The sequence below is a fragment of the Salmo trutta genome, chromosome 15 (assembly GCF_901001165.1).
Source record: "Salmo trutta chromosome 15, fSalTru1.1, whole genome shotgun sequence".
Lineage (NCBI taxonomy): Eukaryota > Metazoa > Chordata > Actinopteri > Salmoniformes > Salmonidae > Salmo > Salmo trutta.
In genome coordinates, this window is record NC_042971.1 from 55,865,893 (window position 1) to 55,928,392 (window position 62,500).

At 42.7% G+C, this 62,500-nt stretch overlaps 3 protein-coding genes and 2 long non-coding RNA genes across 7 annotated transcripts in view; 4 read left to right on the forward strand and 1 right to left on the reverse strand.

The window, feature by feature from the left end:
• Positions 1-4,019, forward strand: part of LOC115149403 (uncharacterized) — a 21,922-nt gene extending 17,903 nt beyond the window's left edge. Inside the window, exon 4 of the long non-coding RNA XR_003866859.1 lies at positions 3,663-4,019. This is a non-coding gene — a long non-coding RNA (uncharacterized LOC115149403). The remainder of the gene's footprint in view (positions 1-3,662) is intronic.
• Positions 4,020-7,871: 3,852 nt separating this feature from the next.
• LOC115149395 (LIM/homeobox protein Lhx6-like) lies at positions 7,872-31,415 on the forward strand. Its single transcript, XM_029692221.1, has 9 exons — positions 7,872-8,447; positions 9,173-9,247; positions 9,565-9,747; positions 11,196-11,317; positions 24,146-24,366; positions 29,538-29,638; positions 29,939-30,034; positions 30,213-30,402; positions 31,152-31,415. The coding sequence occupies exons 1-9, from the start codon at positions 8,370-8,372 to the stop codon at positions 31,232-31,234; spliced, it is 1,149 nt and encodes a 382-aa protein (XP_029548081.1). The 5' UTR covers positions 7,872-8,369; the 3' UTR covers positions 31,235-31,415.
• A 3,119-nt stretch (positions 31,416-34,534) lies between these two features.
• Positions 34,535-46,014, reverse strand: LOC115149402 (MORN repeat-containing protein 5-like). Of its 2 annotated transcripts, none has more exons than XM_029692230.1 (5): positions 45,660-46,014; positions 43,387-43,534; positions 42,665-42,776; positions 42,295-42,426; positions 34,535-35,994 (listed from the first exon to the last, which is right to left on the reverse strand). In XM_029692230.1, the coding sequence occupies exons 2-5, from the start codon at positions 43,531-43,533 to the stop codon at positions 35,915-35,917; spliced, it is 471 nt and encodes a 156-aa protein (XP_029548090.1). In that variant the 5' UTR covers position 43,534; positions 45,660-46,014; the 3' UTR covers positions 34,535-35,914. The 2 variants fall into 2 exon arrangements, with proteins under 2 accessions (XP_029548090.1, XP_029548089.1); XM_029692229.1 differs by lacking the exon at positions 45,660-46,014 and adding an exon at positions 43,736-44,410.
• Positions 46,015-49,801: 3,787 nt separating this feature from the next.
• Positions 49,802-54,483, forward strand: LOC115149401 (NADH dehydrogenase [ubiquinone] 1 alpha subcomplex subunit 8). Of its 2 annotated transcripts, XR_003866858.1 has the most exons (5): positions 49,803-49,971; positions 50,919-51,082; positions 52,679-52,844; positions 53,466-53,699; positions 53,731-54,483. XR_003866858.1 is itself a non-coding variant. In XM_029692228.1 (4 exons), the coding sequence occupies exons 1-4, from the start codon at positions 49,921-49,923 to the stop codon at positions 53,601-53,603; spliced, it is 519 nt and encodes a 172-aa protein (XP_029548088.1). In that variant the 5' UTR covers positions 49,802-49,920; the 3' UTR covers positions 53,604-54,483. The 2 variants fall into 2 exon arrangements, 1 of the variants encoding a protein (XP_029548088.1); XM_029692228.1 differs by having other exon boundaries at positions 49,802-49,971; positions 53,466-54,483.
• A 1,507-nt stretch (positions 54,484-55,990) lies between these two features.
• Positions 55,991-57,271, forward strand: LOC115149404 (uncharacterized). Its single transcript, XR_003866860.1, has 3 exons — positions 55,991-56,327; positions 56,375-56,764; positions 56,884-57,271. It is a non-coding gene; the product is annotated as an uncharacterized LOC115149404 (long non-coding RNA).
• The last annotated feature ends 5,229 nt before the right edge of the window (positions 57,272-62,500 follow it).

Below are 62,500 nucleotides of genomic sequence, written 5' to 3' on the forward strand. Positions count from 1 at the left end.
AAATCCTGTATAGTCCCAAATCACACCCCTTCTGTGCACACCCTGTCTCCCGTCTCCCACTCCTTGGACAACAACAAGTCTGTGTCCAGACACACACACACACACACACACACACACACACACACACATAACATTGATCAAAAATAGGAAAGTAACTGGTATGTTGCCATATTTATTTATTTTTTATCTAATTTAACTTTTATTTAACTAGGCAAGTCAGTTAAGAACAAATTCTTATTTTCAATGACGGCCTAGGAACAGTGGGTTAACTGCCTTGTTCAGGGTCAGAACGACAGATTTTTACCTTGTCAGCTCGGGGATTCGATCTAGCAAGCTTTCGGTTACGAGTCCAACGCTCTAACCACTAGGCTACCTGCCGACATGCCATCCACATGCCATCCACATGCCATCCATATACCATCCATATACCATCTACAGTTGAAGTTGGAAGTTTACATACACTTAGGTTTGAGTCATTAAAACTTGTTTTTCAACCACTCCTCAAATTTCTTGTTAACAAACTATAGTTTTGGCAAGTCGGTTAGGACATCTACTTTGTGCGTAACACAAGTCATTTTTCCAACAATTGTTTACAGACAGATTATTTCACTTATAATTCACTGTATCACAATTCCAGTGGGTCAGAAGTTTACATACACTAAGTTGACTATGCCTTTAAACCGCATGGAAAATTCCAGAAAATGATGTCAAGGCTTTAGAAGCTTCTGATAGGCTAATTGACATAATTTGAGTCAATTGGAGGTGTACCTGTGGACGTATTTCAAGGCCTACCTTCAAACTCAGTGCCTCTTTGCTTGACATCATGTGAAAAATCGAAAGAAAACCTCCACAAGTCTGGTTCATCCTGGGGAGCAATTTCCAAACGCCTGAAGGTACCACGTTCATCTGTACAAACAATGGTACACAAGTATAAACACCATGGGACCACGCAACCGTCATACCGCTCAGGAAGGAGACGTGTTCTGTCTGCTAGAGATGAACGTACTTTGGTGTGAAAAGTGCAAATCAATCCCAGAACAACAGCAAAGGACCTTGTGAAGATGCTGGAGGAAACAGGTACAAAAGTATCTATATCCACAGTAAAATGAGTCCTATATCGACATAACATGAAAGGCCGCTCATTAAGGAAGAAGCCACTGCTCCAAAACCGCCATAAAAAAGCCAGACTACAGTTTTCAACTGCACATGGGGACAAAGATCGCACTTTTTTGGAGAAATGTCCTCTGGTCTGATTAAACAAAAATATAACTGTTTGGCCATAATGACCATCGTTATGTTTGGAGGAAAAAGGGGGAGGCTTGCAAGCCGAAGAACACCATCCCAACCGTGAAGCACGAGGGTGGCAGCATCATGTTGTGGGGGTGCTTTGCTGCAGGAGGGACTGGTGCACTTCACAAAATAGATGGCATCATGAGGAAAGAAAATGATGTGGATATATTGAAGCAACATCTCAAGACATCAGTCAGGAAGTTAAAGCTTGGTCGCAAATGGGTCTTCCAAATGGACAATGACCCCAAGCATACTTCCAAAGTTGTGGCAAAATGGCTTAAGGACAACAAAGTGAAGGTATTGGAGTGGCCATCACAAAGCCCTGACCTCAATCCTATAGAAAATTTGTGGGCAGAACTGAAAAAGTGTGTGTGCGCAAGGAGGCCTACAATCCTGACTCAGTTACACCAGCTCTGTCAGGAGGAATGGGCCAAAATTCACCCAACTTATTGTGGGCAGCTTGTGGAAGGCTACCTGATCCGTTTGACCCAAGTTAAACAATTTAAAGGCAACGGTACCAAATACTAATTGAGTGTATGTAAACTTCTGACCCACTGGGAATGTGATGAAAGAAATGAAAGCTGAAATAAATATTTCTCTCTACTATTATTCTGACATTTCACATTCTTAAAATAAAGTGGTGATCCTAACTGACCTAAAACAGGGAATTTTTACTAGGATTAAATGTCAGGAATTGTGAAAAACTGAGTTTAAATCTGTTTGGCTAAGGTGTATGTAAACTTCTGACTTCAATTGTATATGCCATCCATATGCCATCCATATGCCATCCATATGCCATCCATATGCCATCCATATGCCATCCATATGCCATCCATATGCCATCCATATGCCATCCATATACCATCCATATACCATCTATATGCCATCCATATGCCATCCATATGCCATCCATATGCCATCCATATGCCATCTATACGCCATCTATACGCCATCTATACGCCATCTATACGCCATCTATATGCCATCCATATACCATCCATATACCATCCATATACCATCCATATGCCATCCATATGCCATCCATATGCCATCTATATACCATATATATACCATCTATATGCCATCTATATACCATATATATACCATCTATATGCCATCCACATACCATCCACATACCATCTATATACCATCCATATACCATCCATATACCATCCATATACCATCCATATACCATCCATATACCATCCATATACCATCTATATACCATCTATATACCATCCATATGCCATCTATATACCATCTATATACCATCCATATACCATCTATATACCATCTATATACCATCCATATACCATCCATATACCATCTATATACCATCTATATACCATCCATATACCATCCATATACCATCCATATATCACGTCTGACTCAGTGAGCCATTCTGAGTAGAACCTTTCTAACATGATGATCAAGTAATGGTTCTTCAACGATATGGTCTATTGATTCAACGATATGGTCTATTGATTCAACGATATGGTCTATCGATTCGACGATATGGTCTATTGATTCGACGATATGGTCTATTGATTCGACGATATGGTCTATTGATTCGACGATATGGTCTATCGATTCGACGATATAGTCTATTGATTCGACGATATGGTCTATTGATTCGACGATATGGTCTATTGATTCGACGATATAGTCTATTGATTCGACGATATAGTCTATTGATTTGTATGCAATTGTTGTTCCTTGTGATTGTCATGATCTCTCTTTGTCATGTGAAGTCAAGTGACCTTGACCAAGGCCATGTACTGGAGATCCCCTTCAGCTTGTCTTTAACCGTGGAATCATTTGATTTTTCCATCACTTCAGAGGCTGATTGCCTCATCTCTGAGCCTGACCTCTGAACCTGACCTCTGAGCCTGTGTACTTACAGATAATGGAGGGAAGAGACACTAATCTAAATCATCTGAAGATAGAGATATGAGACAGATCACACATGCAGAAAATAGACCTGTGGCCCTTGCCTATCCGGAACATATAGGATACATTCTAATAGAAAGCCTTGCCAAATAGAGGGAAGGGAGTATTTGAGGGTCATGGTCATAAATGTATGTCCATTGTCTATTATGACTAGTGTGTTAGGTAGTCTGGCGTGGGAAACAATTATGGGTGTGTGTTTACTTTCAATGTAATACTTATTTCTATGTTACGTTGAGGAATAAAGGTTTTCTTTCATCCATCCATCCATCCATCCATACTGGATCAGAAAGCTAATTGTGCTTTTTGAAAGCAGGACATGGTGATCATGACAGTTTGATCCTAACTGATTACTGAACCTGGTAAGTCTGATATAGGTCATTTGTGCTGTACTGAAGTGTGTGTTGTGGTTCTTCTCTCCACAGGCTCACATTGCATCAGTCATGTGGATGAAGTTGAGGGGTGGTTTTGAGAGGAATTAATACATAGTTCTATTGCTGTGCCGTTCAGCTTCCCCACAATGCCTTTGGATTTGACCAAAAACAGCACCAGACACAAACAGTGACACGCTACCTGCCTGGTCCATGGTGCGACTGTGAGCTAAACGGGCTCCGCTCTGGTTACCTTTTTCCCCCTCCTCCCCCCACACTCTCTAGTTTGCTTCCCCACTTACTCGCTCTCTGTAACTCTTTCCTCACAGTAACGCTCTCCTTCTCACAGTCACTCTCTCCTCTCTCTATAACTCTCTCCTCATAGTCACTCTCTCCTCAGTCACTCTCTCCCTCTCTAAATAACGCTCTCCTCACAGTCACTATCTCCTCTCTCTATAACACTCTCCTTCTCACAGTCACTCTCTCCCTCTCTAAATAACGCTCTCCTTCGCACAGTCACTCTCTCCTCTCTCTATAACGCTCTCGTTTTCAGTCACTCTCTCCCTCTAACTCTCTCCCTCTCTCTAACTCTCTCCTTCTCACAGTCACTCTCTCCTTGTCTCTAACTCTCTCCACATAGCCACTCTCTCCTTCTCAGTCACTCTCTCCTTCTCTATATAACGCTCTCCTCAGTCACTCTCTCCCTCTCTCTATAGCTCTCTCCCTCTCTCTATAACTCTCTCCCTCTCTAACTCTCTCTCTATAGCTCTCTCCTTCTCACAGTCACTCTCTCCTTCTCACAGTCGCTCTCTCCTTCTCAGTCACTCTCTCTCTTCCCCTCTCTCCTGTACAAAGTATGAGTGTGACGATCTGTGCGATTGAGGCCAAGCTTCAGATGATGGAGAACCCAGATGGAGAGGAGTACCAGGCCCACTCAGCCTACATGTACAACAAGCCCCCAGAGAAGAAACGCCTACAGCCCTACAGCAGACCCTTCCGCAACTTCAGGAGATGACACAAATGGGATGGAGACAGACCATCCAACACCTAGGCTCGAACAATTCCGGTAACTTTCCCAAAATGTCCAGGTTTTCCATAAATCCCAGTTTGAAGATTCCCAGTATCAGGAGGGAATAAGCAGGAAATCCAGAATCCTCCAACCAGGATTTGTGGAAAATTTGGTAATTTTGGTAAAGTTACTGGAATTTTAGTCAAGTTACTGGAAGTTTGGTCAAGTTACTGGAAGTTTGGTCAAGTTACTGGAAGTTTGGTCAAGTTACTGGAAGTTTGGTCAAGTTACTGGAATTGTGGTCAAGTTACTGGCATTTTAGTCAAGTTACTGGAATCCTGAATATTGACTAACTGTTAAGTTATTATTCCACTTTGGCACTCAGGCTACTTCCACTAGTCTGTTTGGACTATCATGTTTGGCTTGGTACTGACCAGTTGGCAAGAGCACAAACAGATCTGGGACCAGGCTACAGTGGGAGAGGTCAGGCCACCAAACCAAACCTCTGTACTGTATAGCTTCAGGTTTGGACAGACAGCACGACATGCCATTTGACAGGTGAAATCCTCACACTCTGCTTTATTTTGAGCTAGTGTGTATTCTTACTTGGGAGAGGAGGGATTTTTTATTTGAGGAGTATTGTTTTTCTAATCTTATTTTCAATAACTTTTAACGGCTATATATTGTATGACGTGTACAACATCACACCTTAAATTTATCTTACTGTTGTTTATTTTTGTCATGGTAATGTTTCATTTCCCTCTTTGCTGTTTAGTGTTGGGAGTTTGACATTATTACCCTTAATAATTACCAATTTTCCAGGGCACGTCGTCACAAAGCGTCTCAGAGTAGGAGTGCTGATCTAGGATCAGGTCCCCTCTCTCATTCATTGTGATGTGGAAGGGAAGCCTAGATCAGCACTCCTACTCTGAGATGCTTTGTGAATATGGGCCCTGATTTAGTGGATCTATAATGTTTCCTATACATGCTCAGTCTGAGTCTCTTATTCAGCATGTTATGTTGGTCTGTAGTCACAAAAGGGAAGACATGGCATAAAAGTGGCTTTTGAAAACTGAGTAGTTGTCACCTTTCTGTGTTTCTTGTGATCAAAGGTTGTGAAAATGTATTTATTTAATTCATATTTGTTTGTTTGAGTGTGATTTGATGGCAACTTTGTACAATTGGAACTATTTTTATTCCTGCTATGACACCCAGTAAACCAAGAAACTACACTGTAACTCAACTCAAGCATGGTTCCTTCATTAAATAGTCTCTTTTTAAATATATATTTGTTCTCCTTCTGATTTAAATGTTATGCCCATATTTTTCTGAATTGTAGCCTACTTGTTGTTTTTTGGAAGTGTTTACAGGGCTGTTTTATTCATCCCACAATTTGTAGATCTGCCAAAGGGTTAGAAGAATCTGGTACTACTAGAGTATGAGATTCCCATCGCTATTTACCACTCCTCATCAATGTTGTGCACAGTAGCTCTATCCTCAATGAGGTTTTAACGTAATACCAGTCCTCAGTATAGTCTCGTCAAAAAACGCGAATTAGATTTTCTTCAATCAAGAAATGAGTCACTTGATATCACATTTTTGTGCTGCCTCACTGCACTCTATTTAAATGTGTTGCAGGCAGCTGAAATGTAGGTGTCTGTTTGATGCCCATGTGAATGGCGCGTGATAGCTCCGCCTGCAACCTGAATAGTAAGAAACGGACATGATTCATTTAGCGATCAAGACCTGTGAGATCATTTCATTCAAACGTAAGGAATTACCAGACTGGATCAGTTATTAGGCTTTGCTTGAAAAAAAAATGTACAGTGAAATTATAGCTAAACCCTGATGATCGAAACAGTGGCGGTTCAAGACCATTTCAACTGGGGGGGCCAAGCTGGGGCCAGTTGTTCTGTTAGAGGGGCCAGTTACATTAGACGTTATTGTTGTCATATCGTTTTCTTCACTGCATTGCAGGCAAAAGACCATGTTCATAATCATCATCGTTGCCACTGTCTAATAACGGATGTAAAAACGAACGATAGCAAAAATGAGTTATGTAAAAATTATTTCATACTCCACATTTAGGGGGGCCACAAGGGGGTCCAAAATTGTTGTCACAGGGGCACTGCCCCCCCCCCCCCCCCCTAGAACCGCTAGTGGATCGAAACAGCTTTGGTAAAATCTTAAACTCTTGGTGCTCATTTTCATCGCCTTCATTGCGGTGATGTCCATGACAGTGACAGATTTACCGCCAAAATTCCAGATGCGCGCTGGTCTCTATTGTTATGCTTGATGCTGCAGGGCTGTGTTCCACTGCCTATGTTGTCTTTTTCATAGCTAAACAAAGCATCTACTGATTCACCCTCAATATATAATTTGATTATTGGATTAAAAAGCCTATATATTTGGCGTGAGAATGAGATGTCATGTCTATTTATTTTGTGTCAAATTTGCAATAGATCCTCTTGCAGAATGAAACATGTACGTTTAGTTTAATCTTTTTCTAATCAGCGATAATAAATTAACAATAATAATCAAATAAGCAACTCATTTAATAATAACAATATTTTGACATTAGGTTGAGGCCTAATAATAAATGTTTGTCTCGTTTGAAATCTTATGTCTATTTAGTCTCACAAACTCCAAGAATGCAATAGAATAAATTTATAACATGAATAATTAAACCTTAACTATTTATGGTGCATAATTGTGTTTTTAATTATGCAAAATGAAAAACAATGATTCGATGAAGTGCTATGTTTCTCAAGACTATCCACTTTTAAATAAGTTTACAACAAAGATTTAATTAAATCATTTCCAGACAGAAATATATATATATATTTATAATGGATTACTTATCTTGTGATCAAGGGTCATACATGTATTTCATTCATATTTGTTTATGTTTGGGTGTGATTTGATATCAACTTTGTACAATACTACAAAGTGTATATACAGCCTAACTTATTTATATATATATATATATATATATATATATATATATATATATATATTACTTATATATTGTGAAATTCTAAAAGAATAGGTCTAAATAATACAAAGAAACACCTAAATTAAAAAGCCGTGAACCTAAACCAACATTATCCAGTGTCAGACTTACCTTCATTTTTAAATTGGTTATTTCTCACTAACAAAAATTGCCAATTGAAAAAAAAACAATCCATCGTAGCAGTGCTGTCAGAAAGTTCGTGTATATGAGCGGTATAGCCTATACCTTTGCATGATACAACAAGTTTACCCTCCCCCTCCAAACAAGGGGCGCAACTAAACTTTCACTTCAGATGAGTTGCGCTTGGAGAGACGGTACCCTGCCTTGCTCTAGTTGTCTCGCGTTCTCGCAGATCTGGCGCAAACCTGCCAACCCATCCACTTCCTGTAGACAGCAAGTCCATCCCTAACGGAGGAAAACAAAGAGGAAGGAATCATTTTACTAAGTGTTCTAAATAACGCGTTCTGAAGAGCAATCTCCACTTGCCCGTCCGTCCGGGCTAGAATAACGTCTTATGCTTTATATCGCGTGTGTGCTGGGAGGCCGTTGCGTCGATCGTTGTGTAGAAGGAAAACACGCTGTGGGTGCAAAATAGAAGTGTATTAACCCCGAAGATCTATGGCACGGATGATACCATTGACGCTCAACTTTTTTGCATGAAAGTGAAATCAGTTCAAGCGCTGAGCTTGGGAAGCGAACGCAACCTACGTTAAACTATATCAGAATACCAAGTGCTTTCATGTATTGGAAAAATGAGGTCTTGGCCCCTCTACCAGAGGGAGATCAGTTTTTATCCGAAGGAATTCCCGCAAAACAGGTAATGTGACGAAAACTAGGCTATACAATGATACTCTGTGTAAATATATATGGTAATAAAACGCATTAGAAGATGCGCGATTGCTTTCTGGTTAACCACACATTGTTCGTTGATATTGTATAGACTACACTGGGATCTTACTGCTAATCTTCTGTCTGCTGTCATCATGTTGCTTTCTTAACTGCAACTGTTTTTGTGTCTTAAAGTGGTGTCAAGAATCACTGGTTGTGTAGAAAGATCAGCTGCGCCAGGAATAGGCACGCGCGTCTATTATGAATAGTGTGATTTGCAGTCCACCCTCTCCAACATGCCAATTCGCCAGAGAAGAATTAGATTTTAATTACTGCCATTACAAATCAAATTTGCAATTATTTGGGTGGCCCGTTGCCTTTTCTGATTGACAGTTGAAATTGACACTTCGGGGTCCCTCTTGTCATGAGCATTTCAAGCTATTTGTAATTGCAGGTCGTTTTTTTTCGTTTCTCTGGATTGCGAGGAAAATACGATTACTTTAAGAGACATGGGTTAAGTGAAATAGCTTCATTAAAACTGGGGCTTTTGTTGCAGGGCCCAAAATAGCCTACAACAGTTCAAATCGGGATTATTGTCTGGACGCTTTATATAGCTGCAGGGCTGCAATGTCTCTCAGTGATTTCATGGCTGGAGATGGAAGGAACTTTAGCCGCGAGTTGACGTCTTTCTTGCTGTTAAACCTTGTCTTGTAGGTCATTTCTCCGGGAATGCAGCAGAGTGCACCGGGTGCCTCGCGCTGTGTGGAAGCCGAACACGAACGCGTCATGGTAAGAAGTTATTCCTGATTTTCAATTTCTGCAATTCTGTTATTATTATGGCATCTGGAGCAAAGCGTTTTATTGCCGTGCGCAAATTGTCACGTTATTATTGCTTATTGTCCAATTGCCTGTAAAGTATTATATAAACCATAAAGCATGTGGCCTATGTCAGTTTTTGGTGACCCTGATAGCAAGCCTCAAGATGCTTAGGCTAAACATGTCTCGGGTCATGAAGGCAGCCTATAGGCTGGAATATTTTAAATGTGATGGTCCAGATGTGTTTACAACCTATCCATGTCCTTATTATTGTGTTGTTTATCGTGCAGTCTCACTCTGACGGAGAATCCCACCGATCGAACATGGAGAGAGAGGACACGCGCTCCTCCCCGAGTCCCCCCTCTACTCCGTCTATCTGCTCGCCTACCTCCACCGCCTCCTCGGTGCTGTCCACCCGGAAGAACGTCTGCGCGAGCTGCGGTTTGGAGATCCTGGACAGATATCTTCTCAAGGTGGGAGTGCGCGTGTTTTTGCCTATGCGAGAGTGTGTGCAAATGTAAACAGATTAAAAACCCTTTTAGCGGTTTTTTTGGTTTTCACAACTTTCAAATATGTTTGATGTATTTGGCACAAGCGATAGTCTACATCCATGTTGGCCACATTATCTTCCGTAGGACAATGTTTAAATATTAATATGAATATTTAAAAAAAAGCATACTCCAAAATATGATAAGCAAAAATAATGAGGGTTTTGTGAAGAACCAGTTTGGACATACAATGATATTCTAATAGGAGAGGAGTCTAGATCTATGGACCAGTATTTCACATCAAGACCTCCCAGCCTCGCGTGCTTCCAAGTCAAAACAACTGCCTGGGTGTGTTTTGCAGAGATGCAGGAAGTGTGTTACTAAACTACGAAGATCATTTAGTCCCCTATCTGTCTCAATTTGTCTATATATGGAAACGAGGCATGTGGAAATGATCTTATCAGGAATCGACGGGATTAAATGCATCAACCATATTAATCTTGAAATAGGTTATTTTCTAGGATATTTATCTTTCAATTATATAAACATGTCTGCTTGCTTCTCTAAAAAAAAATACTCAGAAAACGTAAAGCAAAATGATATTTGATGCATGTGATTTTGGTCGTAATATTAGCCTGTAGCTGATCATAAAGGTAAACAGACCAAATGGTCCACTCTCCACCAAAGCTCGCTGTAACTTGATTGTCTGTTAAATCATCTATTCTAGACCTAGTGCTCCAAGGTCATACTCCTTTATTTTGAACACTGCCCATTTTCTTACACGGAGAACGAAGTATAGAATCATTTTTGAATAACATAGTGCTGATATTTAACTTAACTTAGTACAGGGACAAACATCGGGAAAAAACACAATTATAAGATATTGTATTATTTATTACATCTGAATTATCCTTCAACAGAATATACGTTTTAGGAATTATTTTAACTTTAACGGCAATAGTAAAATCAAACAATAGTCAACCATTTCGCATAGTCTGCATGTAGCCTATGTGTGCACAATCTAGCTGAAGTCAAATGGCCGGTTGGCCTATGATATGTGGAATCAAATGTTACCGGACAGAGGGAAACATCAGAAAAATCATACTGTTTTTGAAGCACCACCAAAATACCAAATAAGATATGGATGTTTTTTACGGGAACAAAATTAATTCATTGCAAAGGGGAGAACAGCCTAAATTAATATATGTTATTTAACTCTTGTTTATTGTGTTATTATTGGCTACAATTGGATTCATTTTTTTTAATGCAAATCCATGGCATAATATTTGAGAAATATTATGAAACGGGTAGTTTGGATACTGGATAGATACCAACAGAATATTCATGTGTTATTGTTATTGTTATTATTACTATTGTTATAATTATAATTATTTCAGCGTTTTTTTTGTTTTTACCACTGTTTTGTTTTGCAGGTGAATAACTTGATCTGGCACGTGAGGTGTCTGCAGTGTTCTGTCTGCCGGACGTCGTTGCGTCAACACAACAGCTGTTACATCAAAAACAAAGAGATCTTCTGTAAAATGGATTATTTCAGGTAGGGTACGTTTTTGACTTTGTTTTCAAAATATTATTGAGGTTTGCGGCTGCCTGCCAAATGAACACCTGACTCCTTAACGTGTGGCCATGCACTCACGTGAGATGCGGGTTGTCTCATTGATGGGTCAGTGTTTAAAAAGGTATACAAAAGCTTGAGCACAATAGGGGTTGGAGTTAACTATGGCTAAGATTTACGAGTACCATTGTTGAGGCTACACCGTTGGCCTAAATATTGAGGTGTTACAAAATCATTTTGATTCTGATTATATAGGCTTAAAATATTGCAGGGGTGCAGTGAGATGAGTTTTGAAGGAATTATACATCGCTGGGATATAGAGGCCTACATGCATTCTCAAGATGAAAATTACATCAATGCAGACTACTTCTTTACCTTACAGTTTGGAATTTAAAATGTATTAAATCATACAATTTATAAAACAACAACAACAAAACAATTGCAAAATGCCTAATATTATTTTGAAGTAATAGACCTATCAAAAACAACACTGATGCCTCATCAATAATAATGATGGTAAGACACTATTATTAAACCACGACTTAATTTGTATAGGTTTACGCGTTTTAAATCAAGTGATTGTACGCCAATATATTATTATTTTTGATTGAACCTTTATTTAACTAGGCAAGTCAGTTAAGAACAAATTGATATTGTTTTGAATGTATAGCCCATGGATCGTCAGCTCAGCTAGTCTTTTGATTTAAAAAGGAAAGTGAGATCAACTGATTAATCTGATTGTAATATAGGATACGATCTGTTATTCGATTGTTACCTAATCTCTTGTCAGTGTCTTTGGGCCAATAAAGGCCAGTAAATAGATGAACATTATAACTCATAACATGTATGAGTTATGACCAAATAGAAATCCAGACAAATCAATGATTTTGTGAGATTGTCTAATTGTAACAAAAGACAATAAACTATTCACAGTAAATTATAATGATTCTAATTGCTGCAACCTGGAAGACTACCATTTATTTGTCTATTTTCTTATGTCAGTGGTTCCCAACCAGAGGTACTAGGACCCCTGGGGGTACTTGGTCTATCCACAGGCAGTACTTAGGCCTACTGGTAAAATGCACATGAGGAGGGTACTTCAGGGGTACAATCGGCAGAGCAAAATTCAGTTGGTGGTACAGTAACTGAAAGATGGGGAACCATTGTCTTATAGCATGCTGTCATACACCCGTTCTGCAGTTTCTACACACAATAACACCATTCATCATTGCTTTCAATGCTATTTGTTCAGTTTCATATTTTACCACATTAATTGACACACATACAATATGTAAAAACATCATTGTTTTCATTGCTTTAAATGCTGTGATATTTTTGATGATATGCTAAATTTGACCAGCTTCATTCATATAACACATTTTACATAATATTTACAAAGGTCTAATACATACATACATGCACTGCAGCATGAGAATAACAGTCCTCGGCTAAACCTAAGAAGTCAAGTCTCATGTTGTATGTATGATTGCAGAGTACTCAACACAGGGCATGAATGGAAGCTGCCAAGGTTTATTTTCAGCGTTAGTCTAATAATGTGAAGTGATGCGTCACAAGATGTTTCATCTAAGCTCCTCACAGAGTCTGGCTGTAGCACAGTGTAGCTATTGAGAATTGAACACCAACAAGACTTGTGTTGTGCCACAGCATGCAGGCATGTAGAGCAGCTATCAAATCAACATCAAGCCTTAAACTACAGAACTAACAGAAGTCAATGTCAACCGAGAATGTGTTATTGGAATTTTTTAACAGATTAACATCATGAAGAATACATCCAGGGATTGGAAACATGAGCTTACAGTGCATTCAGAAAGTATTCCGACCCCTTGTCTTTTTCCACATTTTGTTACATTACAGCCTTATTCTAAAATGGATGAAATAAAACATTTTCCTCATCAATCTACACACAATACCCCATAATGGCAAAGCAAAAACAGGCTTTTAGACATTTGAGCAAATGTATTAAAAATAAAAAACAGAAATACCTTATTTACATAAGTATTCAGACCCTTGGCTATGAGACTCAAAATTGAGCTCAGGTGCATCCTGTTTCCATTGATCATCCTTGAGATTTTCTACAACTTGATTGGAGTCCACCTGCGGTAAATTCAATTGATTGGACATGATTTGGAAAGGCACACTCTTGTCTATATAAGGTCCCACAGTTGACAGTGCATGTCAGAGCAAAAACCAAGCCATGAGGTCAAAGGAATTGTCCGTAGAGCTCTGAGACAGGATTGTGTCGAGACACAGATCTGGGGAAGGGTACTAAAACATTTCTGCAGCATTGAAGGTCCCCAAGAACACAGTGGCCTCCATCATTCTTAAATGGAAGAAGTTTGAAACCACCAAGACTCTTCCTAAAGCTGGCCGCCCGGCCAAACTGAGCAATCGGGGGAGAAGGGCCTTGGTCAGGGAGGTGACCAAGAACCAGATGGTCACTCTGACAGAGCTCCAGAGTTCCACTGATGGGAGAACCTTCCAGAAGGACAACCATCTCTGCAGCACTCCACCAATCAGGCCTTTATTGTAGAGTGGGCAGACAGAAGACACTCCTCAGTAAAAGGCACATCGATGGGGCTATAGTGGAGCAGGTTGAGAGCTTCAAGTTCCTTGGTGTCCACATCACCAACAAATTCATAATTATCCATAATTAATTACCTATGTGTTGAAATATTCACATTTACATATTTGTTCCGATTAATGACAACTTTTCCAGATACATTTTTGTTGTTGCTACCTTTATCTGGTAAAGTTGAATATTTTCAGAAAAACAACCATCTGTTGTAGGAAAAAGGAGTCCACCACTGAATACAATACTACTCACAGAACGTCTAGCATTTCTCCTTCATACTTAGTGGCCAATCACGTGACAGCCGGCTTCGTTTTATGGTGTTCAAAAAGGTATTCAAAAGCTTTAACAAAAAAGCAGTTGAAGAGAACTGTAGCCAAGTTTTTAAAATGATATTATTGTAAGAGATACGACCATCTGCTTTTGGAAAGAGTAGTCCAACACTGAACACAATGCAACCCATTTTCCTTGATAATTCCCCTTATTAACGCTGTAAACGGGTCCATTCTAGTTGGATTAATTTTCCTCCGGAATAATTCCACATCATACAGATACACTTTTCCTGGAGACTGATGCAAGAACTTTGTCCCAAATGGCACACTATTCCTTATATAGTGCACTACTTTAGACCAGAGCACTATTCCCTATGTAGTGCACTACTTTTGACCAGAGCACTATTCCCTATACAGTGCACACTATTCCTTATATAGTGCACTACTTTAGACCAGAGCACTATTCCTTATATAGTGCACTACTTTTGACCAGAGCCCTATTCCCTATATAGTGCACTACTTTTGACCAGAGCACTATAGGCCCTGGTCTAAAGTAGTGCACTATATAGAGGAATAGGGTTCCATTTGAGAGACAGCCACAGAGTATGGTGGCATGTTGGGAACATAACTAGAGGCAGAATGTGATTGGCTGGCTAATGTATTATTGTGGACATGGTGAAAGGACTTTAATGGTTCCTAGCCCGAGAGGGAGCCTGGTACTAATGTTGAGGCTAGGGATCAGTTTAGCCACAGTCAGTGGACACGTTGGCATATCAGTGTGTGTGTGAACAGTTTAGCCCGACAGGCAGAACCATAGTCAGGGGCACATTGGCATCTGCCTGCTCTGTTCCCATCCCTCAGAGGATGGCAACGGACCCTGCAGAAAAAGGTGTGTTTGTGTGTGTGTGCGTGCGTGCGTGCGTGCGTGTGTGTGTGTGCATGCATGCGTGCGTGCGTGCGTGTGTGTGTGTGTCAGGGAAAGGTGAAGGGAGTAGGCCTTGTTGGAGGTGTGTGTGTCCTGGGGTGGGGAGGTTTATGCTGTAAGGGTTCAGCAGCTCAGAGCGGTGAGTTGGGTCTGCCTGGTGTTTTGCTAATGGTAACCTTATACAGAGCCACTGGTCTGAGGTTTATAATCACCCGCAATTAAAGCCCCCAGCCTAGCCCCCAGCCTAGCGCCCAGCCTAGCGCCCAGCCTAGCGCCCAGCCTAGCGCCCAGCCTAGCGCCCAGCCTAGCCCCCAGCCTAGCGCCCAGCCTAGCCCCCAGCCTAGCGCCCAGCCTAGCGCCCAGCCTAGCGCCCAGCCTAGCGCCCAGCCTAGCGCCCAGCATAGCCCGGGTCAACATGTTTCTGAACGGGATTCCTGTCACACTCCACACACATGCATGCTCGCACATATACTGACACACACACACATGCACGCACGCACGCACACACTCCACAGACACTGACCCACACACCACACACATGCATGCTCGCACATATACTGACACACACACACACGCACGCACGCACACACACACTCCACAGACACTGACCCACACACCACACACGTGCGCGCACGCAAACACAGACACACACACACACTCACTATGTGTCTCTGGGCCTCCCGTTCAAACAGGCACTAAGGGAAAAATGTATGTGGTTCTGATCCACATCGGGTACTGTGTGTGTGTGTGTGCATGCATGCGTGCGTGTGCGCCATAGGAACCTGCTTATGTAGACCTTTGTTTATTTACTCTTGTCCAGCTGTCAATCATTGAGGTGTTGTTTGTGCTACACAATAATAATGTTCTACGTGACCCATGACATCATAAGGCCCCATTCCCCATGACATCATAAGGCCTCGTTCCCCATGACATCATAAGGCCTCGTTCCCCATGACATCATAAGGCCCCATTCCCCATTTAGCCTCAAACCTCTTCTATTCCCTACAGTGGGAGGATTATAAGAAATATGAAATTCTGGATTTTATATTGTGAAATGTGACATGGTTCAATGCCGTACAATACCAGTGAGGTATGTCATTGTTGTGGTTGTAATCTCGGCACCCAGAACCAAATCAGCTTTCACAAGAGACTATTGCGGTTGGGACCAAAAGCATCCCCGAATGTGGGGTTGGTTTGTGTACGAGGATCGTAGCCATTGATTGGTCAGGTGTATTCACAGTGGGTTGATTGAATCCCCTCAACCTTACTGGTTTGAACCAGCAACCAACCAACCTGCTATAGAAAAGATTGATGACTGGTGTGAGTTCTGAGAGGACCAGAGCAAACCAGACGCGAGAGCCTCATCCTTACATTCTGGCCCTGGACAGAAAAACAAGGAGATATTTATCGTTTGTGTCAGTCTCTCATCTGGCTCTGGACTGACAGCTTCTGTAATGGGGCGTAATAGCAGGAAATCAGTGTGGGTTTACTCTGCCTGGGGGGGGGGGGGGGTGGTTGGAGTGAGCAGGGGGTGGAGGGGGTACAGGACAGAGCACACGCTGTAGTACCTAAACCCTCTCTTTTAACCAGGCCCCGAAACAGAAAAACAGCCAGCCAGCCTGCAAGCCGTGAGCAGTTTGTGAGCCGCAGGCCACACAGGAAGTTGCAAAGCACCGCTAATCAGGGGCACCCTGGGATGCTGACATGGTAACCTGAGTGGCTGTCTGCGCTGCCGTGTTGCAGGGGAGGCAGCGGCGAGCGTGGGGGTTAGAGGCGACAGTGTGTGTGAGGGGCAAGCTGCCGTATGTATCCAACCCTCCTCATCAGCCCGCCCCGCTGCCCGCCCTCTTCCTGCCAGGCCCTGATGAGGTCTCCCTAGAAACCGAGAGGAGCAAGCCATGAGTGTTACCAGACCTGGTTAGAGGAACGAGAAACTAGCGATGTCAGATTGAATGGCAGGAGAAGTCTGGGAGGTAAGTGAACACAGTGAGACTTTCGATGTACTGATTCCATGGCAACAATGGTGTATGAAGTGATACACTAAAACAACACTTTTTCTATTTTAATTATGAAACAAAATTCTTGCCACCAACAGAATGTTATATATATGGGGCAAACAACAATTGCAGCTCTGCAGATTTTGCTGCGAAAAGACAGAATCATTAGATCATTTATTCTGGTATTTGATGTTCTGGCCCCATCAAAGATCATTACACAGGTGCACCTTGTGCTGAGGACAATAAAATCTGCAGTTTTGTCACACAACACAATTTCACAGATGTCTTAAGTTTTGAGGGAGCAGGCAATTGGTATGCTGACGGCAGGAATGTCTACCAGAGCTGTTGCCAGAGAATTTAATGTTAATTTCTCTACCATAAGCCGCCTCCAACTTTGTTTTAGAGAATTTGGCAGTATGTACAGCCGGCCTCACAACCGCAGAACACGTGTAACCACGCCAGCCCAGGACCAACACATCCGGCTTCTTCACCTGCGGGATCGTCTGTGACCAGCCACCCGGACAGCTGATGAAACTGTGGGTTTGCACAACCGTCAGAAACCGTCTCAAGGAAGGTCATCTGCGTGCTCGTCTTCCTCACCATGGACTTGACCTGACTCCAGTTCAGCGTTGTAATCGATTTCAGTGGGCAAATGCTCACCTTCGATGGCCACTGGTACACTGGAGAAGTGTGCTCTTCACGGATTAAACCCGGTTTCAATTGTACCGGGCAGATGGCAGACAGCGTGTATGGAGTCGTGTGGGCAGGCGGTTTGCTGATGTCAACGTTGTGAACAGAGTGCCCAATGCTGGCGGTGGGGTTATGGTATGGGCAGACATAAGATACGGACAATGGACATAATTGCATTTTATCGATGGCAATTTGAATGCACAGAGATACCGTGACGAGAACCTGAGGCCCATTGTAGTGCCATTCATCCGCTGCCATCACCTCATGTTTCGGCATGATAATGTGTAAAAGTATTGCTTCCGTCCCTCTCCTCGCCCCAACCTGGGCTCGAACTACGGACTCTCTGAACACATCAACAACTGCCTCCCACGAAGCATTGTTACCCATCACTCCACAAAAGAGCAAGGGATACAGCTACTTTAAGGTCTCAGAGCAAGTGATGTTGTAACGTGTGTCATGTGTGGAGGACCAAGACGCAACAGTATACTCATCTTCTCTTTTTAATATATAAGAAGGAGAAACAAAATAAACACGTATACAATTAACAGAAACGACACTAACAGTTCTGTCAGGTGACAAGCACAAAACAGAATACAACTACCCACAATCCACAATACAAACACACCCCTAATTATAGGACCTTCAGAGGCAACGATAGACAGCTGCCTCCAACTGAAGGCCCCAACACCAATTAACTAAACATAGAAATACAAATGACTAGACAGAACATAGAAATAAACTAACATAGAACAAAAACCAAAACCCTGGACTAATAAATCAAATACCCCTCTCTACATGGACACATACACACAACCACCATGAACCACATAAAACAAATACCCCCTGCCACGTCCTGACCAAACTAAACACTAACAAATAACACCTTTACAGGTCAGAACGTGACAGCTGTCACCGATTGAAACGCTATTAGCTAACTAGCTAGCCATTTCACACCAGTTACAAATGCACGGCCCCATGTTGCAAGGATCTGTACATAATTACTGGAGTCTGAAATTGTCCAAGTTCTTCCATTGCCTGCATGCTCACTAGACATGTCACCCATTGAGCATGTTTGGGATCCTCTGGCTCGACGTGTACCAGTTGTCCAGTTCCCGCCAATTTCCAGCAACTTCACACAGCCATTGAAGAGGAGTGGGACAACATTCCACAGGCCACAATCAACAGCCTGATCCACTCTATGTTAAGGAGATGTGTCGCGCTGCATGAGGGAAATGGTGGTCACACCAGATACTGACTGGTTTCCTGATCCACGTCCCTACCTATTTTTAAAGGTATCTGTGACCAACAGATGCATATCTGTATTCCCAGATCATGTGAAATCCATAGATTAGGACCTAATGAATTTATTTAAATAGACTGATATCCTTAAATTAACTGTAACTTAGTAAAATATTTGAAATTGTTGCATGTTGCGTTTATATTTTTGTTCAGTATGTGTGTGTATATATATATATATGGAGCAGAATCAGTGGAATATATATATATACATTCCACTGATTCTGCTCCAGTCATTACCACAAGCCTGTTCTCCCCAATTAAGGTGTCATCAACCTTCTGTGATTGAAATGTTCATTTTAGACTGGTCCTGGTGACTACAAACAGAGAGTGTTGTTGTAATGCATTGAAGAGTCTATTCTTTGTATCTGCTGAAGAAAAAACATGGACATTTAATAAGACTTTTTCCCATGCTCAATAATATGTTTATGTGAAATAATCTTGCAGATGAATATACCCTCTAATCATGCTCAACAGTATAGGCCTCTCAATAACCTAGCTACCTCCCTCCATGAAAAGCACAATCAAACATAGCTCTCTCAGGGACGATCTTCCCCAGATTACAGAATTCCCAGAGCATACCGAAATGTATCCACAAAACGTTTAGGGGTGAGACGAGGGCTGAGAGGATGGCTGGTTGGAGGGCTGAGAGGAGGGCTGAGACGAGGGCTGAGAGGAGGGCTGAGACGAGGGCTGGGAGGATGGCTGGTAGGAGGGCTGAGAGGAGGGCTGAGACGAGGGCTGAGAGAAGGGCTGAGAGGAGGGCTGAGAGAAGGGCTGAGAGGAGGGCTGAGAGGAGGGCTGAGAGGATGGCTGAGAGGAGGGCTGAGAGGAGGGCTGAGACGAGGGCTGAGAGGAGGGCTGAGAGGAGGGCTGAGAGGATGGCTGAGACGAGGGCTGAGAGGATGGCTGAGAGGATGGCTGAGAGGAGGGCTGAGAGAAGGGCTGAGAGAAGGGCTGAGAGGAGGGCTGGTAGGAGGGCTGGTAGGAGGGCTGAGAGGAGGGCTGAGACGAGGGCTGAGAGAAGGGCTGAGAGGAGGGCTGAGAGGAGGGCTGAGAGGAGGGCTGAGACGAGGGCTGAGAGAAGGGCTGAGAGAAGGGCTGAGAGGAGGGCTGGTAGGAGGGCTGAGAGGAGGGCTGAGACGAGGGCTGAGAGAAGGGCTGAGAGGAGGGCTGAGAGGAGGGCTGAGACGAGGGCTGAGAGGAGGGCTGAGAGAAGGGCTGAGAGGAGGGCTGAGAGGAGGGCTGAGAGGAGGGCTGAGAGGAGGGCTGAGAGGAGGGCTGGGACCTTCTGAAGAAGATTTTCCTCCTGAAGGTAATACGGACTGGAGGATTGACATAAACTACCGTTCAAAAGTTTGGGGTCACTTAGAAATGTCCTTGTTTTTGAAAGAAAAGCAAATGTTTTGTCCATTAAAATAACATCAAATTGATCAGAAATACAGTGTAGACATTGTTAATGTTGGTAAATGACTATTGTAGCTGGAAACAGCTGATTTTTTTATGGAATTTTTATGGAATATCTACATAGGCGTACAGAGGCCAATAATCAGCAACCATCACTCTTGTGTTCCAATGGCACGTTGTGTTAGCTAATCCAAGTTTATCATTTTAAAAGGCTAATTGATCATTAGAGTGATGGTTGCTGATAATGGGCCTCTGTACGCCTATATAGATAATACCATTAAAAATCAACCGTTTCCAGCTACAATAGTCATTTACAACATTAACAATGTCTACACTGTATTTCTGATGCTATTTTATTGGACAAAAAAATGTGCTTTTCTTTCAAAAACAAGGACATTTCTAAGTGACCCCAAATTTTGGAACGGTAGTGTAAACAGTATAAACACCAGGTTTTTGGTACAAAGGAATAATTAAATACAAAGCTGGTGTAGAAGAAGAAAGACGATGATATGCACACACACACACACACACACACACACACACACTCCTCTGTGTTGTGTCATAGAGTCTGAGACAGACACGCTGTCATGTTAGATTACAGTTTTGTTCCTCTGTCCTCTACTCAACACACTGTATTGTCATCAAAGAGGGCCATAGATAGTCCGTTTAAAGTACCCAATACACTTTGGAATGGTTTCACAGAGGCTTTTGAAAGCATGCTGTGTGTATTTGTGCTTAATGAGTTGTATCCACTTTAGTTGTGTCCATTATCAGCAATATCTGTAAACTGGAGATGCATGAGCTACAGAGTACCAAGCATTTTAAGTGATCAGGGAAGGGAGGTGTGTGTGTGTGTGTGTGTGTGTGTGTGCGTGCGTGCGTGCGTGTGTGTGTGCACGCTACTATAGCTTATTCATTTAGGTTTGTCAGAGTTGAACACCATTCTTTCCCTGGGAAAAGGCTGAGACATCTTGAAAGCCAGCCAGGCAGGTCTGTAGAGTCAGTCTCAGACCCTCTCTTAACCTCGTCATGTAATTTCTTAGTGGACAAAGCCCAGACTACTTCTCTCTCTGCACTGGAGCCAGTAGAGCTTGGAAGCCAAGCTCATTACAACTAATTCAGCTCCATGGTATCATCCTGTAACTGGGATAGGTTGAATTCCAAATAGCACCCTATTCCCTATATAGTAAACTACTTTTAACCAGGGGGGCCATTTGGGACACAACCGTAAGCACCTAGAAAAAAAGGTGCCATCTAGAACCTAAAAGGTCTCTTCAGGTGTCCCTATAGGAGAAGCCTTTGAAGAACCCTTTTTGGTTGCAGGTAGAACCCTTTTGGTTCTAGGTAAAACTCTTTTGGATTCCTTTCTACAGAGGGTTCAACATTGAACCAAAAGGGTTCTACCTGGATTCAAAAAGGGTTCTCCTATGGGGACAGCCGAAGAACACTTTTGGGAGATGCTGCCTGCTGCGAAATCAGTCTGCTGCTGCCTGCCTGGTTGGCTATGATTGATGATTGGTCATTACTACAGCCCTTCTCTGTCTGTCTGCCAATTCAAATAAACTAATGACTGATCTCTCAATACACTCTTTTATTGTTTATTGTACTTTAGATTGTCATATGTGCCCATTTTTACATTGTAAAGAAAGGAAATTCATATGAGCACCACAATACATACTTCACCCATGCTCTACCAAGGTTTTCCAGCACACAGCTTTGACCTACTACAGTAGCTATGTTGGTCTATTGTACTTGTACTTTTAGGCAGGTTGCTTAGGATTCAAACCTTCTCAAACACCCTAATTCATACTCTTCATAGGGATAATGGACTTTACAGTGTCCTGCTATTAAAATAATAGTGATTTCATGTATGTTTTCATGGAAAACAAGGACATTTCTAAGTGACCCCAAACTTTTGAACAGTAGTATATGTGTGGGGTCACTTAGAAATGTCCTTGTTTTCCATGAAAACATACATGAAATCAGTTGCAAAATGAATAGGAAATATAGTCAAGACATTGACAAGTTTATAAATAAGGATTTTTAATTTAAATAATAATTGTGTCCTTCGAACTTTGCTTTCGTCAAAGAATCCTCCATTTGCAGCAATTACAGCCTTGCAGACCTTTGGCATTCTAGTTGTCAATTTGTTGAGGTAATCTGATAAGATTTCACCCCATGCTTCCTGAAGCATCTCCCTCAAGTTGGATTAGCTTGATGGGCACTTCTTACGTACCATACAGTCACAACAGCTCAATAGGGTGCTGGCCACTCCATTATAGACAGAATACCAGCTGACTGCTTCTTCCCTAAATAGTTCTTGCATAGTTTGGAGCTGTGCTTTGGGTCATTGTCCTGTTGTAGGAGGAAATTGGCTCCAATTAAGCGCTGTCCACAGGGTATGGCATGGCATTGCAAATTGGAGTGATAGCCTTCCTTCTTCAAGATCCCTTTTAGCCTGTACAAATCTCCCACTTTACCATCACCAAAGCACTCCCAGACCATCACATTGCCTCCACCATGCTTGACAGTTGGCGTCAAGCACTCCTCCAGAATCTTTTATTTTTTTCTGCATCTCATCCGAACACCTCAAACTTAGAATAGTCTGTCCTTTTTTCCAATCTTCCTGTGCCCATTTTGAGCCTGTAATCGAACCCACGAATGTTGATGCTCCAGATACTCAACTAGTCTAAAGAAGGCCAGTTTTATTGCTTCTTCAATCAGAACAACAGTTTTCAGCTGTGCTAACATAATTGCAAAGGGGTTTCCAGCTACAATAGTCATTTACAGCATTAACAATGTCTACACTGTATTTCTGTTCAATTTGATGTTATTTTAATGGACAAAAAATGTGCTTTTCTTTCAAAATCAAGGACATTTCTAAGTGACCCCAAACTTTTGAATGGTAGTGTATATATCATTAGTCTGTATGTATTTTTTTTTTAGATAAAAGCCTATTGTAAATATGTATTTATTGCAAAAATAAATAACTTTTAAGCTGCATATTCATTTGCCAGGTAATGAACTGTCCATTGTTCAGAACAGCAATCGATAAAACAGAACCATGCTTGAAAAAACAAGTGGTTCTGAGCTTATGTCAATATTAACGTTACAGGAATCAGGAATGAAAACAAGCTCTATATGAGTGGCTGTGTCGAACACAACCCCTCTTGTTGTTATGTTGGGTATCTATTGACCCCCAAAAATATTTCGAAAATATATTTATTTTTAAATTAGATGTATTGTTAATGTAAAGGTTTAAGGAAATACAGGCAGGCAACACATTACTACAAGACAAAACAGCTCACTCAATCAAGCCTGATGTGCATCCATTTAAATGCATGGATTTCACTAGTTCAATTCACCTATAAGCGTTGTCATATTCTGTACATAAAGTTGACATATTTAATAACTTCTGACTGCACTTTGACTGTTTTTTCTGTAGGTTTTTTGTCCTTAGCAGAGTATTAATGCCACAGCCCTTCTCTCTCTCTCTCTCTCTCTCTCTCTCTCTCTCTCTCTCTCTCTCTCTCTCTCTCTCTCTCTCTCTCTCTCTCTCTCTCTCTCTCTCTCTCTCTCTCTCTCTCTCTCTCTCTCTCTCTCTCTCTCTCTCTCTCTCTCTCTCACACACAGTAGGTTTGGTACAAAGTGTGACCGGTGTGGACGCCAGATATATGCCAGCGACTGGGTGCGTCGGGCCAAGGGCAACACCTACCACTTGGCGTGCTTCGCCTGCTTCTCCTGCAAGAGGCAGCTGTCCACGGGGGAGGAGTTTGGCCTGGTGGAGGAGAAGGTGCTCTGCAGGATCCACTACGACACCATGGTGGAGAACCTCAAACGGGCTGCCGAGAATGGTGATTGGGCGCTCTTTTACCTAGTCGTGTATATATATATATATATATATACACACACACACTGAGTGTACAAAACATTGGGAACACCTCCCTAATATTGAGTTGCACCCCCTTTTGTCCTCAGAACAGCCTCAATTCATCAGCATAGACTCTACATGGTGTTGAAAGCATTCCACAGGGATGCTGGTCCAAGTTGACTCCAATGCTTCCCACAGTTGTGTCAAGTTGACAGGATGTTCTTTGGGTGGTGATACACACAGGGAACTGTTGAGAGTGAAAACCCAGCAGCGTTGCAGTTCTTGAATGGCACCTACTACCATACCCCGTTCAAAGGCACTTAAATCTGTTGTCTTGCCCATTCACCCTCTGAATGGCACACATACACAATCCATGTCTCAGTGTTCTCAAGGCTTAAAAATCCTCCTTTAACCTGTCTCCTCCCTTTCATCCACAATGATTGAAGTGCATTTAGCAAGTGCCATCAATAAGGGATCATAGCTTTCACCTGGATTCACCTGGTCAGTCTGTCATGTTCTTAATGTTTTTGATACTCAGTGCATTCAGAAAGTATTCAGATCCCTTCCCTTTCCCACATGCTGTTACATTACAGCCTTATTCTGAAATGGATTAAATGTTTTTTTCCCCCTCATCAATCTACACACAATACCCCATAATGGCAAAGTGAAAACAGGTTTTCAGAAATGTTTGCAAATGTTTAAAAACAGAAATACCTTATTTACATAAGTATTCAGACTCTTTGCTATGAGACTCGAAATTGTGCTCAGGTGCATCTTGTTTCCATTGATCATCCTTGAGATGTTTCTGCAACTTGATCGGAGTCCACCTGTGGTAAATTCAATTGATTTGACATGATTTGGAAAGGCACACACCTGTAAGGCCCTACAGTTGACAGTGCATGTCAAAGCAAAAACCAAGCCATGAGGTCGAAGGAATTGTCTGTAGAGCTCCGAGACAGGATTGTGTCGAGGCACAGATCTGGGGAATGGTACCAAAATATTTCTGCAGCATTGAGGGTCCCCAAGAACACAGTGGCCACCATCATTCTTAAATGGAAGAAGTTTGGAACCACCAAGACTCTTCCTAGAGCTGGCAACCAAAAACCCAATGGTCACTCTGACAGAGCTCCAGAGTTTCTCTGTGGAGATGGGAGAACCTTTCAGAAGGACAACCATCTCCGCAGCACTCCACCAATCAGGTCTTTTTGGTAGAGTGGCCAGACAGAAGCCACTCCTCAGTAAAAGGCACATGACAGCCCGCTTGGAGTTTGCCAAAAGGCACCTAAAGGACTCTCAGGCCACGAGAAACAAGATTCTCTGGTCTGAAGAAACCGAGATTGAACTCTTTGGCCTGAATGCCAAGCGTTACATCCGGCGGAAACCTGGCACCATCCCTAAGGTGAAGCATGGAGGTTGCAGCATCATGCTGTGGGAATGTTTTTCAGCAGCAGGGACTGGGAGACTTGTCAGAATCAAGGGAAAGATTAATGGACAAAGTACAGAGAGACCCTTGATGAAAACCTGCTCCAGAGCGCTCAGGAACTCAGACTAAGGTTCACGTTCCAACAGGACAACAACCCTAAGCACACAGCCAAGACAACACAGGACTGGCTTCGGGGACAAGTCTCTGACTGTCCTTGAGAGGCCCAGCCAGAGCCCGTACTTGAACCCAATCGAACATCTCTGGTGAGACCTGAAAATAGCTGTGCAGCAACGCTCCCCATCCAACCTGTCAGAGCTTGAGAAGATATGCAGAGAAGAATGGGAAACTCCCCAAATACAGGTGTGTCCCAAGAAGACTTGAGGCTGTAATCGCTGCCAAAGGTGCTTCAACAACTTACTGAGTAAAGGGTCTGAATACTTATGTAAATGTAATATTTATTTTCTTTATATATTTGCAAAAATGTCTAAAACCTGTTTTTGCTTTGTCATTATAGGGTATTGTGTGTAGATTGATGATGGGGGGAAAAAACTATGAATAAATGTTACAATAAGGCTGTAATGTAACAAAATGTGGAAAAAGTCAAGAGGTCTGAATATTTTCCGAATGCACTGTATATATGTGTATAGAGATACAGTGAGGGAAAAAAGTATTTGATCCCCTGCTGATTTTGTACAGTTGCCCACTGACAAAGAAATGATCAGTCTATAATTTTAATGGTAGGTTTATTTGAACAGTGAGAGACAGAATAACAACAACAAAAAAATCCAGAAAAACGCATGTCAAAAATGTTATAAATTGATTTGCATTTTAATGAGGGAAATAAGTATTTGACCCCTCTGCAAAACATGACTTAGTACTTGGTGGCAAAACCCTTGTTGGCAATCACAGAGGTCAGACGTTTCTTGTGGTTGGCCACCAGGTTTGCACACATCTCAGGAGGGATTTTGTCCCACTCCTCTTTGCAGATCTTCTCCAAGTCATTAAGGTTTCGAGGCTGACGTTTGGCAACTCGAACCTTAAGCTCCCTCCACAGATTTTCTATGGGATTAAGGTCTGGAGACTGGCTAGGCCACTCCAGGACCCTAATGTGCTTCTTCTTGTGCCACTCCTTTGTTGCCTTGGCCGTGTGTTTTGGGTCATTGTCATGCTGGAATACCCATCCACGACCCCTTTTCAGTGCCCTGGCTGAGGGAAGGAGGTTCTCACCCAAGATTTGACGGTACATGGCCCCGTCCATCGTCCCTTTGATGCTGTGAAGTTGTCCTGTTTCCTTAGCAGAAAAACACCCCCAAAGCATAATGTTTCCACCTCCATGTTTGATGGTGGGTATGGTGTTCTTGGGGTCATAGGCAGCATTCCTCCTCCTCCAAACACGGCGAGTTGAGTTAATGCCAAGAGCTCCATTTTGGTCTCATCTGACCACAACACTTTCACCCAGTTGTGCTCTGAATCATTCAGATGTTCATTGGCAAACTTCAGACGGGCATGTATATGTGCTTTCTTGAGCAGGGGGACCTTGCGGGCGCTGCAGGATTTCAGTCCTTCACGGCGTAGTGTGTTACCAATTGTTTTCTTGGTGACTATGGTCCCAGCTGCCTTGAGCCTCATCATAGACAAGATCCACCCGTGTAGTTCTGGGCTGATTCCTCACCGTTCTCATGATCATTGCAACTCCACGTGGTGAGATCTTGCATGGAGCCCCAGGCCGAGGGAGATTGACAGTTCTTTTGTGTTTCTTCCATTTGCGAATAATCGCACCAACTGTTGTCACCTTCTCACCAAGCTGCTTGGCGATGGTCTTGTAGCCCATTCCAGCCTTGTGTAGGTCTACAATCTTGTCCCTGACATCCTTGGAGAGCTGTTTGGTCTTGGCCATGGTGGAGAGTTTGGAATCTGATTGATTGATTGCTTCTGTGGACAGGTTCTTTTGTACAGGTAACAAACTGAGATTAGGAGCACTCCCTTTAAGAGTGTGTCATTAAAACTAGTTTTTCAACCACTCCACAAATTTCTTGTTAACAAACTATCCTGAAACTAAACTAAGTTGGTTAGGACATCTACATTGTGCATAACACAAGTAATTTTTCCAACAATTTTTTACAGACAGATTATTTCACTTACAATTCACTGTATCACAATTCCAGTGGGTCAGAAGATTACATACACTAAGCTGACTGTGCCTTTAAACAGCTTGGAAAATTCCAGAAAATGATGTCATGGCTTTAGAAGTTTCTGATAGGGTAATTGACATCATTTGAGTCAATTTTAGGTGTACCTGTGGATGTATTTCAAGGCCTACCTTCAAACTCAGTGCCTCTTTGCTTGACATCATGGGAAAATCAAAAGAAATCAGCCAAGACCTCAGAAAAAAAATTGTAGACCTCCACAAATCTGGTTCATCCTTGGGAGCAATTTCCAAACACCTGAAGGTACCACGTTCATCTATTAAACAATAGTACTCAAGTATAAACTCCATGGGATCACGCAGTCGTCATTCCGCTCAGGAAGGAGACGCGTTCTGTCTCCTAGAGATCAATGTACTTTGGTGCGAAAAGTGCAACTCAAGCATAGAACAACAGCAAAGGACCTTGTGAAGATGCTGGAGGAAACAGGTACAAAAGTATCTATATCCACTGTAAAATTAGTCCTATATCGACATAACCTGAAAGGCCGCTAAGCAAGGAAGATGCCACTGCTCCAAAACCGCCATAAAAAAGCCAGACTACGGTTTCCAACTGTACATGGAGACAAAGATCGTACTTTTTGGAGAAATGTCCTCTGGTCTGATGAAACAAAAATAGAACTGTTTGGACATAATGACCATTGTTATGTTTGGAGGAAAAAGGGGGAGGCTTGCAAGCCGAAGAACACCATCCCAACCATGAAGCACTGGGGTGGCAGCATCATGTTGTGGGGGTTCTTTGCTGCAGGAGGGACTGGTACACTTCACAAAATAGATGGCATCATGAGGTAGGAAAATTATGTGGATATATTGAAGCAACATCTCAAGACATCAGTCAGGATATTAAAGCTTGGTCGCAAATGGGTCTTCCAATTGGACAATGACCCCAAGCATTTTGTTGTGACAAAATGGCTTAAGGACAACAAAGTCAAGGTTTTGGAGTGGCCATCACAAAGCCCTTACCTCCATCCTATAGAAAATGTGTGGGCAGAACAAGCGTGTGCGAGCAAGGAGGCCTTCAAACCTGACTCAGTTACACCAGCTCTGTCAGGAGGAATGGGCCAAAATTCACCCAACTTATTGTGGGAAGCTTGTGGAAGGCTACCTGAAACATTTGATCCAAGTTAAACAATTTAAAGGCAATGCTACCAAATACTAATTGAGTGTATGTAAACTTCTGACCTACTGGGAATGTGATGAAAGAAATAAAAGCTGAAATAAATCATTCTCTCTACTATTATTCTGACATTTCACATTCTTAAAATAAAGTGGTGATCCTAACTGACCTAAGACAGGGAATATTTACTAGGATTAAATGTCAGGAATTGTGAAAAACTGAGTTTAAATGTATTTGGCTAAGGTGTATGTAAACTTCCGACTTCAACTGTATGTCGTTTTATAACACTCTATATAACCCTGTTAACACTGGTTTTAAATATGGCTTTTGCCTCATGTCCCTTTCTGTTGGTCTCTTTCTTTCTATGTTTCATCCTCTCATTCTCCCCCTCTCTGTGCCGTGGTGTTTCAGGTAGTGGCATCACTCTGGAGGGGGCAGTGCCGTCAGAGCAGGACAGCCAACCCAAGCCTGCCAAGAGAGCACGCACCTCCTTCACTGCTGAGCAGCTGCAGGTTAGTCACAGAGAGGGACTCTCATGTCCCTGTCTCTTCATTTCTCTTTCTAATAATAAGTCAATAGTGAATGATCATGACTCCACAAAGTGATTTCACTATCTTATTAACTTTCTAATGGTCGTTGTTGGTTACATTGTCAGATGTGTTTTGGTGACTCATTCATTCCAATGGGCTCGCTGTCGTTTATCTCTGCAGTAATATGAAAAATGGAAGCTGATACTTAACAATTAGCTAATATAGAATAAAAATAACTGAGACTGAGGTCATACATTTCTAAAACTCTGTTATAATTCCCAGGTGATGCAGACTCAGTTTTCACAGGACAACAACCCTGATGCACAGACCCTACAGAAATTGGCGGACATGACGGGTCTAAGCAGGAGAGTCATACAGGTGACTGTCTGTTTACTCCGTCTCAAAGCAATGCTAGCGATTGCACTGTAAAGCAACTGTGAGTTGCTTTGGATAACAGCGTATGCTAGATGGCATAGTTAATGCATGACTAATGGTCCTAAAACATTGAGAATATAGCTGCAGACACATCACGGCTGGTAACATTGCATTTTCATAGGTTTGGTTTCAAAACTGCAGAGCAAGACACAAAAAGCATACCCCCCAGCACAGCGGACCCCCACAAGGCCATCCCCAGTCCCGGATGCCCCCCTCGCTGCCTGACGACCTGCATTACTCCCCCTTTGGAAGTTCTGAGAGGGCGCGCATGGTGGCCCTGCACGGATACATCGACAGTGAGTGTTACATAGGTTAGTCTGTCTACTACATCATCACAAAGCCCTCATCTTCTGGCTGTCTTTTCAGTCCGTTCATCCTTACGTCTCCTCTGTTAGAAAATAAAATGATAATGATGAAGACATAAAGAGAGATACAGAGGAGGGATTTGGACAGCCGAATAACCCTTTTGGAACCCTTTCTTCTAAGACTTTAACTATTGACCGTGTTTCGCTGTGTCAATAGTTCAAGTCCAAGTTTTCTTTTTATTTGCCATTTGTAATGAACACATTGGAAATCTCACTCGAGCGCTAACAATAAAACAAATACTGTGCTTAAGTATGTCCCTCTACTGCTCCTCCATCTTGATATTTTAAGTATGTCCCTCTACTGCCCCCCCATCTTGATATTTTAAGTGTGTCCCTCTACTGCTCCTCCATCTTGATATTTTAAGTGTGTCCCTCTACTGCTCCTCCATCTTGATATTTTAAGTATGTCCCTCTACTGCCCCTCCATCTTGATATTTTAAGTGTGTACCTCTACTGCCCCTCCATCTTGATATTTTAAGTGTGTCCCTCTACTGCTCCTCCATCTTGATATTTTAAGTGTGTCCCTCTACTGCTCCTCCATCTTGATATTTTAAGTGTGTCCCTCTACTGCTCCTCCATCTTGATATTTTAAGTATGTCCCTCTACTGCTCCTCCATCTTGATATTTTAAGTATGTCCCTCTACTGCTCCTCCATCTTGATATTTTAAGTGTGTCCCTCTCTTCTATTCCACCAGGCCACCCGTTCTCTGTTCTAGCGACACAGAACCTGAACCCCCATCAAGCAATGTCGCTGTCCCAGCTACCCCTCAGCCGCTAACTAACGGATGCTGCCGCCACACCCCTGACCTCTGACCCATGAACCCTGACCTCCCATCAGCAACCTCCATTCGCCGACTCCACCCGAGAGGTCAAACATGATGACTTACGGAGAGGATCAAGATTCAAGATGCCTGAGAGACCGAGGCAGAGAGAGACCGAGACAGAGAGACAGACAGACAGAGAGACAGAGAGAGAGAGAGACAGACAGAAAGACAGACAGACAGAAAGACAGACAGAGAGAGAGAGAGAGAACTCTTTTTCTATGAACAGGATCATGATTATATATCCCACCTATTGTTGTCATGGAGGACATGAGCCCTTCCTTTTTCTAACTGGGACTTATTCACTGTCAAGACACATTAAACTCGACTATGAGCTCTCTGTGCGTGCAGAAATGGACTGAAAGGACTCTTCTCTCCATCCTCTGAAGGGAGTGATGGGACCAGGCTAACAGGAATACAGCCTCATGTGTGCTGTCAGATTTACTCACGAGGAGAAAAAAACAGCAAGGGTTTGGGCTTGTGGGCTGGGCAAGGGACACTGAGGTAAGAAACCTCTCCTTTCGCTCTGTGATGATACCATGAAGGAATGCAAAATAACTGATCGTTTTGGTGTGGAATCTGCTACGAACTAAAAACGAATACGAATTTTTAAATCACAGTTGTTAGTATTGATGTTGTATGAAATCATCAGGTAATCAGCTCTTCGTTAAAGGGAAATGTAAAAAAAAAATAAAACTACATATTCATTTTCTCCAGCACCTGCCCAACATCAATATACAGTCGAAGTCTGAAGTTTACATAAACTTAGGTTGGAGTCATTAAAACTTGTTTTTCAACCACTCCACAAATGTCTTGTTAACAAACTATAGTTTTGTAAAGTCAGTTATGATATCTACTTTGTGCATGACACAAGTAATTTTTCCAACAATTGTTTGCAGACAGATTATTTCACTTATAATTCACTGTAACACAATTCCAGTGGGTCAGAAGTTTACATACACTAAGTTGACTGTGCCTTTAAACAGCTTGGAAAATTCCCAAAAATGTCATAGCTTTAGAAGCTTCTGATAGGCTAATTGACATCATTTGAGTCAGTTGGAGGTGTACCTGTGGATGTATTTCAAGGCCTACCTTCAAACTCAGTGCCTCTTTGCTTGACATCATGGGAAAATCAAAAGAAATTAGCCAAGACCTCTGAAAAAAATTTGTAGACCTCCACAAGTCTGGTTCATCCTTGGGAGCAATTTCCAAACGCCTGAAGGTACCACGTTCATCTGTACAAACAATAGTATGCAATTATGTGTTTGGAAGAAAAATGGGGAGGCATGCAAGCCGAAGAACACCATCCCAACCGTGAAGCACGGGGGTGGCAGCATCATGTTGTGGGGGTGCTTTGCTGCAGGAGGGACTGGTGCACTTTACAAAATAGATGGCATCATGAGGCATGAAAATTATGTGGATATATTGAAGCAACATCTCAAGACATCAGTCAGGATGTTAAAGCTTAGTCGCAAATGGGTCTTCCAAATGGACAATGACCCCAAGCATACTTCCAAAGTTGTGACAAAATGGCTTAAGGACAGCAAAGTCAAGGTATTGGAGTGGCCATCACAAAGCCCTGACCTCTATCCTATAGAAAATATGTGGGCAGAACTGAAAAAGCCTGTGCGAGCAAGGAGGCCTTCAAACCTGACTCAGTTTCACCAGCTCTGTCAGGAGGAATGGGGCAAAATTCACCCAACTTATTGTGGGAAGCTTGTGGAAGGCTACCCGAAACATTCAACCCAAGTTAAACAATTTAAAGGCAATGCTACCAAATACTAATTGAGTGTATGTGAACTTCTGACCCACTGGGAATGTGATGAAATAAATAAAAGCTGAAGTAAATCATTCTTTCTACTATTATTCTGACATTTCACATTCTTAAAATAAAGTGGTGATCCTAACTGACCTAAAACAGGAAGTTTTACTAGGATTAAAAGTCAGCAATTGTGAAAAACTGAGTTTAAATGTATTTGGTTAAGGTGTATGTAAACTTCCGACTTCAACTGTATGTGAAAATGGCGCGTTTCTATGTTTTGTAGTAAAAAATGTAGAGGAAGATAAGTGTTTCCAATGACATCATCAACCAATTAGTAGACGATTAGTGGGCAATGCCTACTCATAATTGGTTAAAATCACACGATGCACACTGATGATGTCATTGGAAACACTTATCTTCCTCTATATTTTTTTTACTACAAAACATAGAAATGTGCAATTTTAAGATGTGCTGGAGACGATGGAATATACATTTTAAATGTCCCTTTAATACATTGTGATCAGCAGCCTTCTGTAAAGGATATGAGCCTCAGATGAGGATAGATTGTGTGCCTTATCTTCTACATGCTGAGAAAACCGTCATTTGGTTGTTTTGAATTATCAATCATTTTCAGGCAGCTGAGGTAAAACACTCAAATTCACAGAGAGAAAAAAAACACATTTATTAGGATGATTTTTTATTACACCTTTTTTTGGAAAGGTGTAACTTAAAATCTGTACTGGTGAAAATATTGAAATGTGATTTATTTGGTGTGATTTGAATTTCCAATGCTCTTGTGCAAGTATACATTACAATCTATTGTTATGGACATTTCAATCATTTGAAGCTCCAAATTGTAGTTGTCTAAAATCACGATTTACTACTGTAACACCCTTGTAAGACTTTTGAAATGGACATAACTATTTTAAATGTTGAACAATCACATTGTGTATGAGACAGGGAGGTCTGCAGTGTATAAACAGATAGTCTTCCTCCAGTGGTTAAGGACTGAAAGACCGATACATGTCACATTACATGTAATACCTTTTTTAAACAGCTGTTTTGTCAGCAATTTAGTGTTTATGTCTGTGCAGGATCCATGTCCGACAGTTTTTGTCTTCTACAGTGGTCCAGCCTGTGTGCTTCACTTCTATGGGTTGAAATGGAGATGTGGTACACTGACAGTTAACGGACTGGGGATACGATATGTATAGACTGGCTGGCCAGCCTGACTGGCAGGGTAGAGGGAGGTTGTGTGAAACTGGAACTTTGTGTCTTGGCTGTGGACTGGAGTCAGTGAGGAATAGGATCCTGTATTTACGAAGGGACTAAAGGAGACAAGACTTCAATGTTCTTGTATTTATTGAGACAATAGTCTGTAAGCACTTTTTTTCTCAGAAAATGTCAAAATGGTATTGTTTTATAAAAAATGAAACAAAGGTTTATTTGATTGACTGTGTTTTGTGTACTAAATGCAATAAAATTGACTTTAAAATGTGAAATTTGTATTTTTTTAATATAATTTCAGTTGGACCACAACAATTTGATGCAAGAAGCACTTTAACCTCCTTATCCCAAACAATCAATAAAGGACGCACGTACACGCACACACAGCGGAGCCAATTTAAGAATAGATCTTGAAATATGAAATCCGTGGTAAAAGTTGTGTGTCTGCACATGCTACGCTATATGCATCATGCATTGTACATTTTTATAGGCCTCAGAGTTATTCTGGTGTGTTTGAATTTTCCTTACGCCTGGGTTTGCCTGGTCGTGTGTGTGCGCGTGCGAGTGTGCCCGGCGCGGGAAGCAATCACAGGCGGTTGGCTGTGCTAGTGAGCGCTTCATGGGTCAGTGTGTGCAGTAATAACTACTCTCCTCTCCTCCTTTTCTCCACCGCTCTGCTGCTGATTCCTCCCGCGAGCCCAGCGGAGCGCCATCACAGACAGGAAGTCACTGTCAGGCTGCATCATGAGATTGATCCCCTATTCTGGGTTCTGTTTCAAAGGGCAGCTCTCGCTGAGGCAGACATAACGTCTCACTCAGAATATATGCTTGTCTGTCTGTACAAAAACACGCAAAAATTCAAAACCCTCAAAATCGAACATGCATAAAACTATAGGAATATGCCCCCCCAAAATACAGCATTATAGTAGAAAATACAGTTACCGGAGCCAAAGCCTTATACGGAGATTTCATTCCATATTTCTATACTTGAATGCATGTTCGATTTTTGGGGTTTAGAATTTGTGTGTTTTTGTACAGACAGACAAGATATATCTCAATATAAGACTACAACTGGAACAAAGCCTATAGCAACTGTATATTATGCTGGTGGATATATTGTACGTATAACAGGAAGTCATCTCATGTTGATTTGCATCCATTAGGCTGCTACCTGCAGAGTCTTTCAGGACACTTGAGAGAACAATCTGACACTGATTACACTGGCAGCACAAACATTTTAGCACCATGCAGAGAATTAAAAGGACAAACATTACACGTAAACAAATGGCTTTACAAGTTAAAAATCCAAAATGTTTTTTCCCCTCATTCTGCATGAAAATGTTTGAAGCATTCGCATCTTTTTCGATCTAGACTTTATCATATTTCATTTCAGTATAGGCTGGCTACATTACATGCGCTTCGCTGTGTTTTTGTGCATCTGAAATAAACCTATCGATGTTTTTTATGCATCTGTTAAAATCATATATATTTATAATAATAACGAAAATGTGAAATATTCCATATTTCACAAAATATGATTCACATGTAGCCTATACACACCCACAGTTAAACATTCCATAAATGAGCTGCCTTTAAAATCAGCAGCTGCTCAGGCCCCTCAACTCAATGTCCAGTTGTGAAATTCAGCCTAGTTGTCAGGTGAACGTCCAACGATCTCATCCCAGCTCTTCCGACAAGTGGACACAATCCACTCCCGTTCATAGTCATCTGCAGGAAAATAAATACATTTTCAGAATAATCAAGTAAGACCATGAAGGTCAGAATAAAGCAACAACTTTTTAAAAACACGTTTTAAAACATACAATTATTCTAACTGAAAGGGTATAAAGAAATGACTTATTCTAATAGTTCATTAAATAAAATTGTAATGTGATCGAGGAAGACGAAAAAAAGACACTGGACTGGATGCATATAATTATATCAGAGCTTTTGAAATGGACACATTCAACTCAATAACCATTTACATCTCAGTGAAAAATCAGGGTAACAATTAGGAGAAAATAACTTCTTAGTGGTACTTCAACCACCAATAAATCACCCCAAAAAATGAACGACAATTTTAACAAGGATGACTCGACTACCAAAACTGCGGATAATAGTGTTTTTCATAGTTAAAACTGAAATGACTTAATAATTGCAGAGCAAGAGGTAGCTTCTCTGCTGGGACTGAATCAGAGCGTCGCAGCTGCACACACTTGAGAGCTCATCTGGGGGAACAGTGTGCGCTGGGCCCATTGTTGGGCCCAGGTCTGAAGCTCTAGCCTGATTGTTTGTAATTGCCTGCGATAGCCGTAGCCACTCCAAGTCGCCTCTCTCGCCACTCTACCTGGCGCGCGCGTTCAGAAATACAAATCACGGTCTGCTCCATGCACCACGGTAACAGCATGCGAGGAACAGCCTATCCATCCTTTATGTCGCGTTGTGTTGCCTCCCCCTTCTCAACAAACGGAGGTCAGCGTCAAGAAGGTCATTTCATCACTATTTTAAACCAATTAATACCACTGCACCGGTTTCTGCCTGTTGCGAGGTCTTATAGAACTACAATTAGACCTTCCGTTTCTCCGAGCACGTATGGTAATGAGACAGAATTCACACATGTTCATATTCTGTAATTTCCCCTGGATTGTGATCGTTCACAGAGTGTTTAAAAGTCACTCCTACTTTAATGCAATTCTATTTGAGGGCACAGGTGGTCACCATGGTTCGGAAGCAATCTGAAATAAAATGTAAATTGTGAACACTTAACATACACTTCATGTGTTTTTAAATTGTTACTGTGGACGTCTTATTTAAACACTGCAATAAAGCCTTCTATCATGAGCGTTTAGGGGCGTTTAGGGACATTCATTTGGAATGTATTAATTCTTAATTCTTGGAGAAAAATTATTTAGCCTACACACTTTAGTTTTTTTAGAAGAAAATAAAATCCTAAATGTGTTCTGAAAAATATTATCAACCAGATCCAAATAATTGTAGGATGCATGGTTGTATTGTTAGATTGATTTATCTACACATGGCTGTCATGAATAAAATATGATAAAAGTAAAAACAAAAAAAACTGATTGGGAACACTGTACACCAGCTGTAGGCTCTATTGCCTGTTACAAAGAACTTGTTGAATAGACACCGGCTGGAATGCGCTTTTAACCAATCAGCATTCACGATTAGACCCACCCGTTGTATAATGCATAACAATTAGCACATCCTAAACATGACATTGTTGCTACAAATATTGTCTTGTTGGTGAATCACTTTTCTCTTACTGACTCTGCCTTTCCCTCTAGCCCCCCTGGACGGTTTGCTGCTGGCCATTAACTGGATATCAACTAATTCCCTAAACTCTCCCACAAAAAGGCTCCGACTCACCCAGGAGCAGTGGTGTACATGGTGCTGGGGAAACGATAATGGTTCCTTGTTAAAACATGTTTATCTTAAATCCTTAAAATACACTCCAAGGGAAAAGTGTTTCCTGCCAACTAATGCAGAAGCAACACTTTAAAGTGTTAAATTAACTTAATGGCTGTCAGATCACCTTGACCAATAGACTTAACATGACTTAATGCTGCCAGTGGGTTACATGGGCTAATGCTGGAGTATGGTTGACATTGGAGTTGTCATGATTCTGGGGGAGTCTATTTGTTGAAATGTAAATAATTATTGATTAATGTACTGCATTGTTGAGCGACCTGGCACATAAGCATTTCACTGTACCTTTTATACCTGCTGTAAACTGTGTATGTGATGAATACATTTTGATTTGAATTTGATTTACGATTGTAGAAGAGAAGGTTTCAGGAAAGAACAATGCGATATTATAGTAAACATGAACACGATGACCTGAACCCAGTGATATTATAGTAAATATGAAGACTCTGACCTGAATCCAGTGATTTTACAGTAAATATGAAGACACTGACCTGAACCCAGTGATATTACAGTAAATATGAAGACACTGACCTGAACCCAGTGATATTACAGTAAACATGAACACGCTGATTGTATGTGTTTGAAAAGGCTTCAGCTTGTCTGCGTCCCAAATGGCACAAGCCCCCCATTAGGCTCCAGTCAAAAGTAGTGCACTATATAGTGAATAGGGGTGCCATTTTGGGAACACACCTCGACTCACAACCAAGTGGCAGTAGCTCAAACCAGCGCTGTTTTCCTTGGCAGGGGGAGGCTCTGAATGTCAACCCTTACGACTTTCAAAAGAAGTTATTCCAGAAACAGGAAACTGCAACAAACAATGTGGCAATAGGGTTCCTGACCACTTGTAGGGCTCCTGCTCGATGCCAGGGCGAACAACAGATAAATACCAGAGGTGGAAAAAGTACTTAATTGTCATACTTGAGTAAAAGTAAAGATAGCTAAATAGAAAACTACTCAAGTAAAAGGGTAGTCAACCAGTAAAATACTACTTGAGTAAAAGTCTAAAAGTATTTGGTTTTAAATATACTTAAGTATCAAAAGTAAAATGTAAAATTGCTAAAACATACTTAAGTATTGAAAGTAAAAGTATAAATCATTTCAAATGCTCTATATTAAACAAACCAGACGGTACCATTTTATTTATGGATAGCCAGGGACATACTCCAACACACAATTTACAAACAAAGCATTTGTGTTAAGTGAGATCAGAGGCAATTGAGATGACCAGGGATGTTCTCTTTTTAAGTGAGTGAATTGGACCATTTTCCTGCTAGCCATGCAAAATGTAATGAGTACTTTTGGGTGTCAGGGAAAATGTATGGATTATAAAGTACATTATTTTCTTTAGGGATGTAGAAAAAGTTGTCAAAAATATAAATTGTAAAGTAAAGTAAATCAGTTGATCAGGCAGCATGTGGCGTTGGTTGGCAGGAAGGTGGTGGAAGTAAGACACACCTTACTTCCACCCGCGCCACTACTCCCCTCCCCCGACTGGACCGACCTCAGAGGGGTTGGGTCTAGTCCAGATGACCCGTTTCACCTCACCTCAGCTGGGCTGCTGCTGTGAAGACTCAGAGATTCTTCCTCAGGGCTTCTTCCTTCCATCTGCTTTTGTGCTTCTTTTCATGTCTTGGCCCAAAGCCTGGGCATTTCCCTGACCCTTCCTGCCTGGCCCAGCATCGCTCTGGTCTGAGGGCCCTGCTCCGCTCCCCCATCCCCCCGCACACATCCCTTCTTCTGTCCTCTTCCACAGCGGTGACTGCACTCTTTTCTCTCCTCAAAACACATGGTCCCCACAGGGAGAGCAGTTCCTCTCAATGTCCAGTTAGTGCCAGGACCCTCTGCTCTTCTCCTTCCTGGATGGAAGCCATTGGCATTAAATTCTGTCTTCACACCCATTTTGACAGACATACCTTCAACCTCTCAGAGATGTACATAGATCCAGAGGACACAGTGTGACGAGGCCCAATGATCCTTCTTGTGCGTGCGGTTCCACACACACACACACACACACACACACACACACACACACACACACACACACACACACACACACACACACACACACACACACACACTCTATTGAAAGCTTATATGCATATTTCATTTAAAATTCTTCACGATATTAGTTCCTAGGTAAGGGCTAACAGAAATAGAGCATCAAGGGTATGATAATGGATCTGAGGGGTATATTAAAGCAATAAATATACAGCCAATATACCACGGTTAAGTGCCGTTCTTAGGCACGACGCAATGTGGAAAAGGAATGTCTTTCCACAAACCCCTGAGGTGCCTTATTGCTATTATAAACTGGTTACCAACATAATTAGAACAGTAAAAATGCCATACCCATGGTATGCTTTCAGACAATCAGCATTCAGAGCTCGAACCACCCAGTTTATAAGGGGGGTTTTGAATGGCTGACATTTCATCCCTGATAGTAGCTGTAATACACAAGGCCGTCTGCGGTATATTGCTAAATCAATCAAAGGTTTCCTGTAGAAAAATGCCCTACCAATACGCAGTACAAACAGCAGACACCAAATTAATCTGAATCCAATGATTGGAACAACTCTATTTTACAGCTCCTCCTCTTTTCTCCTCCAACACTACCTTCCTCCCCTTCGTTTCATTGGTCAATACCAGAACTGTTATGAAGGAAAAAATCTGAACATATTTATTATTGCACATGTTCAGGACATCTGTTCAGGATATGCATCTCTTTGTCTGTTTTGGTCTGTCTGTTGTCTAAATACATAAATGAGATTTGCATGCTCCGGATCAAGCAGTGATTAATATGAGGACACTCATCTGTATCATGTTGCGTATAGTTACTCTAGACAGGGTTTACCAAACTATAGTCTGGCTAGTACATCCTACACCACTGCCTGCCTGTCATGGTCTGGCTGGAACCACTAGTACATCCTACACCACTGCCTGCCTGTCATGGTCTGGCTGGAACCACTAGTAAATCCTACACCACTGCCTGCCTGTCATGGTCTGGCTGGAACCACTAGTAAATCCTACACCACTGCCTGCCTGTCATGGTCTGGCTGGAACCACTAGTAAATCCTACACCACTGCCTGCCTGTCATGGTCTGGCTGGAACCACTAGTAAATCCTACACCACTGCCTGCCTGTCATGGTCTTGCTGGAACCACTAGTAAATCCTACACCACTGCCTGCCTGTCATGGTCTGGCTGGAACCACTAGTAAATCCTACACCACTGCCTGCCTGTCATGGTCTGGCTGGAACCACTAGTAAAATCCTACACCACTGCCTGCCTGTCATGGTCTGGCTGGAACCACTAGTAAATCATACACCACTGCCTGCCTGTCATGGTCTGGCTGGAACCACTAGTAAATCCTAAACCACTGCCTGCCTGTCATGGTCTGGCTGGAACCACTAGTAAATCTGGGACCACTAGTAAGTCCTAAACCATTGCCTGCCTGTCAGTCAGTGATCATCCACATACACACACCTGTGTTTGTGGCACTCTGATCAAAGGCAATCATAAATATATACTTTCATATCATATTTAGTATTTTATGTATGTGTATATAGTCTAAGCCTATACACTCACAGTTTCCAAATAATACCGGCTTAGCTGCAACCTATGGCAAGAGATTGAATATAGTGTGGTTATTATTTCACAAGACAGACTATGACATCACAGCTGGGCTGTCTCCCATAGATACACCCCCGTCCATCCCATTCACAGAGAGACGATTAGATCCATAACCGTTCGTAATCCATGACATTGTCTGGTGATGCAAAAACTATGAAAAACTGGCACGGCTATTGGAATTCCTATCTCAAAACCTGACAGACCTCGTTGCCTTCAAATCAAAGATCCCACATCGAGCACTCAATGGGTGGAAAAAAGTGTTTAAAATTTTCCCTTTGAAAACAAAACTAAAATGACTGCAGTGGAGAGGCATGCTTGGCTGAGAGGACTACAGATGATGAGTTATAGGGTAATAAGGCTGCCTCAGCAAAGTATCTGCCTGCAATAATCTTACATTAGAGAATATGGGTAATCTGTTTATAGTATTTTATCAGTTTTTAATATAAAATGTTTCCCAGGTGGCCAGAGGGATAATAATTGCCCTGAACATTATAATAAAGCAGGGGTGCAACTTTCACTGGGGACGAGGCACACAATTGGCTCGTTTTGTACTACATTCCAAAATGGCAATTTTTGTCCCCCCCCCAGTTTCATCATTGGAATGTGATACAAAACAAGGAAACTGTGTGCTTTAGGACCATGTGGACGCCTCTGAGCGGTCGGGTAGCCTGTTTGGGGTGTTTATCCAATTGGATTAAAAATATATAAATAAATAAAAGTTATGTCCCCCCCACTTCTAAAACCAAAGTTGCACCCCTGTGATAAAGGAATGAGGCCCAAAAATATGATAAGTTAAGATAAAAGACAATGTCAAACTCAGTACTGGAAAATTGGAAGTTACTGCGCACTCTAATGAGCCGGAGGTCAGAAATATATGTGATTCAATACGCCTGGATCTATTTTCACACTCGGTGTCAAAACCTTGAAGTGAGCTCCAACAGTCTCTGCTCACCTGCGTTCCTCAGGAAGTGATGCTCATAGTCAGTGATAACCCTGGTGTTGGGGTCGTAGAAGCCGTCCCCACAGTCATAGCAGCCATCTGGGATGACACGCGGTGGGTCCAGGTCTGTCAGCTGAGACTCCCCTGCCAGGACAGATAGACAGAGTCAGTGACTGGTCAAGTCTTGAGTCAAACAACAAAAAGCAAGATGACTAAATTTGACCAAAAAAAATACAGATTGTGGTGAAAACCATTGAGCTAATATGTTCTATTCCATTGCTATGGTATTGAGGATTGAATAGATTATTATCCTAATACCTTAGGATTTAGTCTGCTTGTAAAAAAAGGTAGATTTTCATAAAAAAAGAAGTGCATGTTTTACCTGCAGGTTTGAGTCCATTGCACCTCTCAGTGTAGAACTGTCTGTCATAACCATCACAGAACTCCCAGTCCTTCTCCTGGTACTCCAGCCCATCAGAGAAGGTATACTTTCCCTGTGGATGAAACACTTTGTAGTTTCAGTGATGAAACATTGTAGTATTCTGCAACAAACTGTCTTTATTTAGTCATAAACTTGAAACCTGTATCTAATGGCAAATAAGGGATATTAGGGGGGGAAAGAAACTTTTCACCACTTCAATTCTTTTTGGATTGGGAATTACATTTCACCACAACATAGACCTAAGTATGCCAATATGGTTGAATAGTCTTTAATCGTGCATCCTTTGTTGAGAGATCTATATTCCATATCCTGTGGAGTTTTTACCATGAAACAAAGAGGTCTGAGTTGGATGGGAGTGAGGTGTGTTTGGTCATGGGCTTGCTAAACCTAGATCATGTCTAATGGACCGCAGTAATCATGATAATAATCGAACTGGTTACTATTATGGCTGAGATACGCATGAATGAACGGTTGACCAAAAAGGAATGTCTTTCCTGTGTGGAACATGCAGAGAGCACATGTTGGAGGAGAAGTATGGAAACGTAATAACTGCGACAATGAATGTGAATGATTGCTAAAGGGGACCAGATGTAATGCCCACTATAACCAATGCGAAACACACACACACACACACACACACAGACAGAAAGTATGTTGCACACCTGTTTGGATATCCCCTTCTCCCAAGTTCCTTCATATTTGCTTCCATTTGGAAAATAGAGAACACCTTTTCCATGGAACATGCCATCCTTCATATCCCCAACATATCTTGTCTCTGTGGGGAATTTATACTCTCCTTCTCCCTCCATCCTGAGGAACAGAGCAAAGGACATAGCTAATTCACCAGTGGTGAGATGATAAGAACATTGGACTTTAACTTGTGCCAGAACTGGTGCAAGCTAGCTAGCTACCCACTACTGCTAAAGTAAGCTAGCTAACGTTATGTCACTACACTTTGACACATAGAAGTTTTGCAAACTGGCATATGGCAAAGAATAGTTATTACTTTACCTGCCATTCTTGAAGGCTCCAGTGTAACTGCTACCTGTGAACTCCATATTTGCTATTTTATGAAGTTACAATGAAAAACAGAGGTTAGCTTAGCTAACAGCTGTCTGGTTTCTGCAGCAAGCAGGTTGTTTGACAACGTAGCCATGGAAACGGGAAGCTAGTGCCGTGTCTCTTTTTTTCTTTCAAATTTCACCGCATGAAGTGTATTATGATAAAAGAAGCCCAACATGTTGTCTCTTGTCTTAGAAAATAATAAGTCTTGTAAACACAATACTTGAATCCAATGTTCCCTCTAAACTGCCGGCGGCTGCGCAGCTCCCCATGGACTGCACCGCAGAAGAAAAACCAGCCAGCACAGAGAAGCACGAGATTGAATTTTACTCCACTTTCTTGAGTTTTCCCCGTTAGTTAACACTATCAAGTCAACGTTTCCCTTTAATGTGGGAATAGTGATCGAATCAACGCAATATTAGCTACTTTCATCACAACATACCGAAAGAAACCGAACTATGCAAGACTTAGTATGTAAAACGAACTATATGCAAATAGATCATTTCCATATATGGATTTGTGTCGTTCACTTGGAACTGGACTGTTTTACAGCATGAGTGTCAGGATTATAATGGCTTGTTTTGAAATCAAAGCAAGAGTTGCATGTAGCCAGGTGTGTACATTTGTTCATATTCTCTGCTAGTTAGTAAGTTATTAGCCCAGTTAAAACTAATTTGTAGTCAGCAATGAGGCAGTGATTGCTTCCTACAAGAGCACAAACCTTGTACATTTCTAGCCATATTTGAAAAGTGAGTCCATTAATTAAGGAGCTTTTTTTTTGTCTTAAAAGGGCAATGTTGTATTTTGAGAAAGGCTTGAATAAGCTAAAGTAGCCAATAGGTAGAGGGTAGCATAATTTGTCTGGTTCTCTGTAATAATGGTATGGGAATAATAATGAATTTTATAAAGTGATTTCTTGCGTCAAACAACAACATTTTCAGTCACCTTGTCTGAAGGACAAGTGCATTAACAGGTTAATGTCAAGCTCGGCGTGTTTTTTCAAAAGTCTCATGGAATGTAAGCCTACATTGAACACCACACATTGGCTGCTACTGTAGGCTGAATGATAGAACCGCTATTTTTATATTAAAATGTAATGAGAAGCATTTTCTCCATTGTTTTTTATGGTAGGCCACTCTGGTAGGGCTACCTACATTATGATCAAATAGCCACAGTAGCCTAATTGGCCACAGTTAAAACAATACATTAAAGTGGGTACAACCTCAGTGTTCACAGTAAATGTGCCGGAAGTTGCATAGAAATTTCACAAGGTTCAAGTTTGCGCTCAGCAGACCTGAAATGTGCTCAGTGCTTGAGACAATACAAATATTGGCGTACAACAACGTGGGGAGCTCTAGGGGTCTGCCTCCCATCAAGTTGTTGTAAATTAATCATTTTGAAAGTAACCCTCCCAAGTCCTTCATAAAACTTTTAGAATTTCCACCTGTAGCAAGCCAAGTGTTTCTGTTGTCCAATTGACATGGGTAGGTAGGTCAGACCATTTCGTTTTTGGTTAGGGTTAGGCTTAGCTAAAATGCTGTACTCCATCTAGCTTCAACTAAAAGCCATCAGTTCCCAGAAACCATCATTGTCACCACACCGGGCCTCCAGCCATACCAATTCAGGCTCAGGCCCTACCTTTTGGGGGGTCAACATTCTAACAGCCTAATAATAAATACATTTAATATATGCCATCTCAAAAAGTATTTGGTTGTGTTTATGAAGGTCTTAACATTAATACGAAAGAAAATGTATTTCAAAGAACACAATAAGATTGTATATATACAGTTTATATATAGTATATATACAGTGTACTATCTATAGTTATATACAGTATTTAGCTGGTATTTATACACTTTCAAATTATACTTACTTTGTGATTGAGATGCTGACGCATTAAATCTGTTAGTTTTTTTTTAGGTTGGGAGGGGCACGATCTCTGATCTTGCAAGGGGTCCACAGAAACTGCAGTACACCACTGAATACAAATTGCTATATTTCATGCAAAATCGAGCAATAAAGAGCTGAAATGGCTCATGTTTTCTTTGTTTCTTTAAAACAGTGAGGATTTCTACACTCTTGTATAAAATGAAGTCATCTAATAAAACAAATGATGAGAGGTTTCTGTTTGAAGCCACTGCACATACATTTCTGAACCTGTCCATTGTAAAATAAACACACCTTAATGCAGGGGTGTCAAACTCATTCCACGGAGGGCCTAGTGTCTGTTGGTTTTTCCTTTCAGTTAAGACCTGGACAACCAGGTGAGGGGAGTTCCTTACTAATTAGTGACATTAATTCATCAATCAAGTACAAGGGAGGAGAGAAATCCTGAAAACACTCGGCCCTCTGTGAAATGAGTTTGACAAATGTGCCTTAATGCATACTTTTAAATGATATTTTGTGAACTTAACAAAACACAAAATCTTATATATATATATATAAAGATTTTCCTTAAAGTATAATTACTAATGTTACTGCCCCCACTACAACAAATACTGTACATACTTAATTAAATACATGTAATTGAAACAATTTATTTGAAAGTGTAGGATTTCATTCATTCCTATGGAGGACTGCTCCTAGTGGTCAGAAAGGAAAAACGCTTTTCCACCATTCATTTTTCCCAAAGGGGATTTTAGGAACTCGTAAAATAAGGGCTGTGTTTCGTGTAGATTTACACTGACGTGACGTTTCGATAACAGTGTAAATCTCTCTCAGACAAGGTGACTTTCATCAATATATTTGCCTGTATTTACCCCCCAAAAATGAAACGCTAGTTAGCTGCTAATGTGGCTATCATACATAACTACAAATGCCATGATGCTCTGGGTGAGACTGCAAATCGAGGCAAAGGTAAGAATCTCTGGATTAACTATCTAATGTTAACTAAATTTAGTAATTCAAAAATTGGCTAAATTGACAATTCTGTGAACTGTCTTGGGAAAGTTTTAAATTGACACAATACCTGTTAGCAAATGAGTCAGCTAAAGATGAGGTGCAGGAGTTTGCAGTGATTTGTAGTCTTGCATGATGTCTACTTTTATGCTAACTAGCATTTTCAAATCTGAGCGTAAATAGAACAAAATATATTGATAAAAATCACCTTGTCATAGAGATTTACAAGGTTATCAAAACATCACGCCAGGGTAAGCTTACACAAAACACAGCTCTTATTTTAAGTGTTTCTAAAATCCCTGATGGTGAAAAAATGATTGGAACCGTTAGGTTTTATACCCACAAAACCTAGCGGTTCCAATCGTTTTTTCACCATTCATTTTTTTGTTCTTGGTATTATGACACGTACACTGTGGGGCTCTATATGGCAGCTTCAAAGCCTCTCATTAGCCAACACACAGCATCAGCAAAGCAGGGTTTATATAAACTCAGCAACAAAAGAAACATCCCTATATGGAACATTTCTGGGATCTATATATATATTTTTTTTATGTTTCACACATTTCTGGAATTTATACAATTGTAGAAGCTATAAAAAAAAAATCCCACAGCATTTGCATTTATGAATATACAATTTGGCCAAGTGAATAAATGACATTTTATTTTTATGGAATTACTGCATTCAGGTTAGCACCAGCCTGGGCTGGGTTGCATTGCCTGCTGGGTAGGCTCTCTGTACAAGGTTACGAGCAGCTAAAAACTCTCTTCCTTCAAGTCGAAACGGTCTGCTAGTTTTTAATTAAACTGCCTTTGTCATCAACATGCTAGGCTAGCTAATGCTAAAGCAGCCCATTGGATTCAATGAAAATGTGATACATAGCGTTGGGGAGTAGCTGCCGGAAGTGTTGTGGAATCCAATAGGCTGCTTTAGCATTCACTAGCATAGCATGCTGACGAAAAAGGCAGTTTAATTAAAAACTACCAGCATTTCAATCTTCTCGATTTCGTTGCTTGTTGTAAATGAGAACTTGTTCTCAACTAGCTTACCTGGTTAAATAAAGGTGAAATAAATAAATAATGGAATAATTAGGAGTACAGAAAACCCTTCCATCCCTGAATTGAGGTATGTTATCAAGCCATATCTCTTGTCTGTCATCACAGTGAAAACATATTGGCATAGGACCGTTTCAACTTGAAGGAAAACTAAGCTTAAAGTTGAGTTTCGGCTAATGAGCAGCCAGATAAGCCAAGTGGCTCTCTCTGAGATTGTCATGTAGTCAAATCCCTGGTAGGCATGTGTAACAGTGCAGGTTCCGTCCCTCTCTTCGCCCCAACCCGGGCTCGAACCAGGGACCATTGCACACATCAACAACTGACACCCCACGAAGCATCGTTACCCATCGCGCCACAAACGCCGCGGGGAAACCCTACTTCAAGTCTCAGAGCGAGTGACGTCACTGATTGAAACGCTATTAGCGCGCACCACCGCTAACTAACTAGCCATTTCACATCGGTTACACATGCAAGGACCTCACCCCGCCAGCTTGAATAAGCAGTGGAATCCCCAGATAAAACAGGTTAGGGTAAACCGTGTTGGGGTTGTCCCTTGCTGTTGTGTACAGCGACAAAGCACCATCCTGCCCAGTGCCCTGCATTATTCCCGTCCAGAGATTTTCCAACCTCACCATTACCAGTCCGGGCCCGAATCAAGTCTATGGCATTCTGCCATGGGAAGTCCTGATATTCCCTCATGGCCCTATTGAGAGAAGTAATCCCTGTCAGCATCCTAAACTCTGTTTGCTCAAACATAATCCTCAACCTGATTGAGACTTCAATTGAGGACATCAACCACCCTGAACTGCCTGTTCACACCGCTACCATCCAGAAGGCGAGGTCAGTACAGGTGCATCAAAGTTGGGACTGAAAGATCGAAAAAGGCCATCAGACTGCCAAACAGCAATCACACACTCAGAGACGCTGCTGCCTACATTGAGACCCAATCACTGGCCACTTTAATAAATAGATCACTAGTCACTTTATACAATGCCACTGTAAATAATGGCACTTTAATTATGTTTACATACATTACTCATATCACATGTATATACTATATTTTATACCATCTATTGCACCTTGCCTATGCCGTTCGGCCATCGCTCATCCATATACTTACATGTACATATTCTCATTCACCCTTTAGATTTGTGTGTATTAGGTAGTTGTTGGGGAATTGTTAGAGTACTTGTTAGATATTACTGCACTGTCGGAACTAGAAGCACAAGCATTTCGCTACACTCGCATTAACATATGATAATCATGTGTATGTGACAAATAAAATGTGATTTGATTTAACTTGACAGACAGTGGCATCTAAATAGTACAGTTGGTGGAAATCCTGTCCAAACTCGTGCCAGGAAGTACCACACCTTGAGCACATTGTATCTGGTAAAGTATATCTCCTTGCTTGATGCAGGGCCCTCCTGTCCTGAGTTTAGAAGCAGTGATAGATCCTCCAGACGTCAGGATTGTGATAGCCAACACCATCAGGTTGAGGATTGCTTAATGGGGCCGTGTAGCTGCAGGTTGTTGAACCATTATTAGGGCAAGAGTTTCCACTTGAGAAAGCCCTACGGGGGACCGCAGCGGTTGGTGCTCCGCTTGTCATATCCACATCTAAAAGGCCATGGGTGTAATTCTCCAACAGAGCATTCATCTGGGGCGGGGTTAGCGTGTTGGCCCCAGAGGAATTAACATTTTGGTTGATTCACGTATAATGGTCAGCTTATCACTAATAAGGTTTAATGACGCTATTCCCATCCTAGTATCAGGATCACGTATGATACCTTGTTGAATCCTCCGTCCTCGGATTAACAGGTGTCCTCCTGGTCCACGCTGGCGATTGAAACGACTGCCTGCTCCTCCAATTAACCTGTTCAAGGCGACAAAACTAAATGGATAAACGCCACCGGGGTGTTCTATCTCCAATGAAGAAGGAAACCAAACAAACAAGTTAATAACTCAGCGTTTAAATCAGTGTAAATCACAGTATCTTTGGTGTTATTCTTTCGGTTCCTACACGTCATTGAAATGCGTTTCAAACCTGTGGACATGCGCAATGCACTCACTGACCTTCCTTGTTGCGGCCTCGTCCTGCAGCTAGACGAGGACCTTGAGTGTGTTGGGGGAATTTATCACATTGTTTTTTTCAATTTGATTAATCTGACAGAAACCGGACCATGCCGGGTTCGGTGGAGGTTCCCACTTTTAATGACTTGAATGTTGAGGAGGTAAGAACGAATCGTAACGTTGACAAACAATCTGGTTAGCAATGCTAGCAAAGTTAGCTAGATAAATCAGCAATCCAATTGGAGCTAGCATAGCAGGCTATTGTTAGCTAGCAAGCTTGTTAAATACTGGCTTTCCAACAAGGTTACTAGCTTTCGTTTGCTAGGTGTCGTGTTGATTGCAAAGTATTGCATAGATAGTGATACCGTCAGCTAACGTTACTTGCTGTGATCTGGAAGTAAAAAGTTAAAGTTTGCTAGCAAATGTTCGCTATGTACTATAACTTAGGTAGCGTTTAATTTATGTACAGCAGTCCCTGTTTGGGACAGCTACAGCTGTTATTAAAAAACATGTTGTGATACCGTACAATGCAAGATACCTAGCAAGCTTGCTAACTCTATTATCATGGGAAGTGATTTTATGCGTTCTAGCTAGCTAGCTACTTGGTTTAATTGAATTCCCCTCCCTCAAGTTGTCTCACATCAAAATGTATTTTTGGCTAGCTGTCAATCGGTTATGATATTTAGACTGTCCTTGAGTGCATTTGCAGGGCAACTTCAGTTGGCCTGCAACAACAATACAGTTGATGTTTTGTGGTGCATCTAAAGACATCGATATAATGTTGTGATTTGTATTCTGAGCAATACGTTTTGAACTGAATAAAATGAGACCTGTAAGAAATAGGAACTTTTGCCCCTCTGATTGCCATTATCAAAAACACTGATGTACTTTAACTGATCTCCCCACTCCAAATACTAATACACCAGATTTATGCTCTCAAAAAGTAATATTTTATTTCAAAGATAGCATAGCTGACAATGTTCACCTTTGGCTTTTGTCATTATATTCGGCTGTTTATGGTTTGATATTGAAGTAGGCTATACACTTGTCTACACAGTATGTGTGTCTGTGTTGAGTAGAGTCTCATTCTGTCCTCGCCCCTGTGTAGATCAGTGTGTCGTCTGCAGTGCTGAAGGGAGCTGCCCACCACTATGGCTCACAGTGTGACAAGGCCAACAAGGAGTTCATGCTCTGTCGCTGGGAGGAGAAGGACCCTAGGAAGTGTCTGAACGAAGGGAGGAACGTCAACGAGTGTGCACTTAACTTCTTCAGGTAGGTAATCATAGTGTTGACTGACTATTAAAACACCCACATGAAAAATGTTGGTCTGTTTCACATGAGCCACATTAAGGCTGTTTTAGCATCATTAAGGACCAGTAATAGTTGTGATGATATAAGATCTTAAGCCTGCATGTGTTTTTACAACAGAAATTGAAAAGATGTGAACCCTTGCCAGGACTCTGCTGTATGTTTACTGTATGAAACTGATCCACATCAGCAGCTTTTGCTGAACTGTCTGACGTTTTGATTCATGGTTTTGTCAACAGTTTTCAGCCGAATAAAGCCTCAACCTGGGTGTTTTTTGTTATACGGCCTTTACAACACGGTGAATAGATTAACTTAAAGCATACATGTTCCATTTCACTTCTGTTCTGCAACTGACCAATAAGAGTCAAGAGAGTGGTAGGCTAACTATATGCTGTCTGTCTGTCAGACATGGGATATACAGGTAACTGACAAAATAAAGGAAACACCAACCTAGTGTCTTAATATGGCGTTGGGCCACAACGAGCCAGAACAGCTTTAATGGAACTCTTGGAGGGACTCGACATCATTCTTCCATAAGTAATTCCATCATTTGGTGTTTCGTTGATGGTGGTGGAAAAAGTTCTCATGCGCCGCTTCTGAATCTTCCATAAGTGTTCAATTGGGTTGATATCTGGTGACTGAGATGGCCATGGCTTCTGGTTTTCATGGGTTGTCTCACTGTGGGGCATGACGGGCGGCTTTGTTTACAGAAGGCCGCTGTGCACTAATAACACCTATTAATGCCGGACACACAGGCACATACCTCTGCAGTGACTGGTATCTGTCTGTGAATTGGGCTGGGTTTGACATGCAGGCTTGCTCTGTGTAAGGTCCACAAATAAAACCCCACTTCCAAAGCAGGAACAAATAAACAGTTCTGCTCCCAGATGTAAACATAGGCTGAGTGGTAAAAGATGGCATTATTGTAATAGTACAAGGTTTTGTCAAACTTCTAATTACAACTGGTTGTTTATTCTTTTGGAGGTCCTACACCTACCTTGAAGTGGTACCTTGCCCACATTAAAAAGGTCAATAAACATAGGGCTAGCTAGATAGTTATAAAAAAAAAAAGTTTTATCCAGGATCATAATAGTATGTACTCAAGTGTTAATTTGACCATAAGAAAGCCAACTCTTGTCCAGCATGTAGGGAAAGTGCTACATTTAGAACTCACTTCAGTTGCCTGGGTGAAATGGGGGACATTTGTCAACAGCCTATGCTCCTTAAAAGAACCGAGGGCTTAAGTAAGTAAATAGATGCCTGGGGAAGGGATTCTGTCTGAATTGTCGCCTTAGTGGCACAGTGGTCTAAGGCGCAGCGTCTCAGTGTCACTACAGACCCTGGTTCGATCCCGGGCTGTATCACAACCGGCCGTGATTGGAAGTCCCATAGGGCAGTGCACAATTCATCCAGCGTCGTCCTGGTTAGGGGAGGGTTTGGCCAGGGTAGGCAGTCATCGTAAAATAAGAATTTGTTCTTAAATGACTTGCCTAGTTAAATAAAGGTTAAATTAAACAACAACAGTTTGCTAATCAGATGTTTCCATGATGTTTCCTCCAGGCAGATAAAGGGGAGCTGTGCTGAGTCCTTCACAGAGTACTGGACCTGCCTGGACTACTCCAACCTGGCAGAGCTGCGTCAGTGCCGTAAACAGCAGCAGGCCTTTGACAGTTGTGTGCAGGACAAGCTGGGCTGGGAGAGACCCAACCTGGGAGAATTGTCCAAGGTGAGGCCCTTTAAACTGTTACCAGAAGGAGAAGTCTGCTCATTTAGTAGACGCAGAGCGACTTAACAGTAGTGAGTCCACACATTTTTCATAAGTATTTTTTTTTTACTGGTCCCTCGTGGGATTTGAAGCCACAATCCTGGTGTTATAAACGCCATGCTCTACCAACTGAGCCACACGGCACCTCTCTGCTGCTCCCAGACATCATCTTTCAATAAAGCTTTGGGCAATTCTATTAAAAGATCACATTTGGGAACAACAAAACAATGATTGAACATTCTCTATGTATTGGATTGGACCTTCATTTTGTCCAACTCCTGTTATTATGAATGTTCAAAACCCTCTCCCATTCTCTTACCTATACTACCTGCGGGTTGGTTCTCTCCATTTGCCTCTGTCCTCCACCAGCGGTGCAAATGCTAGGTAAACAGTACTCTCTCACATTTAAAAACAGCTTTGTGCCTGTTAACACAGATCTTCATTGACCCAATATGCTTTCTCTTTTACCAGCAAAACCTTCACTTGTGTTCTTAGTACAGGCCTACAAACCAGTCAGCCTGCTCCCCGTCTCCTCTTCGCTGTGGATTTATTTAACGTTTCGGCTCATGTGTTTCCCTTCAGGTGACAAAGGTGGACACCTCTCGTCCCCTTCCTGAGAATGCTTACCACTCGAGACCCCGGCCGGAGCCCAACCCTGTGATCGAGGGCCAGCTGCAGCCAGCCAAGCACGGCAGCAGACTCTTCTTCTGGAGCTGGTAAAGGGTAATCTTCCCAGCCTCCGCCCCAATCCTCACCTTAACCATTAGTGGGGGCGGAATGCAAAACTAGGGCAACTTCACCCTACACCGGAAGGCAGTCCTCCAGAGCCTCTCCCATCATGCCTGCTGTCTTGTCCAGTACAGCACACCCACCATCATCAGACCTGGTTGGACAGGAAGGGACGTCTGTGTGCACCAGCCATCGTCACATCTCCTGTCCCTATGTTGTAGAAATGATCATGAATGAACAAAAACTACTTGTGTTTATTGTTGTGAAATAAATACTAAATATTGAACTTGTTTAGAAATCTCCTGTCTGGTAGTTAGAATGTTACACATGTTCAGCTGAAATGTATTGTATTTTTGCGTTTGGTTCAAAAGACTCAAGGAAATGCGTTTTCTACAAACTGTAGGAGATCATTGATTTAAGTTATGATTTTGCAGACAGAAACAGTGTCTGTCTCCCACTTGAAATCCTGGAGTGTAGTCATCATCAACTGTATTGTTGGGTTCAGGGTCAGTACCCATGAGCCCCGTCCAGTTTCCTCCTGTTCCCCCTGCTCACTTCCTCCCTGAGACCTGGAGGATGGTCCTGGGAAGACAGACGGGGTCAGTTCAAAGACAGTCTGCATCCCAAATTTCACCCTATTCCCTATATAGTGCACTACTTTTGACCAGATCCCTGGAGTGCCATTTGGGACGAAGCCTCAGAGTCGTATAGAGAGAAGGCTGTTGATATCCACACGCAGTCTGACAAAGAAACTGTCTAACGAGTATTGGAACTGGCCTCAAAGGTTCTCAAACTTTATTGTCCCCACAGGGAAATCACCATATTACTCTGACCTGTAGTGTTCTCTTCACTAAAATGTTAACAAGCATAAGGCCTTTGTTTGTTTAGTGATTCCTGATGTATTTTTATACACTGCTCAAAAAAATAAAGGGAACACTAAAATAACATATCCTAGATCTGAATGAATGAAATAATCTTACTAAATACTTTTTTCTTTACATAGTTGAATGTGCTGACAACAAAATCACACAAAAATAATCAATGGAAATCCAATTTATCAACCCATGGAGGTCTGGATTTAGAGTCACACTCAAAATGAAAGTGGAAAACCACACTACAGGCTGATCCAACTTTGTCCTTAAAACAAGTCAAAATGAGGCTCAGTAGTGTGTGTGGCCTCCACGTGCCTGTATGACCTCCCTACAACGCCTGGGCATGCTCCTGATGAGGTGGCGCATGGTCTCCTGAGGGATCTCCTCCCAGACCTGGACTAAAGCATCCGCCAACTCCTGGACAGTCTGTGGTGCAACGTGGCGTTGGTGGATGGAGCGAGACATGATGTCCCAGATGTGCTCAATTGGATTCAGGTCTGGGGAACGGGCGGGCCAGTCCATAGCATCAATGCCTTCCTCTTGCAGGAACTGCTGACACACTCCAGCCACATGAGGTCTAGCATTGTCTTGCATTAGGAGGAACCCAGGGCCAACCGCACCAGCATATGGTCTCACAAGGGGTCTGAGGATCTCATCTCGGTACCTAATGGCAGTCAGGCTACCTCTGGTGAGCACATGGAGAGCTGTGCGGCCACCCAAAGAAATGCCACCCCACACCATGACTGACCCACCGCCAAACCGATCATGCTAGAGGATGTTGCAGGCAGCAGAAGGTTCTCCACGGCGTCTCCAGACTCTGTCACGTCTGTCACATGTGCTCAGTGTGAACCTGCTTTCATCTGTGAAGAGCACAGGGTGCCAGTGGCGAATTTGCCAATCTTGGTGTTCTCTGGCAAATGCCAAATGTCCTGCACGGTGTTGGGCTGTAAGCACAACCCCCACCTGTGGACATCGGGCCCTCATACCACCGTCATGGAGTCTGTTTCTGACCGTTTGAGCAGACACATGCACATTTGTGGCCTGCTGGAGGTCATTTTGCAGGGCTCTGGCAGTGCTCCTCCTTGCACAAAGGCGGAGGTAGCGGTCCTGCTGCTGGGTTGTTGCCCTCCTACGGCCTCTTCCACGTCTCCTGATGTACTGGCCTGTCTCCTGGTAGCGCCTCCATGCTCTGGACACTACGCTGACAGACACAGTAAACCTTCTTGCCACAGCTCGCATTGATGTGCCATCCTGGATGAGCTGCACTACCTGAGCCACTTGTGTGGGTTGTAGACTCCGTCTCATGCTACCACTAGAGTGAAAGCACAGCCAACATTCAAAAGTGACCAAAACATCAGCCAGGAAGCATAGGAACTGAGAAGTGGTCTGTGGTCACCACCTGCAGAACCACTCCTTTATTGGGGGTGTCTTGCTAATTGCCTATAATTTCCACCTGTTGTCTATTCCATTTGCACAACAGCATGTGAAATTTATTGTCAATCAGTGTTGCTTCCTAAGTGGACAGTTTGATTTCACAGAAGTGTGATTGACTTGGAGTTACATTGTGTTGTTTAAGTGTTCCCTTTATTTTTTTGAGCAGTGTATTATAAAGGGTTAGGGTTATAAAGGTGTAAATATGTAAAGCTAAAACAAATCAAATTGTATCTGTCACATGCGCTAAATACGTTACAGGGAAATGCTTACTCACAAGGCCTTAACCAACAATGCAGCGTTAAGAAAAAGTCTTAAATAAAAAACAATTCCAAACAGGAATGGAGTCTGAGAGGACTGATGTCAGTGCAGTGTGGAGTCTGAGGTCTGTTAGTGCAGTGTGGAGTCTGAGGTCTGTTAGTGCAGTGTGGAGTCAGGTCTGTCAGTGTGGAGTCTGAGGTCTGTCAGTGTGGAGTCTGAGGTCTGTCAGTGCAGTGTATAGTCTGAGGTCTGTCAGTGCAGTGTATAGTCAGGTCTGTCAGTGCAGTGTATAGTCTGAGGTCTGTTAGTGCAGTGTATAGTCAGGTCTGTTAGTGCAGTGTATAGTCTGAGGTCTGATGTCAGTGCAGTGTATAGTCTGAGGTCTGTTAGTGCAGTGTATAGTCAGGTCTGTTAGTGCAGTGTATAGTCTGAGGTCTGTTAGTGCAGTGTGGAGTCTGAGGTCTGTCAGTGTGGAGTCTGAGGTCTGTCAGTGCAGTGTATAGTCTGAGGTCTGTCAGTGCAGTGTATAGTCTGAGGTCTGTCAGTGCAGTGTGGAGTCAGGTCTGTTAGTGCAGTGTATAGTCTGAGGTCTGTTAGTGAGGAGTCAGGTCTGTTAGTGCAGTGTGTAGTCTGAGGTCTGTTAGTGCAGTGTATAGTCAGGTCTGTCAGTGTGGAGTCAGGTCTGTCAGTGCAGTGTATAGTCTGAGGTCTGTTAGTGCAGTGTGGAGTCTGAGGTCTGTCAGTGCAGTGTATAGTCTGAGGTCCTTGGCAGGTGGAGAGGCAGGGCTGCCTGTTGCTGCCAGGAATACAGAAGTTGTATCCCAAATAGCAATCTATTTCCTCGGTAGTGCACTAATGTTTCTTTTGTATTTGATCATCAGTTTTAAGTAGTGAGGACATCCAGTCACTGGACATTCTGGACATTTTTCTCACAGCCACTTCATCCTCTATAAAACAGCCTCTTCATCCTCTATAAAACAGACTCTTCATCCTCTATAAAACAGCCTCTTCATCCTCTATAAAACAGCCTCTTCATCCTCTATAAAACAGCCTCTTCATCCTCTATAAAACAGCCTCTTCATCCTCTATAAAACAGACTCTTCATCCTCTATAAAACAGCCTCTTCATCCTCTATAAAACAGCCTCTTCATCCTCTATAAAACAGTCTCTTCATCCTCTATAAAACAGCCTCTTCATCATAAAACAGCGTCTCTGTCCTCTATAAAACAGCATCTCTGTCCTCTATAAAACAGCCTCTTCGTCCTCTATAAAACAGTGTTAACAATCCTCTATAAAACAGGCTCTCTGGCCTCTATAAAACAGCATCTCTGTCCTCTATAAAACAGCGTCTCTGTCCTCTATAAAACAGCGTCTCTGTCCTCTATAAAACAGCCTCTCTGTCCTCTATAAAACAGCCACTTCATCCTCTATAAAACAGCCTCTCTGTCCTCTATAAAACAGCCTCTCTGTCCTCTATAAAACAGTCTCTCCGTCCTCTATAAAACAGCATCTCTGTCCTCTATAAAACAGCCTCTCTGTCCTCTATAAAACAGCCTCTCCATCCTCTATAAAACAGCCTCTCCGTCCTCTATAAAACAGCGTCTCTGTCCTCTATAAAACAGCCTCTCTGTCCTCTATAAAACAGCCTCTCCATCCTCTATAAAACAGCCTCTCTGTCCTCTATAAAACAGCCTCTCCATCCTCTATAAAACAGCATCTCTGTCCTCTATAAAACAGCCTCTTTGTCCTCTATAAAACAGCGTCTCCGTCCTCTATAAAACAGCCTCTCCGTCCTCTATAAAACAGCCTCTTCATCCTCTATAAAACAGCCTCTCTGTCCTCTATAAAACAGCCTCTTCATCCTCTATAAAACAGCGTCTCCGTCCTCTATAAAACAGCCTCTTCATCCTCTATAAAACAGGCTCTTCATCCTCTATAAAACAGGCTCTCTGTTCTCTATAAAACAGCGTCTCTGTCCTCTATAAAACAGCGTCTCTGTCCTCTATAAAACAGCCTCTCTGTCCTCTATAAAACAGCGTCTCCGTCCTCTATAAAACAGCGTCTCTGTCCTCTATAAAACAGCCTCTCTGTCCTCTATAAAACAGCGTCTCCGTCCTCTATAAAACAGCCTCTCTGTCCTCTATAAAACAGCCTCTCTGTCCTCTATAAAACACCCTCTCTGTCCTCTATAAAACAGTCTCTCTGTCCTCTATAAAACAGCCTCTCTGTCCTCTATAAAACAGTCTCTCTGTCCTCTAAAACCAAATCACAGATGAGGTTGATCCCATTGAATTCAGAAGACTTCTTCAACAGGAGACATTACTGTGATAGCTACATTCCTATCCTCTCCTGAAAAGAGAAACTCAATTGTTGTCAGAGGGGTGATTGTCTTCTGTAGAAATCCCCTGAGATGTGGTCTCTGGTCTGTACCGGTGGCTGGTGCAGGAAGCGTCTGACAGCGGTGGTCCTGACCTGGGTGATGTGCAGCGGGATGGAGGGGACCAAACGGGGATGAAGGGGAAGGGGTTCGAGAGGCACAAGGCAGGGCCTGCCTGCGTGTGGTGGGCAGAGGAGTTGAGGGGGGAGTCCAGTGGCTCTAGTAGAGGGGGGTGGGTCTAGTGGCTCGTGGCAGGCCCGGCTCAGAGCCCCTCAGGAAAAGGGGAGGCCACAAACAGTTGAATTTGACCTGCTGCAGGAAGCCCACTCTGGCAGAGGAAAGAAATACAACACAGGATTTTCTCAAAGCAACAGCTCACTCGGGACAGTAGACCGCAGTGCTAAAACACTTAAACTAATTCACGTTCCCCAACTGTCAATATTCCCATTGTTCAGTCCACCACTTTGACAGAATCAAATTAAACATTTGAAGTGGCGGTGGCTCGTGGGTACAAACAGTCAGTTTCTGCCCAAATTGTTTTAATCTCACAGTCATCAGGTCCTCTTATGTTGGAGAACAGGGATGGAATTCTATGAGGAGGAAGTATTTTCATAAGTACTGTGTCTTTTCCCTATTTAGTGTTTGGTATAGCTGAATATCCTTCATTGTTAGTTGTAGTAAAGCTCCCTCAAAATACTTCTTAAGTCAAGGCAATCATCTAGATTTTTTGTCAGTTCTTGATTGCTTTTAGCTATGAGGGTGTTGAATCAATCAAAATGCAAATTAGTTTGTCTAAGAAATCTGTCTTGTCTCGCAAATATGCCAAAAAAGTATCAATGTCATTATGAACCTCGTCAAGCAGACCTATTTGATTTGTTTATCCTCTAGTCCTCTGTTGAGCTCTCTGTTCCGTACATGGGTTGACTTCTGCTTTAATGTTTCTTCTCAACATGTACTTGCCTGCTTTGAACTCCCATGCAGGTTGGACTTAATACCCAGTCTGACTCTGCCACTCATGGGAATTGTCATTTTGTAGAGTACAAAGAGATCTGGGACTGGAAGTCACTCCCCAGATCTCCACCAATCTACTCTAAATAATCCCTGGACTAGTCTTCTCTCTCTCGTTAAACACAGACCTGGGTTCAAATAATATTTGAAATAATTTCATACACCTACACTGTGCTTGATTAAGCTTGTCTGTTGTAATGAAGCCAATAGAAAAGTCCTAAAAGGGCAAATCCTGCCAATCAGGTACTCCAGTAAGGCTAAAGCCAAACTCTCCGTATTTTAAATAGTATCTGAACCCAGGTCTGGTTAAGCCAACAGAGAGAGAGTTGCATTGCTCTCCTCCCAATGTCTTTCAACTGAAGTTGGAAAAATCCTGGCACATTTCTGGAGTAATGCAAAACATGTCCCATAACATGAACATGATTAGCAGTGGAAGAATTCTTGCATTTTAATGGGATTACTGTCATGTGTTTGACATGAGGGACGTATTCTACAAACCCCACACAACCACCACAACCTCTGGTGTCCTGACTGAGCAATTATAGAAATCAGGGAACAGTTTAGGCCAACATAGAAAGCTGTTTCTTTCCCTAGTTTCCCTCCCACCTTCTCTAATGTCTACCCGGAGGCCTCGAGGAATGAATTCATTTGGCAAGTTAATGCTTTTCAGAAATATATCAACATTTCAAAGTATTGTTATTTCAGGATCATTTAAAGGTGTCTGAATATGCAGATTCATATTGTGTCTAAATGCCGCATAAATTAAATAATTACTCAGAAAAATAATATTCTCATGTTATCACAAAGGGGGATACCTAGTCAGTCACACAACTGAAATGTGTTTTCCACATTTAACCCAACCCCTCTGAATCAGAGAGGTGTGGGGGGGCTGCCTTATCCATGGCGCCCCGACAGCAGTTGTTATTGGGGGTTAACTGCCTTGGTCAAGGGCAGAACGGCTGATTTTTCCACCTTGATGGCTCAGGGTTCGAACCAGCAACCTTTTGGTTACTGGTCCACTGCTCTTAACCACTAGGCTACCTGCCACCCTGTAAAGAGGGAATCATAGAGGATGACAGAATCATTGTTTGCGTTCCAGTGGCTTTACACTTCAAATACGCCTTTTCAAATGCTTATGAATGGTTTGGTTAAGCTAACATTTAATAACTGCTGTGTGTGTGTTTCAGTGAGAGAGGTGTTAGCAGGGCAAAGACAAGACAGCGCATGTGAGCTCTCTCTCACCCCACAGCACTCTGATGACGCAGCCAGGTGACCCTCTGATGATGTAGCCAGGTGGCACTCTGATGACGCAGCCAGGTGACTCTGATGATGTAGCCAGGTGGCACTCTGATGACGCAGCCAGGTGACTCTCTGATGACGTAGCCAGGTGGCCCTCTGATGACGCAGCCAGGTGGCCCTCTGATGACGCAGCCAGGTGGCCCTCTGATGACGCAGCCAGGTGACTCTGATGACGCAGCCAGGTGACTCTCTGATGACGCAGCCAGGTGGCTCTCTGATGACGCAGCCAGGTGGCCCTCTGATGACGCAGCCAGGTGGCCCTCTGATGACGCAGCCAGGTGACTCTGATGACGCAGCCAGGTGACTCTCTGATGACGCAGCCAGGTGGCTCTCTGATGACGCAGCCAGGTGGCCCTCTGATGACGCAGCCAGGTGGCACTCTGATGACGCAGCCAGGTGGCCCTCTGATGACGCAGCCAGGTGACTCTCTGATGACGCAGCCAGGTGACTCTGATGACGCAGCCAGGTGAATCTGATGATGCAGCCAGGTGGCCCTCTGATGACGCAGCCAGGTGGCACTCTGATGACGCAGCCAGGTGACTCTCTGATGACGCAGCCAGGTGGCACTCTGTTGACGCAGCCAGGTGACTCTCTGATGACGCAGCCAGGTGGCACTCTGATGACGCAGCCAGGTGACTCTCTGATGACGCAGCCAGGTGGCCCTCTGATGACGCAGCCAGGTGACTCTCTGATGACGCAGCCAGGTGGCCCTCTGATGACGCAGCCAGGTGGCCCTCTGATGACGCAGCCAGGTGACTCTCTGATGACGCAGCCAGGTGACTCTCTGATGACGCAGCCAGGTGGCCCTCTGATGACGCAGCCAGGTGGCCCTCTGATGACGCAGCCAGGTGACTCTCTGATGACGCAGCCAGGTGGCACTCTGATGACGCAGCCAGGTGACTCTCTGATGACGCAGCCAGGTGACTCTTTGATGACGCAGCCAGGTGACTCTCTGATGACGCAGCCAGGTGGCACTCTGATGACGCAGCCAGGTGACTCTCTGATGACGCAGCCAGGTGGCACTCTGATGACGCAGCCAGGTGGCACTCTGATGACGGAGCCAGGTGGCCCTCTGATGACGCAGCCAGGTGACTCTCTGATGACGCAGCCAGGTGGCCCTCTGATGACGCAGCCAGGTGGCCCTCTGATGACGCAGCCAGGTGACTCTCTGATGACGCAGCCAGGTGACTCTCTGATGACGCAGCCAGGTGGCCCTCTGATGACGCAGCCAGGTGGCCCTCTGATGACGCAGCCAGGTGACTCTCTGATGACGCAGCCAGGTGACTCTCTGATGACGCAGCCAGGTGACTCTGATGACGCAGCCAGGTGACTCTCTGATGACGCAGCCAGGTGGCACTCTGATGACGCAGCCAGGTGACTCTCTGATGACGCAGCCAGGTGGCACTCTGATGACGCAGCCAGGTGACTCTCTGATGACGCAGCCAGGTGGCACTCTGATGACGCAGCCAGGTGACTCTCTGATGACGCAGCCAGGTGGCACTCTGATGACGCAGCCAGGTGACTCTCTGATGACGCAGCCAGGTGACTCTCTGATGACGCAGCCAGGTGGCTCTCTGATGACGCAGCCAGGTGACTCTCTGATGACGCAGCCAGGTGGCACTCTGATGACGCAGCCAGGT

Excerpts from the sequence above, each read along its gene's own strand:
- LOC115149395 (XM_029692221.1), top strand. The coding sequence starts at position 8,370 with ATGTATTGGAAAAATGAGGTCTTGGCCCCTCTACCAGAGGGAGATCAG. Across the intron at positions 24,367-29,537 it reads CAAACGGGCTGCCGAGAATG|GTAGTGGCATCACTCTGGAG; the intron begins GTGATTGGGCGC and ends GTGGTGTTTCAG. Across the intron at positions 30,035-30,212 it reads TAAGCAGGAGAGTCATACAG|GTTTGGTTTCAAAACTGCAG; the intron begins GTGACTGTCTGT and ends GCATTTTCATAG.
- LOC115149402 (XM_029692229.1), bottom strand. The coding sequence starts at position 43,782 with ATGGAGTTCACAGGTAGCAGTTACACTGGAGCCTTCAAGAATGGCAG. Across the intron at positions 42,427-42,664 it reads CAATGGACTCAAACCTGCAG|GGGAGTCTCAGCTGACAGAC; the intron begins GTAAAACATGCA and ends CTGTCCTGGCAG. Across the intron at positions 35,995-42,294 it reads TCACTTCCTGAGGAACGCAG|ATGACTATGAACGGGAGTGG; the intron begins GTGAGCAGAGAC and ends ATTTTCCTGCAG.
- LOC115149401 (XM_029692228.1), top strand. The coding sequence starts at position 49,921 with ATGCCGGGTTCGGTGGAGGTTCCCACTTTTAATGACTTGAATGTTGAG. Across the intron at positions 51,083-52,678 it reads TGTGCACTTAACTTCTTCAG|GCAGATAAAGGGGAGCTGTG; the intron begins GTAGGTAATCAT and ends TGTTTCCTCCAG. Across the intron at positions 52,845-53,465 it reads ACCTGGGAGAATTGTCCAAG|GTGACAAAGGTGGACACCTC; the intron begins GTGAGGCCCTTT and ends GTTTCCCTTCAG.